The 66070-nt window shown below is 39.0% G+C and overlaps 5 protein-coding genes and 1 long non-coding RNA gene across 6 annotated transcripts; 5 read left to right on the forward strand and 1 right to left on the reverse strand.

The window, feature by feature from the left end:
• The first annotated feature begins 4032 nt into the window (after positions 1–4032).
• LOC138851770 (uncharacterized) lies at positions 4033–5699 on the forward strand. The gene is made up of 3 exons (XM_070081235.1): positions 4033–4057; positions 4588–4944; positions 5079–5699. The coding sequence occupies exons 1-3, from the start codon at positions 4046–4048 to the stop codon at positions 5319–5321; spliced, it is 612 nt and encodes a 203-aa protein (XP_069937336.1). The 5' UTR covers positions 4033–4045; the 3' UTR covers positions 5322–5699.
• Positions 5700–17737: 12038 nt separating this feature from the next.
• LOC128701461 (pro-resilin-like) lies at positions 17738–22231 on the reverse strand. Its single transcript, XM_053795163.2, has 3 exons — positions 22201–22231; positions 19104–19427; positions 17738–18949 (listed from the first exon to the last, which is right to left on the reverse strand). The coding sequence occupies exons 1-3, from the start codon at positions 22210–22212 to the stop codon at positions 18701–18703; spliced, it is 585 nt and encodes a 194-aa protein (XP_053651138.2). The 5' UTR covers positions 22213–22231; the 3' UTR covers positions 17738–18700.
• An 18633-nt stretch (positions 22232–40864) lies between these two features.
• LOC138851769 (proline-rich protein HaeIII subfamily 1-like) lies at positions 40865–42289 on the forward strand. Its single transcript, XM_070081234.1, has 3 exons — positions 40865–40903; positions 41143–41736; positions 41863–42289. The coding sequence occupies exons 1-3, from the start codon at positions 40892–40894 to the stop codon at positions 42157–42159; spliced, it is 903 nt and encodes a 300-aa protein (XP_069937335.1). The 5' UTR covers positions 40865–40891; the 3' UTR covers positions 42160–42289.
• Positions 42290–53072: 10783 nt separating this feature from the next.
• Positions 53073–54268, forward strand: LOC138851772 (cuticle protein 7-like). Its single transcript, XM_070081237.1, has 3 exons — positions 53073–53097; positions 53440–53763; positions 53920–54268. Exons 1-3 carry the CDS (start codon positions 53086–53088, stop codon positions 54208–54210), a joined length of 627 nt encoding a protein of 208 aa, XP_069937338.1. The 5' UTR covers positions 53073–53085; the 3' UTR covers positions 54211–54268.
• Positions 54269–59481: 5213 nt separating this feature from the next.
• On the forward strand, positions 59482–60521 carry LOC138851773 (uncharacterized). The gene is made up of 3 exons (XR_011391391.1): positions 59482–59513; positions 59835–60104; positions 60264–60521. It is a non-coding gene; the product is annotated as an uncharacterized lncRNA (long non-coding RNA).
• Positions 60522–64603: 4082 nt separating this feature from the next.
• Positions 64604–65637, forward strand: LOC138851771 (cuticle protein 7-like). Its single transcript, XM_070081236.1, has 3 exons — positions 64604–64630; positions 64835–65104; positions 65250–65637. Exons 1-3 carry the CDS (start codon positions 64619–64621, stop codon positions 65538–65540), a joined length of 573 nt encoding a protein of 190 aa, XP_069937337.1. The 5' UTR covers positions 64604–64618; the 3' UTR covers positions 65541–65637.
• The last annotated feature ends 433 nt before the right edge of the window (positions 65638–66070 follow it).

Consider the following 66070-nt stretch of genomic DNA (forward strand, 5'->3'; position numbering starts at 1 on the left):
AGGAGCAACCCTGGGTCAATGTCTCCAGGAGCAACCCTGGGTCAATGTCTCCAGGAGCATCCCTGGGTCAATGTCTCCACGAGCATCCCTGGGTCAATGTCTCCAGGAGCATCCCTGGGTCAATGTCTCCAGGAGCATCCCTGGGTCAATGTCTCCAGGAGCATCCCTGGGTCAATGTCTCCAGGAGCAACCCTGGGTCAATGTCTCCAGGAGCATCCTTGGGTCAATGTCTCCAGGAGCAACCCTGGGTCAATGTCTCCACGAGCATCCCTGGGTCAATGTCTCAAGGAGCAACCCTGGGTCAATGTCTCCAGGAGCATCCCTGGGTCAATGTCTCCAGGAGCAACCCTGGGTCAATGTCTCCAGGAGCATCCCTGGGTCAATGTCTCCAGGAGCAACCCTGGGTCAATGTCTCCACGAGCATCCCTGGGTCAATGTCTCCAGGAGCATCCCTGGGTCAATGTCTCCAGGAGCAACCCTGGGTCAATGTCTCAAGGAGCAACCCTGGGTCAATGTCTCCACGAGCATCCCTGGGTCAATGTCTCAAGGAGCAACCCTGGGTCAATGTCTCCAGGAGCATCCCTGGGTCAATGTCTCCATGCAAGAAATTTCTCGTTAATTATTTATGTTAGTCAAGATTTGCTAGCCTCAGTTGGAGGCCACAAACATTTTACCTCATATTACCTGGTGAATGACATAAGTTTTCGTACCTTGCAAATGCACGTAAATAAATATATTGTAAGATATGCTAAAAATTCGTGATAAACGAAAGTAAGAATTCAGTGGAGAAATGAACGAACTCGTTTTTAGGCAGTTTTACGAGAGCTAATGCAAGAGTTCATCACTGCTTTACATAAAGTCTTCAGGGATACTGGTTGGGAATCTTTTAAGACTCTTTGTGATGCAGTGGTAGAGAATCGGACTGGCAGTCTTAGGACCACCAGACCGAAACTTTCTCCGGATCTCTGGTCGATCTCTGGAGGGTATTCCGGGGATCAACGCCCCCGCGGCCCGCTCCATGACCAGGCCTCCCGGTGAATCAGTGCCTGATCAACTAGGCTCTTACTGCTGGCCGCACGCAGTCCCACGTATTAACAATAGCCAGGCTGATCCTGCAGTGACTTTAGGTATCTGTCCAGCTCCCTCTTGAAGACAGCCAGAAGTCTACTGGTAATCCCCCTTATGTATGTTGGGAGGCAGTTGACCAGTCTTGGGCCCCTGACACTTATTGTGCTGTCTTTTATCAGACGCTAATGACTGCATGTCATTAACCTCTGAAAATTTTCCTGAAAAAGCTAGTCTCTCGTTTTGTAAAAATAATCCAAAATATCGAAAGTTTACGAAATGTAATATATTTTAATTTTAAGAATATGTATAAAAAAAAGATGGACTCTTAGGGAAAGTGGAATATTCAAATGGCTTCAGGAAGAAATTCAATTATTTTTCCTTGAGGCCTTTTATCCACTTCTTCGAGGCTATAGGTCCCACAATTTTCCATATATGGGAAAAAAAGATAAAATACATTTATTTGTCTGATCTGAGGAGGAAAATGAGGAGGTGAAGCAGTTAACGTGGCAGACCTGTGGTTATATTGCCTTGTCTAAGTTGGTGTAAATTATCGAGAGGATTAACATTCATCTCGTTTACGTAAACAAACATGATAAACAGAATAATTTCAAGGCTCGAAGCTGTATTTTGTTACATTTACCCGGAGACATCACCACAATTATTCTGTGATGCCGCTAACAACTTTCTATTTAAAAATACATGACATTGGAATGTGAAGTTTGTTTTAGTTATTGGTACAATAAATTCTAAGTTTTTCAAGTTGATAATGAACTTCTGAACTTTTCCAACATGACTTCCTATAATGTTCACTTCAATTAAACACTAATGATGAGCCTTCGATAACTATTTACAATTTCCAGCTGATTAAAATATTAACTTAGCCAGTAAATAGGATGAAAAAATGTTTGCAAATTATTTATTGATAACATTGGAACCAACATCGTCAAATATTTACAACAATGATTCTGTCATTGTTAAAAGTTTTATTGGATTTCTGAAAAAGTTCATTGTAAATATGATATACTACAAAGTGGGTATCCAAACTTACCCTTATTACCCCCCTCTCTTCAACTCTCCCTTCCCCTCCTCCTCTCCTCGACCCCCCACCTTCCCCTCCCCCTCTCTTCAACCCCCCCCCTTCCCCTCCTCCTCTCCTCGACCCCCACCTTCCCATCTCCCTTCCCTCAACCCCCCACCTTCTCCTCTTCCTCTCCTCAACCCCCCAACTTCCCCTCCCCCTCACATCAATCCCCACCTACCCCTCCTCCTCTCCTCGACCTCCCACCTTCCCCTCCCCCTATCGTCGACCCCCCACCTTCCCCTCCTCCTCTCCTCCACCTCCCACCTTCCCCTCCTCTCCTCGACCCCCACCTTCCCTCCCCCTCTCTTCGGCCCCCTCCTTCCCTCCCCCTCCCCCTCTCCTCAACCCAAACCTTCCCCTCCTCCACATTCCATCTTTATCCATCCTTCTTCCTTCTCCATCTTACCAAACCTCTGGTTAAAGAATTGAACTGACATACTCAGGGAAGCACTCACCCTCGACCTTCCCCCCCCACACACGCCTCTATTACTTAAATGTGAACACCATAAGCAGCATAGAGAAGAGGTATGATAAAGCTCACGAGGCAGGAAGAGTGCCTTAGTAGCAGCCAGTGAAGAGGCAGAGCCAGGAGCTGTGGCTAGACCCCTGTAACCACAACTAGGTGAGCACAACTAGGTGACCACACGCACACACACACACACACACACACGTCTCTATTAAATATGAACACCAGGACAGTTAGGAAAAAGATTGTCAGTTTTTAAAAGAAAAGTGGAAATAAAGTTCCTTCAAACTGACAAAAATCATGGCAAAAATATCTGGAAAAATCCTTAAGAGCGACTGAAAATAACTACTTAGCAAAAACCAGGTATCAGTGTACACAGCGTCAGGTCAAGTTTGATTCTATTTCAACATTTTAAGCCGCTGAAGAAAACAACAACCAGAATGTATTTATTTGGTTTATAAAAATTCTTTACATAGAAATGTTTCTGAAGAATTTATCAGGATATTCAGAAAACCAGGAAATAAATAGCGAATTATTGCAATGGATGAACAAATAAGGAAGAAAATTATGATCAATGTTACTGAGAAAAAAACATGGTGATATTCTACTATTGATGTCCTACAAGAATCATTGGAACCATTAATAATGTTTCTGGTTTGTACAAATGATTTGCCAGAATTAATAAAATAATTAAATGTCTATGTTTTATTGATGCAAAAACCATTTTCAAAATTTTTTTATAAAATGTGATCACTATTCGAAAAGAAGGAAAACTTGAACATGTGGAGAGAAAATATATGAAGAAATTTAACGTAGATAACTGAATGTCAAGAAATGGGACAGAAGAAAAGTGATAATTACCAACACTGAGGATATTTACGGTGTAAATAAATGCTGAAATAATGGGATGTAATAGGGAATCTTGGAGTAATTTTAAGTAATGCATTATCACCAGAAGATGACTGAAACACTGCACTTAGTAAGTCATGTTTTTTTTCAGATTGCCATCCAAATAACTTTCAGTTATATATGGTTAGTGACTGAGAAACAATTCACTTTATATCAGAAGTGAAATATTCACAGTTAGTGTGAAGTCTTCTCATTGCACTTAAAGGATGTCCAACGATATGAGTCCTATAGATCTTAGATCAAAGAAACATAAGTTGTGACGAAAGACTGAATGTACTGGAAATGCTCTCGTTAGTTGACAGCAGATGATAACCACATAAACAGTCATGAACGAATTCTGGAAAAAGTATACAGACAACATAAATACTCATAAATAAACCTTGGCCCAGGTTTTTATTCCCTTGGGAAGGGAGGGAGGGGACGGGCAAGAAGTAGCGTCACCAGCAACGAGAACGTCCAGCAGTATATAAACAGTTTGAATGCTAACACAGCATCAGTTCGTCTCATCCTCCTCACCAAGAATGTCTTTCAAGGTAGAGTGGTAGTCTTTGTTGTAGCGTTGTAAAAGGTATTTTGTTCTTGAGCGTATTATTTATATAATAACAGGATACTCCTGATTCAGCTATTGTAGAAAAATCAGATTTTCCCACTATAGCTATTCCTTGTTATCCTATTATTAGAGCGAGTTCTAGATTTTTATGCATCCAGAGAAAGTTGAAGATGAAGGTTCTTCTTTTCGCCATAAAGTTCCTAGAACCTCACTTCTGATTTCCTCTTACCATCAGAATCTCCTTCACTCCACGCATTCCTTGAACCCCTAAACATTATGAACCTATGTACTCTTCTATGTAGTGTGTGTGTGTTTGTGTCTGTTAGTTAGTTACCATTTTGTCCTAGGCACATGTCGATTAGACACTAGGCCTGTGTCCTTGTATGTGTGTGCGTGTCTGCTGTGAGTGTTTGTCTGGTTTAAAACTTAGTATATTTTTTAATAAATGAATAAATTAATATAAGTAACAAAAAACGACTTTATAACTGTATTAACATGGTAAACGCTTGACAGGTTGTGCTCGTCGCCTGTCTCGTGATGGTCGCTTTATCCAGCCCTGAACCTCCTCCGCCCCATCGATATAACCCACCCCATACCTACAACTACCCTATCCCTGATCCTACATATGCCCCCCATATCCCAGGACCTACCTACGGCCCCCATACCACATATCCTACACGACCAACATACCGCCCTCCAACACATGGACCAACATACCGCCCTCCAACACATGGACCAACATACCGCCCTCCAACACCAGGACCAACATACCGCCCTCCAACACATGGACCAACATACCGCCCTCCAACACCAAGACCAACATACCGTCCCTCAACACCCACTCCCATCTACGGTGTCCCTACGCATGAGGCGAGTATTATAAAAACATCTCTAAGATATCCTTTGAACAAGTAACCAATATTACCATAAAATTAGTATACTTTTGATCCAGGCTGTGGTCTCTCCTGTGAGATAGTCAGATATTAAATTTGTTATTACTGCAGGCTCCTGCTCGTTACAACTTCACCTGGCAAGTGAAAGACGACGCCTCTGGCAACGACTACGGTCACCAGGAGACTCGTGATGGTGCCGACACGCAGGGCTCCTACTATGTGCTGCTTCCCGATGGTCGTCTGAAGAGGGTGACCTACACTGTCAACGGCGACTCGGGCTACGTGCCCCAGGTGACCTACGAGGGTCACACCACACCCCAGCCCTACTACACACCAACTCCAGTTTACGGGTAACTCAGTTCTGACTACAGGTGACCTACGAGGGACACGCCACACCAACTCCTGCCTTCGAGTTCTTTGCATGAGCAAATTCTCAGGAGGAACAAGAGGGCTACTCCTATAATAGACCATTAGCTAGTTATAAGTATTTTATTACCTTGGTTTTATAGACATAATTTATGAGCATAAATAAATACGGCTTTGAACTCTGCTTTACGATAACAAGTAAAATAATTCTTAACTTTTATTCAATTTTTACTTCAGACTTCTATTGTAGGTAACATCTGCAGCTCCTGTTCTCCCAAGCGGCAGTTTCTTACCCTCATCAACATTATTCATTGTAGTAATATATTAAAAATAAATGTAGAAACAATAAATCTATTTATATAAGAATTTCGTGTATATCTCCTCGTAAAATTCTTTCAACTTTGTCTAACAACACTGTTTCAACTTCGTCTAACAACTCTGTTTCAACTTTGTCTAACAACGCTGTTTCAACTTTGTCTAACAATACTGTTTCAACTTTGTCTAACAATACTGTTTCAACTTTGTCTAACAACTCTGTTTCAACTTTGTCTAACAACGCTGTTTCAACTTTGTCTAACAATACTGTTTCAACTTTGTCTAACAACACTGTTTCAACTTTGTCTAACAACACTGTTTCAACTTTGTCTAACAACACTGTTTCAACTTTGTCTAACAACACTGTTTCAACTTTGTCTAACAACACTGTTTCAACTTTGTCTAACAACTCTGTTTCAACTTTGTCTAACAACACTGCTTCAACTTTGTCTAACAATGTTTCAACTTTGACTAACAACACTGTTTCAACTTTGTCTAACAACACTGTTTCAACTTTGTCTAACAACACTGTTTCAACTTTGTCTAACAACACTGTTTCAACTTTGTCTAACAACTCTGTTTCAACTTTGTCTAACAACACTGCTTCAACTTTGTCTAACAATGTTTCAACTTTGACTAACAACGCTCCTTTAACTTTGTCTAACAACACTGCTTAAACTTTGTCTAACAACAGTGCTTCAACTTTGTCTAACAATGTTTCAACTTTGACTAACAACGCTCCTTCAACTTTGTCTAGCAACACTGTTTCAACTTTGTCTAACAACACTGTTTCAACTTTGTCTAACAGTGCTTCAGCTTTGTCTAACAACACTGCTTCAACTTTGTCTAACAACACTGTTTCAACTTTGTCTAACAACACTGTTTCAACTTTGTCTAACAACACTCCTTCAACTTTGTCTAACAACACTGTTTCAACTTTGTCTAACAGCACTTTTTCAACTTTGTCTAACAACACTGTTTCAACTTTGTCTAACAACACTGTTTCAACTTTGTCTAACAACACTGTTCCAACTTTGTCTAACAACACTGTTTCGACTTTGTCTAACAGCACTTTTTCGACTTTGTCTAACAACACTATTTCAACTTTGTCTAACAACACTGTTTCAACTTTGTCTAACAATACTGTTTCAACTTTGTCTAACAACACTGCTGCAACTTTGTCTAACAACACTCCTTCAACTTTGTCTAACAACACTGTTTCAGCTTTGTCTAACACTGCTTCCACTTTGTCTAACAACACTGTTTCAACTTTGTCTAACAACACTGTTTCAACTTTGTCTAACAACACTGCTTCAACTTTGTCTAACAACACTGTTTCAACTTTGTCTAACAACACTGTTTCAACTTTGTCTAACAACACTGTTTCAACTTTGTCTAACAACACTGTTTCAGCTTTGTCTAACAACACTGTTTCAACTTTGTCTAACAACACTGTTTCAACTTTGACTAACAACACTGTTTCAACTTTGTCTAACAACACTGCTTCAACTTTGTCTAACAACATTTTTTCAACTTTGTCTAACAACACTGTTTCAACTTTGTCCTACAACACTGTTTCAACTTTGTCTAACAACACTGTTTCAACTTTGTCTAACAACATTTTTTTCAACTTTGTCTAACAACACTGTTTCAACTTTGTCTAACAACACTGTTTCAACTTTGTCTAACAACACTGCTTCAACTTTGTCTAACAACACTGTTTCAACTTTGTCTAACAACACTGCTTCAACTTTGTCTAACACTGTTTCAACTTTGTCTAACAACACTGTTTCAACTTTGTCTAACAACACTGTTTCAACTTTGTCTAACAACACTGTTTCAACTTTGTCTATCAACACTGTTTCAACTTTGTCTAACAACACTGTTTCAGCTTTGTCTAACAACACTGTTTCAACTTTGTCTATCAACACTGTTTCAACTTTGTCTAACAACACTGCTGCAACTTTTTCTAACAACAGTTTCAACTTTGTCTATCAACACTGTTTCAACTTTGTCTAACAACACTGCTGCAACTTTTTCTAACAACACTGTTTCAACTTTGTGTAACAACACTGCTGCAACTTTTTCTAACAACAGTTTCAACTTTGTCTAACAACACTGTTTCAACTTTGCCTAACAACACTGTTTCAACTTTGTCTAACAACACTGTTTCAACTTTGTCTAACAACACTGTTTCAACTTTGCCTAACAACACTGTTTCAACTTTGTCTAACAACACTGCTGCAACTTTGTCTAACAACACTGTTTCAACTTTGTCTAACAACACTGTTTCAACTTTGTCTAACAACACTGTTTCAACTTTGTCTAACAACACTGTTTCAACTTTGTCTAACAACACTGTTTCAACTTTGTCTAACAACACTGTTTCAACTTTGTCTAACAACACTGTTTCAACTTTGTCTAACAACACTGTTTCAACTTTGTCTAACAACACTGTTTCAACTTTGTCTAACAACACTGCTGCAACTTTTTCTAACAACAGTTTCAACTTTGTCTATCAACACTGTTTCAACTTTGTCTAACAACACTGCTGCAACTTTTTCTAACAACACTGTTTCAACTTTGTGTAACAACACTGCTGCAACTTTTTCTAACAACAGTTTCAACTTTGTCTAACAACACTGTTTCAACTTTGCCTAACAACACTGTTTCAACTTTGTCTAACAACACTGTTTCAACTTTGTCTAACAACACTGTTTCAACTTTGCCTAACAACACTGTTTCAACTTTGTCTAACAACACTGCTGCAACTTTGTCTAACAACACTGTTTCAACTTTGTCTAACAACACTGTTTCAACTTTGTCTAACAACACTGTTTCAACTTTGTCTAACAACACTGTTTCAACTTTGTCTAACAACATGTTTAAACCTTTAAAACTAATAAGAGAGACTTAGGATATTAGTACTCTAAAGTTTCCCAGTCACAGTTACATTGAATTTAGTAACAAGTGTAGCACATCATAACTGATGTAGATTATACGTCAGTAGACGGAAGAATAACTAACATAGTTGCTACGAGAAGTTGTTAGAAACTGAAAATATAATTTACGCACTGTGTTGCTGTAACATATTTACGTTGTTGTGTTGCTTACATTCTCCTGAATTAAATTCTTGTTTTATTCTAGTTATTCTTGATGCATTTTTGATAGATTTGTTTTTTTTTTGTTTTTCTTTTTTATAATGTTTAAGTTTTATTTCTCTATTCTACATATTCTCTTATTCTTGTTCCTCATTTATTTCTTCTCCCTTCTTTTTCCTTCATTTTTTTTTATGATAACGCTGTTGAATTTCTCATACGGTGTTGTCTTTTTTCTATATTACTTTCTTCTTTCGTTTATCTTCAACTTCTTCTTCGCCTTCTTTTTCTTTTTTTCTTTTTGTCTTATTTTCTTCTTTTTTGTCTTATTTTCTTCTTTTTTGTCTTATTTTTCTTCTTTTCGTCTTTTTTTCTTCTTCTCCTTATTATTTTTCTCATTTTATCTTAGTTAACAGTTTTTAATCATATATTCAAGTTAAACCAAATACTTCATAAAATACAAAATTATGAATTTATCAACATTAATAGCATAATAATAGAAAACTCTAGCATAAACACATTAATTTTTTGCACAACACAAATAATAAACACCAGCAAATGCAAAGTTATGGAAATCGTAAAGGACAAAGACGTCTGTAAACGTGTACAGCCTCAGGGGACAATGTTTGTAAACCTCCCTGAAAGAGAAGGATCACGGGGTGAGCATAGTTCCAAGCATATCGCCTGAGACACAGCCTAGCAACCGCTGCAGCAAACGTGAGACTTACAAATGTAAGTGTTGATCTCAGGAACATCAACACTGGTCATCTTGGAGTATCAGTAAATCAATATAGAACCCACATTTGGTTAAGCATATGATAAAGCTGAGAAAAGTGAGAAGGTTTGCAACGAAACTAGTCCCAGATCTGAAGGTTATAACATATGAGGAGAAACTAAGGGGTTAAATCTGATTATAATAGATGACAGAAGGACCAGAGATATGATGAAGACGTACAAATGCTCAGAGGAATTGACAGATTGGACAGGGAAAGTCTGAGAAGCGGATCTCAGGTGCACGAGAGATCACAGCTGAAAGTTAAAAGAACAAATGAATCACAGAGATGTTAGAAAATATTCCTTTTGCCTTATTGTGGTCAGTAAGTGGAACGACCCAGAATACGAAGTTGTAAAGACAGTATCTATACATAGCTTCAAGAATATGCATGATAGGGCTCAAGCAGCCATGAAAGAGTAAAACCAGTAGCGGCCAGCAGAGATGCAGGGCCAGGAGCCGAGACTCGACCTCTACAACCACAATTAGAAAAGTACACAGACACATTACTCCTCATTAACACTACGTCTCCAAAACTTCCACAACAACCCTTTTCCTTTCATCATTTTTACATTCCTAACAAACCTCAACATTGTGACCTAAGCCCCGTAACAAACTAGACAACCTCACATTTAGACATAAACTACACAATCGCCTACACAACCCCAGTTGGCAACCTTATAAATCACACGACTACTTACCCTGAATTATCCTTCTCCTGCCTTAACCTCCGTTAAAAATTTTCCATTCAGAGTTGTAAATGATTATAACAGCCAGGAAGGTTATTTTACATGTAAAATTTTATTGTGTCCACCGAGGCTACGAAGCCTCACTCACATCTCGTCCTTATTGTAACTGAGAAAACTCAGAGCTGTACTTAGTTCTTACTACATGTTAGGTAAATGGACATTGATGCAACTGATGTGACATTTTATTGTGGCAACGTTTCGCTCTTCAGGATCAATACTAAAATGATGACTCGACATTCGTCGCTCAACCTTTGGGACGAGCGGACGTGAGCTGAGCCTGCCCTCTGCTGTCAGCCGGTGACAACTTGGTTTTCTCAAAATGGCGCAGCCGGCAAGAAGAAGGGTCAACACTGTCGGCATTGAAGTGGTGCGTGGGGCTGTGCATGCCCACTCAGCTCAAGTTTTATTACCTGCCATCATCAGGGACACATACGGCATTGCCAACGAAGAGCTGTATGGTGTAGCCTTGAACGGGGCATATAGAATTTTTGTGAAATTTCTCAATGCAAGTGTATATGAGGACATAGTTGCCAGGTTCCAAGATCTTTGTGTACCAGTGAATCCTGCAGTGACGGTAAGGCTACATGATGTGTCCCGCCATTATACGTGGGTGAAGATAAAATATGTACCCTTTGAGGCTAATGAGGCAGACCTACGTGCCGTCTTCGAGAAGTTTGGGACTGTTCATATGGCGACATTGGGGAAATGGAAGGAAGGATCATATTCTGGGATGCCTGAAGGAAGTTTTTCCTTAAAAATGACATTGAGGCATCCTATTCCTTCCTATATTTTCCTAGAAGACTTCAGGACTCAGGTAATGGTGACTTACGCAGGGCAACAACGTACCTGTCGATTATGTGGTGCATATGATCACATTGCTGCGCAGTGTGTTAAGCAACAGGGTACACAGGCGAAGGAGCAGCATAAGGAGGCATCAGAGGACCTTGGGACGTTGGATTTGGCACGACCTGAGTCGGTTTCCTTGAACAAGGCTTGGAGTGTGGAGGTCGAGGAGGCCTTGAGGGAGGAAGAGTGTGTAACTCTTCCGAGAGAGACATGCACTGCCGGGCAGGCACCGGCGACCAAAGATGTGGTGTCACTGGGTGAGGACAGGGCCGTGGAGGCTACCATTGATTCAGTCCTCCACGACCTGTTAGGGACCCCAGGAGAGGTCACAGTTGAGGGGCTTGTGGGTGCCCTGGATGCTGCTGGGGTTCCAGGTGGTGAGAGGGGGGGAGGCATGTCAGAGACCCAGGTTGAGGCTGGGTTGCAAATTGGCACAGTGGTGGCGGAAGTGCACGGGGATGGCTACCAGGTGGAGGCGGGAAGAAAGGCTCGAGTGTCACGGAAGAGAGCGGCAGTGCCCTCGGACGTGGACGATGTGGATGTGCTCACTCTGGCACAGCGTTCGGGCAAAAAGGTTTGGGCTGAAGTGGTTGAGCATGGACCTGGGGGGTCCAGGGGCAAGGGGCATGTGAAAGCAGATCACAGAATGGTGATTGAAGATCAAGGGCGTATAAAGGGGAAGGGGGATAAAGGTGGTGCAATACGTAAAGGAAAACCTCCATTGACAAATTCAAGAGTCTCTCTATAAATGTTAATGGTCTGAAAAATTCTAGGAAGTGTGAATGGTTTCTTGAGATGCTCATTAGGTATGGTGTAGATGTAGTGTTTGTGCAAGAGCACAACCACAAGCCGGGTTGTATGTTGATGATTGAGGGGTATACTGTATATGCGGCACACTCAACGAGATTGAAAGGAGGAGTGGCTATTTTGGTGAGGGAGGCTAGCCCGTTTACTGTACATCATTGTGAGGAGGGGGGTGAGGGGAGGGTTATAAGAGTGGATGGGACATGGGGAAGAGATAAGATGTCTTTTGTGTGTGTTTATGGTCCGGCGGAGGGGGACAGTCGAGTGAAGAATGAGTTTGTACGTGAAGTGTTGGTGTATCACTTAAGGTCGCTTCCAGCATTAGCTGTGGTGGGAGGGGACTGGAATTGCGTTATACGCCGCAAGGATGTGGAACCTAGGGGAGCAGGATATTGTTCTGGCGTTCTGAGGGACCTGTTAACAGGGGTGGGGTTGGTGGATGTAGAGGGGGGGGGCGGCGTGGGAGGTGCAGCACACCTTTGTGAGGCAGGGGTATGCTGCACGGCTGGACAGGATATACGTGACAAGGAAAGCTGTGGTGCGGAGTGTAAGGGTTTTGGATGTCTTTTTTTCTGATCATAGAGGTGTTTTGGTGGATTTGGGATGGGAGGGTCGGCCGAACAGGTATAAGAGTTATTGGAAATTGAATGTTCGGTTGCTTCAAGATGTTGAGGGGAGGGTCCTATTTGCACAATGGTGGAAAGGCTTATGGGAAGGGATGGAAGTCAATGGGGATGTGTTGAGATGGTGGGATGTGACGGCGAAGACGAGGATTCGAGAGTTCTATGTCCGACAGGAAAGGCACGAGAATCAGTTGGCTTATGGGCTTATTAGGTATCTTGAGGGGCAGTTAAGGGAGTATTATGAGAGAGGAAGGGGGGGGATGGGAGCCCCTGTGGCTGACATACAAGGAGTGAAGGAACGCCTAATGGAAGTGCAAAATGAGAGGTTTGATGCGGCAAGGGTTTTAGGGGGGTTGGAGGAGGTCATGTGGGGTGATAGACCATCGGCGTGTGTCCTGCGAGGGCAGGGGCGCCGGCGCGTTGCAATGGAAATGGTGGGTTTGAGAGTTCTTGAGGACATCGAGGGGTATAGGGAGGGACAAGACTTGGTGACAACGGAGGGGATGGGAGGGTATGTTGATTCTTGGCTTAGTGCACATATGAGGAGTGTGGGTGTGAGAGAGGGGGCTTTAAGAGAGACAGGGGGATGGGTACGGAGTGTGCTGGACAGGGACGACAGGGAACAGTTACAGGGGCCTATTGTGGAGGACGAGGTGTGGACGGCTTTAATGAGTATGAGCAGGGGTAAGGCACCGGGGATAGATGGGCTGCCTGCGGAGTTTTACATACAGCATTGGGGAGTATTAAAAGATTTTTTGGTGCAATTATTTAATATCATAAAAGAGAGGGGTGCGTTGGGACCTTTGCAGGCGACAGCACTAGTAGTTTTGGTGCCAAAGGGTGAAAGTCAGTGCACAGTGAGAGATTACCGGATGATATCACTCATGTGCGCAGACTACAAACTTTTTGCAAAAATTTTGGGAAATCGTATAAAAAAGGTCATTGGAAAGGTAATAGTGAGGGGTCAATATGGGATTCCGGGGAGATCAATGTATGAGGGGCATGGGGTTATTAGAAGGTTTATTGAGGGTCCACAAGAGGGGGAACGTGGGGTATTGGCGTTGGATTGGAGAACGGCATATGACAGTGTCGAGAGGGAGGCTCTGTGGAGAATCATGGAGTGGCAAGGGTTCGGGGAGGACATTGTGAATTGGGCACGTACTTTATATCGGGGAGCTGGGATGTGTGTACAGATAAATGGGAGGGTGGGGTTGCATGTGAAAATGGGCAGGGGATTGAGGCAAGGTTGCCCGTTGTCACAAATATTATTTGCATGTTTACAGAATCCGTTTTATAGGGCAGTGGAAATGTGCATACAGGAGGGGGTAAGGGAGGACATACGAGGTGGGAGTCCCAGTATCATAGGTTACGTTGATGACACAACTGTCCTAGTGAGTGGGAGGGAGGGATTGGAGGGTCTGGAGAGAGTTATAGATGTTTTTGGGATGGCAACAGGTATGGCAGTGAATGTGCATAAATCAAAGCTCATGATATTGGGTGAATGGGATGGGCAGGAGGGCGGGGGTGGGGGGGTGAGGTGGAGTGTCGTGGACCGGGTGAAAATTTGTGGAGTTGTGTATATGGGTAATGCTCAGATGGCGAGGGAGAATAATTCAAAGGGTGTGGTAGATAGGGTATTGGGAAGATTGTCAGGATTGAGGCCGACACATCTTACGCTACACCAGAGGGTCATTGTGGTCAATGTGCTTTTGTACAGTAAAATATGGCATGTGGCAGCTTTGTACCCTTTGGTGTATGGGGATGTCCGGAGATTGTTGAGCAGAGTTTTCCGTTTTATCTGGGGTTCAGGATGCGATTGGTTGAAAAGAGAGGTGGTAACACTTCCGGTGGCCTTGGGAGGGCTGGGGTTAATTCATTTGGAAAGAAGGTTGAAGTGTGTATATGTGAAACATGGGTTGCTAAGGGCTCGGGGGGAAGGGAGTGGAGGGTTGGGGATGCTGCAGGGAGATCTTCGGAGATGGTGGAAGGGACAAGATTTGAGAGATGGTGAGGAGTTGTTGCGTCTATTGATGATGGTCAGAGAGCCGAGAAACATGCGGGTAGGGTCCATGGAGAGGAAGATATGGCCTAGGGTGGTAGTGGCAACGGAAGGAGTGTACCCGATGTACGCATGGGAAGACATTTGGGGCCGATTAAAAGGGTTACGCATCCGGCCACGCGTGAGGGAGGTAATGTATAGGTTTCTTCACGGAATATTGCCGTCTGGGGTTGTTTTACGAAATAGGCGAATAAGGGAGGGTGGGATGTGTCAGGTTTGTGGGGTAGATGAATCAGCTTTTCATGTAGTTTATTTTTGTGAAAGCCTAGGGATTGTGCGGGAATGGTTAGGGAAAGTAATCCGGTATGTGGGGGGGAAAGGGTTGTCGGTTTTGAGAGCTCTTAGTTTAGATGTAGGTGGGGTTGGGGTAAAGGTTCAAAGGGCAGTGGCTTACTTAATGGTTGATTTTGTGTATATATCATGGGCAATGAGAGACAAAGGGGCGGAGGAACGTAGGATGGCCATAGCAGCATCCTTTTATAGGACAAAGTGTCGCAACAGGGAAATATATGGTAGAAGGTGGGAGAGGGATTTCTCGGAGGGCTACAGGGACTTTCTTTTGAGGGATTTATGGTCTTTATAAGCGGTCAGGGGAATGAACGGGCTGGCCTTCCCAGGGGGGGGGGGGTGTTGCAGAGGTCGATTGTGTGAGTGTGTGTGGAATTGTGTGAGGAAGGATGTTGAGGTGATATTCAATGTGGTATTCAATGTAATGTCTTGGTGCTATTGTGAACACCGATGATTATAATTTATCAAGGATTCCTTCATGTTTTGTAAGGATGTACATAAGCATGTTAGTATATAAGCATATTTTAACCTGTAATTATACATGTCTACCTATATATGAGCAATGTAACTTGTCATAATAATGAGGTTTCATACCTGTTTTTTAACTATTGGAACGTTTTGGTATTGTATATAATGTAAGATCTTGCCTGGGGTGTTTTGCTTATATATTGTTACAGATGTTTTTTCACATTTTCATTATATATGTTCAAGTGAATGAGTTTTTGATCTTGTGTATAGCCAGGTGAAACTGGTCAGTTTTTCACTTGGGGGGGGGGGGTAGGAGTGTAAGTAATCTCTGCAATAGCAGGTCATGTGATACACATGTCATATTATTTTAGATGTCTAATGTTGTCCATTCTCTGTAGGATGTGATGTATAGATTATCTCCGACAGTGTAAATAATCTGTCTGCTGGAGGGAATAATGTGTAAATTTATTTATTATTGTGGAAGGTTACTGTGTGTAGCGTGTTTTTAGGGTGATATATTATAAGACGCTAATTACTATCAAGGACTGTTGGTGGTTATGAGTGGTGATGGCAGACACAGTTACTAGGCATGGGGGGGGGGGGTTGAAGTGTGCACGATATTAATTATTACCATAGGGTATATGAGGGTAGGGTGGATTGTGTTCTATGGTGGATGTGAGCCATCAGGTTCAGACATTCCTTGTATTATAGTGTCAGCCGTTTAGCTGGCTGGATTGTGTTTATATATATATTGTCATTGAAGTTTTTAATGCTTTTACAAATGTGTATGTATAAGAGATTTGTCACTGTGTATCTAAGGTGAAAGTGGCACGTTTTCATGGGGCGGGGAGTGTAAGCTTTACTGGGTGGTTTGTATATGTATGTGTGTGTATATGTATGTATATGTGTATATGTATATATGTGTATATGTATGTATGTGTATATATATATATATATATATATATATATATATATATATATATATATATATATATATATATATATATGTATATGTATGTATGACCACCTTTTCATGTGAAGCACAGTACGTACAGCGGTGTTTGATTTGAGTGCAGCAGCCAGTTCTGTCATTATATATGTGCTTCTTCAGTACTGTGTAGTCACAGTTGATTATTGTTCACTGCCTGTATCTTGTTACATATTGATTATGTACCCATATATTTTGTACCTGAGTTTTAAATAAAATATAAAAAAAAAATTGTCTTCCATTGTCTTCGTAGATCATTTCTGTATTGAACTAAAAAACTCACTGGTTGAAGCAACGTCTACCCAGGAAGAAACCCAAGTGTTGCAGTTCCGATTATAAAGACCTTAGTATTGCATCTTTCACAAGCGTTATTAGTTCAAGAATTACTGCTCATAGTTGCATCGTTCGTATTTCACAGGTGAGGGACGAACACAGGTGTAACACATGACGCCCACACGCTGCAAGAACACCTCTCGACACGCTGTCACCAAAACCGGTTAGGATGATTTCTACAATATTATAATTCAAGCCTGTTCGCTAATTAACATAGATTGTATGAGTTCTTCATACGTGGCATTTATCTTATTTGACATTATCATCATCGACAGCGTTCACACTGACAATATTGTCTATGCTTACAGTCATTTATTTCCCCCTACTTATGTCGCTAAAATGTATATATCGTATGAATAGTGGAACACTTGGGTATCTTGATTGTGGGAAAGATTTGCCAACCAGTTTCTTCTTCAGACCAATACAGAGAAGAATGGTTATGGAAGCTACTGGCTGGCGAAATGTTTCCATAATGAAGATACCCAAATATTATACAATTGTCTCATTCATCAACTTGTCGCTTCTCTAAACACTTATCTACTATATACTATATATGGAATAACTGTCAAATAAAACTACCTAAAAAAAAATCTTTCCTAGCGCTTGATCCACACACTGACTTGTTTACTGATTTTCTTTTTCCTAGCCAAAATTGTGACTTGTTTTTAATTTTTCCCGTGACTTTTTTTCTGTTACATTTCTTTCCTAAGATTCTGAATTTGAGAAGGACATGCTGAGCGTAGGCCAGTAGGCCTCCTCATTGCCCCTCTTTTCGTATACTTTGCCTTCAAGGGAAGTTTCTTGACGCCAGAAGGAGCTCTTATTCCGAGGAGCTGGGATATGACTTCCCCTTCCATGACTCGAAACTGATTGCCTTCCATTCCATCATGGCGTCGTATGACCAATGAGTGCAATAATAATAATAATAATAATAATAATAATAATAATAAAATTCTTATGTTAATAACCTAAGTATTTTATTGCATAGAAAAACTATTAGATGGGTTCTAAAAGTTGGGAAATGTAATAAAATATATCAAATTATTTTATATAATGCTTTATTTACACAAATATATCTACAGTGTTGTTAAATTAAAGGAATACAATACCCACAAGTAGACGAATAAGAAACATGTGCAAACCTTTGCCATCTTTACTTCCGAAATAAAGATACCATTATAGCGTTCAACATGTATGTTATTCATGTACAGTATTACTCAGCGTTAACCATGAGCGCAGTAAAGTTACTTTTTGGTGAACCATAGACATGAAATGGTACAATTTATAATCCGGAGATCACATTTCAAACGACGTTTAGGGGTAAGAGGTTAGGAAAGAGCCCAGGGCAGAGACGACAAAGAATAAAAAGACACAATACCATAAATAGTAGGTCCAAGTCGGACCGAAACGCCGGTTGGTGAGACGAGACGAGGAACTCCTAGAGTTATGTGTGTTCTGAGGAGCAGATCATTTGTGAAAGGGAGAAAATCCAAAGCATCACAGGTACAAAATCGAGACTAAAATTCATATTAGGAATGATACGCACAAGGGCTAGTTCTACAAGACGATATTTGTAAGGGCTACAATATGGATAGATATTTCTGGCAGTGGGTAAACTTATTGAAGAGTTGTTGTCTCTAACATGACAGAGAAGAGAGATGTTAAAATAAGAAGAGGGAACATTTCTTTCGTATTCTTTAACTATGGCAGAATGGGTATGACCTATTTCATTAATATATTGCAAAAGGCTAGAGTAGTATGACATAGTGAACACAAGAATCATCGGGAGAAGGAGAAGTATGGACCAGGTTGCTTGGAAGGACGAAGTCTGACAAAAGCAAATATAATGTCGATAGGACTGAAGAATTTTTTTTTTTTAAGTTAGAGATACAAAGAAGGCAGATGTTTTCACTAATGAAATAGTTTGGGGTAGAATTTTTTTTTACCGTGATCGTAGTCAGAGTTTATAAAATTAAGCCTATATCCAAGACGAGTCGTTTAAGTCATCTAGGGTTACTGATGCGTTAGCCGTAGGCAGGAGTTGGTGTGTAGTAGGACTGAGGCTGGGATGTGGAGTGACCTTCGTAGGCCACCTGGGCCACGAAGCCAGAGTCACCGTTGACAGTGTACTTCACCCTCTCCAGACGACCGTCAGAAAGCAGAACATAGTAGGAGCCCTGGGTGTCGGCACCATCACGAGTCTCCTGGTGACCGTAATCGTTGCCAGAGGCGTCGTCCTTCACTTGCCAGGTGAAGTTGTAATGAGCAGGAGCCTGGAGTAATAATAACATACATTATGTTTGAGAGCGGCCACAAACTGGTGCCTGTGTAATGCCATGTAATGCTTTATTGGATTGGTCACTAGTTTGCTTATAGAATGATCACAAGTACGTGTTGGCAACATTGTCCACTATGAGCTATACTCACCTCAGAAGTTGGGACACCGTATGTTGGTCCTGGTGTTGGAGGACCGTATGTTGGTCCTGGTGTTGGAGGGCCATATGTTGGTCCTGGTGTTGGGGGACGGTATGTTGGTCCTGGTGTTGGGGGGCCGTATGTTGGTCCTGGTGTTGGGGGACCGTATGTAGGTCCTGGTGTTGGAGGGCCGTATGTTGGTCCTGGTGTTGGAGGGCCGTATGTTGGTCCTGGTGTTGGGGGTCCGTAGGTAGGGCCAGAAGACGAGGGACGGAATTGTGAGGGAGCATCAGGGAGGGACATGGAGCCCACCACAAGTGTGGCGACCAGTACAACCTGTTCACAGTTTATCTTTTCAATGTACAAAAATTATTGTTTTCAGAATAAAATATATTTACTGTACTATTCATCAAACATTAGGATTCCAACCAACAGATAAAAGTTCTCTCACTTTCTCACAACACACAGGAGCGGAGACTCGTTCCCTGCAACCACAAATAGGAGAGAACACGTAGATGAGCACTCGACCCCTGAGTCTCAACCATAGACAGTTGAATACACACACACACACACACACACACACACACACACACACACACACACACACACACACACACACACACACACACACACACACACACACACACACACACACACACATTTTTTACGAGGCTTGCAATGTCAATTTCAGAACTTCTTCCTTTACAAATGCTTTCTTCATCTTGACTTAAATTATGTTATGTAAGAATAGTTTAGGTTACCTTAGATTAGAAGAAGTTTGGTTTGGCTACATTGCTCAATAAAAAATATCTGCGACACGACTGCCAGCGTAGTGGCCAATCATAACTAAAAACATTCAAATTTGTACAAGAATTACAGGTGCAAGAGTGAGATGGCGTGAGACAAAAATCACAGGCGATGTGATGACCACGAACAAGATACTTTGTAATATAGGCAAGGTAAAGTCAAATGGTTTATATGGGCGTGACTACACAAATATTTTTTTTTGCAGTGTGAGGTCAGTGACAAACTAGAACACGTTAAAAGCCAAGAGGTAGAGTATCAGATGCCACATCTCTGCATCAAATACCACATCTCTGCATCAGATACTACGTCTCTGCATCAGATACTACGTCTCTGCATCAGATACAACATCTCTGCATCAGATACTACGTCTCTGCATCAGATACTACGTCTCAGCATCAGATACCACATCTCTGCATCAAATACCACATCTCTGCTATTTCTTTGGTGGAAAAGAAGATTGGTGCTTATGCATCTGGAAAATATAAACATAGTATTCTACACCGAGAGAAGACATGTAAATAGAAAAATAGTAATTTGTTATTTTAAGTTAACCCTATGTCTTTTACGCTTCAACTCATTGAAATATATTAAAAAATCAAAGGCAGTCTTAATGGCCACACACATTCCTTCGCTTATGTGATGCTCCTCAGTTATTGTAGATCATTGTCAGCCTTCAGAATCACTCAAAAATATTAGCAGAAATTCGAACCTTTCTCAAAGTTGCATAAGTAAATTTTGACAGGTTTCTAATAAACAGGCTTGTAGTATCCTTGTAATTCAAAAAGAAAGTTGACTTGCACATTAACACAGCCATTTCTACGGTTGAAGTCAAACACTGTAACTAATATACATAATTTACAGCTTGTGTATGAAAGCAATAATGTGGCTATTATAGTCATTACAAAAATAAGGATTAATAATAATGATAATATTATGATTATTGTAGAGGAATGGTTCAGAGAACCGACACGTTGATAAATTAGACACATGTGCAACTCTTGGGTATCTTTATTGAGGAAACGTTTCGCCACACAGTGGCTTCATCAGTCCATACAAAGGAGAATCTTGAAGAACAGGAGGATATGGCTCATATGCCATATTCTATTCAAGATTGATGGACTGACCACATCGACTCAAGGTTGAGGGACTGATTACCTCATTCTCCTCCTGTTCAAGATTCTCCTTTGTATGGACTGATGAAAACACTGTGTGGCGAAACGTTTCCTCAATAAAGATACCCAAGAGTTGCACATGTGTCTAATTTATCATTATAATTATTGTTATTTTTACTGGTATTGTTTTTTTATGGCACCAATAGGTATCCTGGGGGCATACCTTTTGTTGGAGGGCCTTTGCGTGGCAGTGCCAATGAGTATAGGCTTCAACAGATCCAGGTTCTGCAAGAATTTATAAAATATTGGCACTGTAGCGAATACTTTGAAAAAATGTGCATGTTCTCAATGGATTTAAGAGTTACTGCTAGGTAGCGAGTCCGTCTCACAATTAGCGGATGGAGTATCGAGCCTCCACCAGTGCACACGGATTAAATGTTTTAAATGGAAGTTGAGGGAGCGAATGGACTGACAATCAAGGGCGATTTCTTAAGGTACAAGGGACTGGTTGTGGTACTTCGCTCTCCAGGACACAACGTACGTACTGTCTGACACTGGTGTTGGTCGTATGATGACCCGTTAACCGGAGCCTTTGGTCATTTGACCTATGCCTTTCCTTGATCGACACGGGTCTGGGTCATTTGTTATGAACCATGCCGTGGGCGGGGTCAGAACCTGCCCGTGGTATGGTTTGTTTGCAATCGTGTCATTACGATTTCGTTAACCGGAAATTTTACTCATATGACCCAGACGTTTCGCTAGCTTACCGCTCCACCCCGTCAAAAATGAAACTCACACCATTAGACTTGTTGCTAGTTACTCATAGGACTGACAAGTAAACGCAGTCTTCCTCGCCACAAAACTGATTCGATTCCCTGAAAATACAATGTTCCCTAAAGTACCTGCAGAACCCCATTAATTAACAAGTTGTTTTCTGAGAATGTCTGCACTTGTTTACGAACGTGTTTACCACCGATAATACTGAAACATTAGCGGTGGATAAAATTTGTTGTCTGGGACCAGTGAGCGTGAGGAGGCTGCAGTAACTGAGATTTAATGGAGCTCAAGGTAGAATTGTTTAACTTCTCCGAATAAAGCAAAGATAACCAAAATGAAAAAAAAAAATAAAAAAAAAAAATAAAAAAAATGTAATGTGTTTCACAGTACTACAAGAGAGGTTAGCAGTGTACCTTGAGAGACATTCTTGTTGAGGAGGATGAGTCGGACTGATGCTCTGTGAAGGATGACAACTGTTTATATACTGGTGCATGTTCCTCACAGCCATGACGTCACGGCCTCCTAAGGGCATAGGAGCCTGGGAGAAGCTTGATCCAAATGACTGTTTTACTCTATAAAAATTCGTATATATATATATATATATATATATATATATATATATATATATATATATATATATATATATATATATATATATATATATATACATAGGTAGTAGGTTGGTAGACAGCAACCACCCAGGGAAGTACTACCGTCCTGCCAGATGACTGTGAAACAGAAACCTGTAACTGTTTTGCATGATGGTAGGATTGCTGGTGTCTTTTTCTGTCTCATAAACACGCTAGATAACAGGGATATCTTGGTACTCCTACTTACACTTTGGTCACACTTCACAGACACGCACATGCATATATATATATATATATACATACATCTAGGTTTTTCTCCTTTTTCTAAATAGCTCTTGTTCTTCTTTATTTCTTCTATTGTCCATGGGGAAGTGGAAAATAATCTTTCCTCCGTAAGCCATGCGTGTCGTATGAGGCGACTAAAATGCCGGGAGCAATGGGCTAGTAACCCCTTCTCCTGTAGACATTTACTAAAAAGGAGAAGAAGAAAAACTTTATAAAACTGGGATGCTTGAATGTGCGTGGATGTAGTGCGGATGACAAGAAACAGATGATTGCTGATGTTATAAATGAAAAGAAGTTGGATGTCCTGGCCCTAAGCGAAACAAAGCTGAAGGGGGTAGGGGAGTTTCGGTGGGGGGAAATAAATGGGATTAAATCTGGAGTATCTGAGAGAGTTAGAGCAAAGTAAGGGGTAGCAGTAATATTGAAGGATCAGTTATGGAAGGAGAAAAGAGAATATGAATGTGTAAATTCAAGAATTATGTGGATTAAAGTAAAGGTTGGATGCGAAAAGTGGGTCATAATAAGCGTGTATGCACCTGGAGAAGAGAGGAATGTAGAGGAGAGAGAGAGAGAGATTTTGGGAGATGTTAAGTGAATGTATAGGAGCCTTTGAACCAAGTGAGAGAGTAATTGTGCTAGGGGACTTGAATGATTAAGTAGGAGAAACTTTTAGAGAGGGTGTGGTAGGTAAGTTTGGGGTGCCAGGTGTAAATGATAATTGGAGCCCTTTGATTGAACTTTGTATAGAAAGGGGTTTAGTTATAGGTAATACATATTTTAAGAAAAAGAGGATAAATAAGTATACAAGATATGATGTAGGGCGAAATGACAGTAGTTTGTTGGATTATGTATTAGTAGATAAAAGACTGTTGAGTAGACTTCAGGATGTACATGTTTATAGAGGGGCCACAGATATATCAGATCACTTTCTAGTTGTAGCTACACTGAGAGTAAAAGGTAGATGGGATACAAGGAGAATAGAAGCATCAGGGAAGAGAGAGGTGAAGGTTTATAAACTAAAAGAGGAGGCAGTTAGGGTAAGATATAAACAGCTATTGGAGGATAGATGGGCTAATGAGAGCATAGGCAATGGGGTCGAAGAGGTATGGGGTAGGTTTAAAAATGTAGTGTTAAGAGTGTTCAGCAGAAGTTTGTGGTTACAGGAAAGTGGGTGCGGGAGGGAAGAGGAGCGATTGGTGGAATGATGATGTAAAGAGAGTAGTAAGGGAGAAAAAGTTAGCATATGAGAAGTTTTTACAAAGTAGAAGTGATGGAAGGAGGGAAGAGTATATGGAGAAAAAGAGAGAGGTTAAGAGAGTGGTGAAGCAATGTAAAAAGAGAGCAAATGAGAGAGTGGGTGAGATGTTATCAACAAATTTTGTTGAAAATAAGAAAAGTTTTGGAGTGAGATTAACAAGTTAAGGAAGCCTAGAGAACAAATGGATTTGTCAGTTAAAAATAGGAGAGGAGAGTTATTAAACGGAGAGTTAGAGGTATTGGGAAGATGGAGGGAATATTTTGAGGAATTGTTAAATGTTGATGAAGATAGGGAAGCTGTGATTTCGTGTATAGGGCAAGGAGGAATAACATCTTGTAGGAGTGAGGAAGAGCCAGTTTTGAGTGTGGGGGAAGTTCGTGAGGCAGTAGGTAAATTGAAAGGGGGTAAGGCAGCCGGGATTGATGGGATAAAGATAGAAATGTTAAAAGCAGGTGGGGATATAGTTTTGGAGTGGTTGGTGCAATTATTTAATAAATGTATGGAAGAGGGTAAGGTACCTAGGGATTGGCAGAGAGCATGTATAGTTCCTTTGTATAAAGGCAAAGAGGACAAAAGAGAGTGTAAAAATTATAGGGGGATAAGTCTGTTGAGTATACCTGGTAAAGTGTAAGGTAGAGTTATTATTGAAAGAATTAAGAGTAAGACGGAGAATAGGATAGCAGATGAACAAGGAGGCTTTAGGAAAGGTAGGGTGTGTGTGGACCAGGTGTTTACAGTGAAACATATAAGTGAACAGTATTTACATAAGGCTAAAGAGGTCTTTGTGGCATTTATGGAATTGGAAAAGGCGTATGACAGGGGGGATAGGGGGGCAATGTGGCGGATGTTGCAGGTGTATGGTGTAGTAGGTAGGTTACTGAAAGCAGTGAAGAGTTTTTACGAGGATAGTGAGGCTCAAGTTAGAGTATGTAGGAAAGAGGGAAATTATTTCCCAATAAAAGTAGGCCTTAGACAAGGATGTGATGTCACCGTGGTTGTTTAATATATTTATAGATGGGGTTGTAAGAGAAGTAAATGCGAGGGTCTTGGCAAGAGGTGTGAAGTTAAAAGATAAAGAATCACACATAAAGTGGGAGTTGTCACAGTTGCTCTTTGCTGATGACACTATGCTCTTGGGAGATTCTGAAGAGAAGTTGCAGAGATTGGTGGATGAATTTGGTAGGGTGTGCAAAAGAAGAAAATTAAAAGTGAATACAGGAAAGAGTAAGGTAATGAGGATAACAAAAAGATTAGGTGATGAAAGATTGGATATCAGATTGGAGGGAGAGAGTATGGAGGAGGTGAATGTATTCAGATATTTGGGAGTGGACGTGTCAGCGGATGGGTCTATGAAAGATGAGGTGAATCATAGAATTGATGAGGGGAAAAGGGTGAGTGGTGCACTTAGGAGTCTGTGGAGGCAAAGAACTTTGTCCTTGGAGGCAAAGAGGGGAATGTATGAGAGTATAGTTTTACCAACGCTCTTATATGGGTGTGAAGCATGGGTGATGAATGTTGCAGCAAGGAGAAGGCTGGAGGCAGTGGAGATGTCATGTCTGAGGGCAATGTGTGGTGTGAATATAATGCAGAGAATTTGTAGTTTGGAAGTTAGGAGGAGGTGCGGGATTGCCAAGACTGTTGTCCAGAGGGCTGAGGAAGGGTTGTTGAGGTGGTTCGGACATGTAGAGAGAATGGAGCGAAACAGAGTGACTTCAAGAGTGTATCAGTCTGTAGCGGAAGGAAGGCGGGGTAGGGGTCGGCCTAGGAAAGGTTGGAGGGAGGGGGTAAAGGAGGTTTTGTGTGCGAGGGGCTTGGACTTCCAGCAGGCATGCGTGAGCGTGTTTGATAGGAGTGAATGGAGACAAATGGTTTTTAATACTTGACGTGCTGTTGGAGTGTGAGCAAAGTAACATTTATGAAGGGGTTCAGGGAAACCGGCAGGCCGGACTTGAGTCCTGGAGATAGGAAGTACAGTGCCTGCACTCTGAAGGAGGGGTGTTAATGTTGCAATTTAAAAACTGTAGTGTAAAGCACCCTTCTGGCAAGACAGTGATGGAGTGAATGATGGTGAAAGTTTTTCTTTTTCGGGCCACCCTGCCTTGGTGGGAATCGGCCAGTGTGATAATAAAATAATAATATAAAATATGTACACACACACACACACACAGTTCACAAGTGCAAATATCCCCAGACCTCCTTCAGAGTGCAGGCACTGCACTTCCCAGCTCCAGATCTCAACTCCGGCTAACCGGTTTTCCTGAACCTCTTCATAAACTTTACCTTGCTCACATTCAGACAGCACGTCAAGTCATAAAAACCACTTGCCGTCACTCCTAACACTCTTGCTCACACACGCCTGTTGGATGTCCAAGCCCCTCGCATACAAAACTTCTTTAAACCCCTCCCTCCAACCTTTCCTAGAACAACCTCTACCCCGCCTTTCAGAATTCTTTCTGTTCAATATATATATATATATATATATATATATATATATATATATATATATATATATATATATATATATATGGATATAGGATGCAGAATAAAGAGAGTTACCTATCACAGTATGAATATAGGATGCAGAATAAAGAGAGTTACATATCACAGTATGGATATAGGGTGCAGAATAAAGAGAGTTACCTATCACAGTATGGATATAGGATGCAGAATAAAGAGAGTTACCTATCACAGTATGAATATAGGATGCAGAATAAAGAGAGTTACATATCACAGTATGGATATAGGGTGCAGAATAAAGAGAGTTACCTATCACAGTATGAATATAGGATGCAGAATAAAGAGAGTTACATATCACAGTATGGATATAGGGTGCAGAATAAAGAGAGTTACCTATCACAGTATGGATATAGGGTGCAGAATAAAGAGAGTTATCTATCACAGTATGGATATAGGGTGCAGAATAAAGGAACAGTTATCGTCCATGACACGAAAATACGATATACACAATACAGAAGCTGCTACTGTATACAGGATGGTCATGAGATTCACAGTAATCCAGCTGCTACGGAGGCAAAACTTTTAAATACAACCTTATTCTACGGGAATCTGTAGAATACATTATTTTATCTAAATATAACAAACATAGGTAGTTAATAATTCTCATTGGGTAATGTGGTTTATCATTCCCCGACGTAACACTAACGATAACACAAGACAAAAGATCAAATTCGCAATTCAACTATTCACAATGATCCCTCGTACATGTCGTGTTGCTACTTGCAATTAATATATGGATTTTTTTTTATATTCTGGTAACAACGTATTTCTTACATTTGTTTACACATATTTTGCTGTCGTCGTGCGGTTTCCGGTACATAAACTGACGAGAGTTATTTTTCAGGTAATTTGTGGTAAGATGTTTGTGGCCTCTAGCAGGGACGAGCAAATCTGCACTAATAATGATAAACTGTGAGAAAGTTCTTGCATAACGACTGTGACCCAGAGTTTATCCAGTGGTCATCTCTGATGGTGATAACTACGACACAGAGCTTATCCAGTGGTCATCTCTGATGGTGATAACTACGACACAGCTTATCCAGAGGTCATCTCTGATGGTTATAGCTACGACACAGAGCTTATCCAGTGGTCATCTCTAATGGTGATAATTACGACAATACGGTGTGAGAGAGAGCTACAGACCGGTTCCTTCAGTGTGCAACTCAAAAAGTCATGGTATAACTCCTATAAAATATAATTTGCTGCGATAATGGCACCTGATGTAGCCCAAAGAGATATATGGCTTGAAATGCAAGAGTGTTGCTTGGTGTGGTGGTGCCTCTCCCTACACCCATCAAACTGAAGGTACCGTAGGAACTATGATCAGGGACCTGGTGAGGAAGGGAAAGAAAAAAACGCTGGAAAGGAAGGAAAGGGGTTGAAGAGGTATGGGGAGAGAAGGGAGGATAAAATAATAAGTGGCTCAATTATTTTCGATTTTTACTTGGTAATGGGTGTGCGTAGTTTTCATTTTACCTCAACATAAAATTTATATTTACATAGATTGCATAACACTGCGGTAGACGTATTTTTCAAATAAATGAAAAGTACTCTCAAGTCTCAGCAGCAGGTAATTATTACCAAGGTAAGAATAAAGACAAGGGAAAAGTTAGGGGTATGTCTGAGGCTTTTCAAAACTAGTTGTTACTTCATCAGAGGTACAAAAAAAAGTGTGTGAGAGTGAGCCAAGATCTGACCTTCCAGGTGATTTCCCATATGGTCATTGTGGAGGAAGGAAAAAGGTGATTATCATACGCAGTGACAGACCATTACAGAATGACAGTTAGGGGTCCCTTCTGTCGTATAATACTAATATATATATATATATATATATATATATATATATATATATATATATATATATATATATATATATATATGTCGTGCCGAATAGGCAGAACTTGCGATCTTGGCTTAAATAGCAACGCTCATCTTGCCATACAGGACAAGTGAAAGTTTGTGTATGCAATAATTTCGTCAAAATCATTCTGTACCTAACGAAAACAATATATTTCACTGTGTTTGTTTAGTATTAAATTATTGTAAACAAATCTAAAGTATATTTAGTTGGGTTAGGCTAAAATAAATTGTTCTTGTTATAATAAGGTTAGGTAAGTTTTCTAAGATTCTTTTGGAGCAAAATTAAAAATTTTTACATCAACATTAATGAAATAAATATATCTTTAAACGTATAAGAGAAAATTTTAGAAAGGACTTAATTTTAAATGAGTTCTTGCTAATTGACCAGTTTTACATATTCGGCACGACATTATATATATATATATATATATATATATATATAATATATATATATACATATAATATATATATATATATATATATATATATATATATATTTTTTTTTTCAACAAGTCGGCCGTCTCCCACCGAGGCATATACTATATATATATATACATATATATATATATATATATATATATATATATATATATATACATATATATATATATATATATATATATATATATATATATATATATATATATATATATATATATATATATATATATATATATATATATATATATATATATATATATATATATATATATATACACTAGTAGTTCCAGTTTCTATGTAACATAAGAGAAGGTTGCCGCATTACTTTCCTGGTTACTAATAGAGATCACAACGCTGAAATGAGTTCCTTCATGTCTTGGAGCCTTCGTGATAAGCAATACCATATGTATAATTAAAAAATGTAATAATAATAATAATACTAATAATAATTATTATTTTTTCATTATTTCTGTTCAGGGAGAACCCGCTAAAACCGTAGGGGTCTTTCAGATCCTTTGGAACGAAATATGATTAGATTCGATCCTAGGAAGGAGAGAATAGCTTCTATACCTTGGATCGAGTTCTCTTCACCAGCCTCCAGCCTTCAAGTGGGCAAAGAATAAAAGAAATAGATAAATGCTTTTGTTCCTGTTAGGATCTCTACGTAAAGATACTTTACAAAGAAAATAACATTTTATTTACATTAACTAGTGAAAATTTACTACAACGAACTGCTTAATTCGTTGAAAACTATACGTTGAGAGACGGGGTAAGCAAATAGAAAAGAAAAAATAATATGAATTTAAAGGACAAAAAGACAGAATACACAACTAACAGGAGGCCTGGTCATGGGCCGAACCGCGGGGCATTGATCCACGGAATGATCCATACAGCTTCACTCTCCTATAAGGGACCTGTGATCCTGGAAGTAGACCCGACCTTCACTTCCCCAGATAGAACCTGTCTCCCTTCCCTAATTACTGAATAGCCTCTGCACACTGAGTGGTTACCTGATGAATACAATAATAATCTTGTGGTGGGGAGCTCGTTCCTCCCTGACTCTGGCCCCCACTACCGTTCCCCTCCAATGAACCTACTTGCATGAAGGAAAAGAGGGCAGTTAGAAATACATGTGTGATAGCTGCAGTTGACAGAAAGATGGATCTGTGGTCTTTACAGGGTCTATCTGCCACAGGACACCATTTCCTTACAAAAAGAACTAACGAAGATATGGAAAGATAAGCAAGAGCTTATTTAGCTTAGGAACATTAGAAAAACCAAAGTCTTTCTAAAGTAAAGGTCTGTAATACAATTACAAGAATCTTTAAATTAATTTCGAGGAATATCAGAAGTATTTTAATACTACTATACGACCTGCTAGGCTGCTGCTGTATTTTTAGAACAACCAAATAGACGCACTTCATCAACGAGAACCACACACCATTAGTGACGTACCACAAATAAGCTTTTTTTTTTTCAAAACAGCTCCGGAAGGCCAGGGAATGCTTACCCACTGAAGGGGTCGTCTTATTAACCCAAATCAAGGGACGCTGTATTATTTTCTGACGAATGTACTACCATCATCCACAAAGAATCAGGCTAATGGAGGTAATGGTAGGGAATTGCGGACTACTATGTAAACACGGTAGACATCACGAAAGAATTTAAAAGGCCAAACTATTTAACGCAATAAGCCTATATAATGCGCAAGTCAGTGAAGGACAAGAATTATAGTCATATTAACGCCACCTCTGAAGACCAAGAAATCGATTTTCATGAAACAGCTGAGCGGAGACCTTAGCGAACATTCAACAGACGACCTAAAAACGAACAGTGAAGACCACAATTCATGGGACAAGACTGATAATTTTAAGGAGTTCTAAAATTCTTTCAGTGGTATATTTGAGGAAAAACGATGGCACATTGAACTCTGCAAGATGGAAATGAAATCTTTTTGTGCATCAACACAAGAGACTCTGAACAATAACAAATGTCACTGCTTAACGCTATAACTACAGTCACTTTGCTAGAAACTGCCTTCTGAAAGACAAGAAATTCTGCTGTACCTTCAAGAACTATATAAAAAAAAAATATGCCTTAACTATAAAGGTGATCATCATATATTAACATCTAAATTCCCCGCAACAAAGTCTATAACAGATGCCAAGGTATAGCAATATCCGATGAATTAGTAGTTCATAGCAAATTGTCAATATAGATTTTCTAGGCTCTGAAGGACAGAAGAGCAAAAGGATTGTTTTATGGAAATATTCAAGGGTACACAGAACGAAACTGGACCCACCCAGGAAGGTGTATTCAGTCCATTGTTATTCAGTGTTCTAGTGAGCACAGGACTATATCAGTTAACATATTGATGTGGCTAGTGTAGGGTGTGTTGATGATATATTGTTTCAATCCTCATGTTATGGCAAATTGAAACACTGAAATAACTGGATGCATAGCGCAGGAAAGTGGGATTTGTGATAGTAGTGAAAAACAAAAGCATTCTTACATCTTAAGAGAAATGAGGAGTTTAAAATAGCAGATAAAGTTGTTGACACGAAGTGGTACGAAGTTGTAATAATAGGTTAAGATCACCTAAAATAATGTTATGGTACTGGAGTGGAGCATCAATATCAGTACTACGTATAATGTATATTGCATACCTCAGGACTGTTACAGACAAGTGAATCTGCAGAGCGTTATAATAAAGTTACCCATCATGAAACACTTTTTATGGTAAGAGAATTATAAATATAAGAGCAGAGACGATGGTAGTCAGGATTCGTTTAGTTACCAGTACAAGTGGCAGGTGGATGTAGCAACTCCAAGAGAGGAAAGACAATGTAAAGTGAGCGGAAAGGAGGATAAACAAACTCTCTAGCACTATATCTTAGAATGCAGCAGATTACAAGAATATATAATGCTACAAACATGTTTGAACAGTGTACGCATGTTGTAACTAAGGCTGGTACTATTTTATACAAATATGCAGAATTTGCTGTAATTCGATAATGATAATTTGTAAAGGCAGAGATTGTTATAGATAAGCAGACTCTTAATTTAAAGGTAATGATAGTTGTATATTAAAAAAACTAATGACGTGTTAACTATTTAGGTTGTAATGTATTGCATTTTGAGATTTTACCCTCGGGGTGAAATTTGAAAAAAAATAAAAACTCAGAATTCGAAACAAAGGATTCAAATTAGATTTCGATTTAGAAAGGATGTACGGAAGTCATTATTCGGAAATAGTCGTCGACAAGTGGAACAATGTGAAGCTCAAACCTCAGATAATGTTCTTCTATGTTCTTATGTTTTCATATATTCATGTTCATTGACCTCGCTGGAGTGGAGCTACAATAACAACAAGAGTCGTATGATAAATTACACATGTGCAACACTTGGGTATGTTTAATGAGGAAACGTTTCGCCACACAGTAGCTTCATCAGTCCGTACAAAGAAGAATGGTGAAGAACAGGAGTCTGAGGTAATCAAATACAGCACATATGCTGTATTCTTTTCAAGATTGATAGACTGATCACATTCACTCAGGGCTGAGGGAATGATTACCTCAAACTCCTCCTGTTCTTCACCATTCTCCTTTGTATGGACTGATGAAGCCACAGTGTGGCGAAACGTTTCCTCATTATTGCACATGTGTCTAATTTATCAACCTGAGGTTCTCTGAACACTTCATCTACAACAGCTCGTATGATTTAGGTTTCACGAGGAAGAGTCCTTGAGAGTGTTGGTGTGCAATATGAAGTGAAGCCACACAAGGCAGTTTGCATATTTTATGAGCACTTCAATGAGGGAAAGTGTATATTTGTACTCAGTTGAGGTTGCCGAGGCCGTGTTACAGCTCCTGGTTCTGCCTTTTAACTCTCTCTCAAGTGCCTTATTTACTTCCTAGATCCTAGTACAGAGTACTGCTAAATCAACTTTTGACTCAATTGTTTAAATTTATCTCACTTGTCCTAGTTTTTTTCCTGCTTTATGTCACAATTCTTAAATTTGAAAGCTTCCTTAATTTTGTACCAAAAGAACCTTAGAAAACTTGCCTAACCTTATTATAACAAGAGCAATTTAATTTAGCCTAATCCAACTAAATATATTTTAGACAAGTTTACAATAATTTAATAATGAACAGACGCAATGAAATATATTTTTTTGTTAGGTTCAGAATGATTTTTGCGAAATTATTGCATATACAAATTTTCGCTTGCCCTATATGGCAAGATGAGCGTTGCTATTTAAGCCAAGATCGCAAGTTCTGCCTATTCGGCACGACATATATATATATATATATATATATATATATATATATATATATATATATATATATATATATATATATATATATATATGTATATATATATATATATATATATATATATATATATATATATATATATATATATATGTGTATATATATATATATATATATATATATATATATATATATATATATATATATATATATATATATATATATGTGTATATATATATATATATATATATATATATATATATATATATATGTGTATATATATATATATATATATATATATATATATTTATATATATGTATATATATATATATATCTATATATATCTATATATATATATATATATATATATATATATGTATATATATATATATATGTATATATATATTTATATATTTGCACTAATCATAAAGCTCATGGTAAAAAATAGTTAAAGAAGACCTTGAGTACAGTGGAACCCCGAATATCGGCCATAATTCGTTCCAGAAGGCTGTTCGAGTGCCGTTACCGAACGAATTTGTTCCCATAAGGAATAATGTAAATTAGATTAGTCCGTTTCAGACCCCCAAAAATACACTTACATAATTGTTCGAGTTGGGAGCTGTTCGAAATTCGGGGTACCACTTAATATCATCCCTTGTAACAAGACTTAATGATCTCCATGACACACAACACAACCTTGTCCCTTGTAACAAGACTTAATGATCTCCATGACACACAACACAACCTTGTCCCTTGTAACAAGACTTAATGATCTCCATGACACACAACACAACCTTGTCCCATGCTCATCTTCACAAGTAACACCGTGACGTCATAACTCACGGGAGCATCCACCGTATATAAACAGTTCGCCTCCGTGACAGAGCATCAGTCGACCTCATCTCAATCACCAACAATGTCCTTCAAGGTAAACTGTTAACGTATATTGTAGCATTGTGTGAAGTTAATTTGCTAAGTTTAAAATCCATAGTTTGTGTGTGAATCATTAAGAACATAAGAAAAGAGGCACACTGCAGTAGGCCTGTTGGCCCATACTAGGCAGGTCCAAAAAACTGCAGTTAGCTATACACTAAGAATCCTTTTATCTCTAGAAAAGAGATTTAAGCGCTTTCTCTCGGTGTATATTCCCAGAGATATATACACATCTTGGATGTATAAACCCGTTTGTGACTGCGAAATACCGCTTCTATTTATAATTTGTTCTCCATATTCAGTGGTCTCGGGAACACAACACGTTCAATTGATTATAATTTATGTATTTATTAATTACCAGCAAAAAACACTGATGCAAAATTTGATAATATACAATATGCAAATTAGAAATTGTATACTGAGAACTGAAGTTACTTAAGCAAGTGTAAGTTTTTTGCAGTATATTTTCCGTATAAGAAATATCAAAATACTTTTTCCCTGCACTAACCTAACTTCTAGCAGGTCTGGATTTTTTAACACTTTTGTATTTTTGCTTAGAATGTGAGTTCCACACATTTGCATATCATGTTTGGCTGCAAGTCGAGCACTTTCATCACTAGCTTAGGTTAGGTAAGGTTCGTCAGGAAACAAGACAAGTGCTTCCTGACGCGGGTCTTAGTCAGATGATGACCCGCCGTTGAAGCTTTTGGTCATCTGACCGAGGCCTTCCGCTGGCTTACCGGTTCACCCTTTCAAAATTATAGTCATTTATAACCGTTTAGTTATATTCTCTCGTCATTAAGTTACAGATAAATTTTACGTCGTAATAGCCGAGGTGCAGTGGGATTGAAACGTACACTGGACACAGGAGCATCGCCTCCAAACGCTAACATTCATAGTCACAGAGTAAGTAGGTGACGGAGAGCATGTGGGTTACCGCAGCATGAACCACCACACTCAGTGAATGGTAAGGCTCTAATTAAGAAGATAATGCCAGGAAGGTTGTGCGTGTAATTACTTATTTGCAATCAGCTATGTGTGTGTGTGTGTGTGTGTGTGTGTGTGTGTGTGTGTGTGTGTGTGTGTGTGTGTGTGTGTGTGTGTGTGTGTGTGTGTGTGTCTTCACTTCACTAGTTACAGCATCATGGGCCCCAGCATACCTACTTCAAGTTCTCTATGTGGTTAATCTCCACTGCTTCACTGTACGGGTCATTCTGCCTTCTGACCGCCCCGAAGTTGAAGAAATACGTCTTTACATCTCTGTGACTCACCCAGACTGTGACTAAGAAGAGCCTTCTAAAATGCAGGTGTTTATATACTGATAAATAAACACCTTTGTAAAGTGTTTATTTACCAGTACATCATGTGTAAGGTGCAGTATGTGTAAGGTACAGCAAGTATAATGAAACCAACATCCAGATATTTGACTGATACACATGTGTGGCAGGCATAAGAAGACTAACACCCAGGTACCTATTCACTGGTAGATGAAAAAGAGCAGGAAATGTAAGGAGTCTAACACCCAGATACCTATTTACAGATAAGTGAACAAGTTCAGCAGGTGTAAGGAGACATGGCAATCTATCTGGGCCAAACGAGTACTCGTGTCCGGCACTTGTCAGTGTCGAAGCCGCTCAACACTGCCTACCAGGCCCAGCCTCACTTTCCCAAGCAGTCCATGGAGAGCTAATTACCTCATTTGTGTTGACAAATAAAGCCACAATACCATAACTAACACAATTCATAAATGACCCACGTTTCAGAAAGAAAACCTTAGACGAAGTTTCGGTCAGTAGTGACTTCATAATAGCCCAGTACAGAACGACATTTCATCTTAAGTTCCTTCCGGAAATTGTGGATTAATAATGAATTAGTTTTGTTGTTTTAAAATAAATCTTTGCCTACGTAACACGTCCTATGATTAATAAAACTTGGATAAAAATTTACGTGTGGGATTGTTGTCTAAGGGATAATCCCTGACTGTATTTTTTTATGGATGTCCGTAATTCACCCTTAAAATATTAATATTTTTAAAATTTCTAACAGGTTCTACTTGCCTTAGTGCTTTTGGTGGGAGCGCTGGGGCGTCCCGACTCAGGCCCTACCTATAGTCCATCAACACCAGGCCCTACCTATGGCCCTCCTACCCCAGGCCCAACATATGGCACAGTTACTCCAGGCCCATCCTATGGCCTTCCTTCCCCAGGCTCAACATATGGCCCTCCTACCCCAGGTCCAACATATGGCCCTCCAACACCAGGCTCTACCTATCGCCCGCCCACGAAAGGCTCTACCTACCGCCCGCCCACTCAACGCTCTACGTATCGTCCGCCCACCCAAGGCTCTACATACCGCCCTCCAACTACCACCCCAGTGTATGGTTCACCATCATCAGAGGTAAATGAAGTTTTTATTAGCTGGTGGTATATTATGGAGATCATCTTCCGGTCTATGACCAGTCATGCTGGTTGACGGTCACTGACCACCTCTACTGATTAACGTGGAGGTAAATAATGGCTTAAATTGACACTGGTAGCAGAGAAGTCTCTTATAACACAGTCTCACTCAAAATTGGGCTTTATCAAGGTGACGGCTCTGCTCAGTTGGTCTAAACATTGATTAGTTTGTAGTTTCATGTGTTTGGCACCATTATTATATCAGAGTTGTTATTTGCCGCTTAGAGGTCATTTTATCTAAGTCTTAGATGCTTATTTATATGTGACTTCAGTTTAAAGTCTTAATACCAATTTTCTGATTTCAAAGTATTTGCTGCGATCTTCATTGTTAGAAAACTATCCTTAAACAAGTGACCCATATCAACACAACATTAGAGTGACACATAAATCTGACTGTAACTTCTCTGGTGAAACACACAATATATGTTAATATTATTATTGCTGCAGGCTCCAGCTCGGTATAACTTCACCTGGCAAGTGAAGGACGACGCCTCTGGCAACGACTACGGTCAACAGGAGACTCGTGATGGTGCCGACACCCAGGGCTCCTACTATGTGCAGCTCCCCGACGGTCGTCTGGAGAGGGTGACCTACACTGTCAACGGTGGCTCTGGCTACGTGCCCCAGGTGACCTACGAGGGTAATTCCACACCTCAGCCTTACTACACATCTACATCCTCTGCTTACAACTAATTCAACTGTGACCCTAGGTGTTCTGACAAGGTCACACTACACCACAGTCCTGACCAGTGTCTTCGGGAACGTGTCCCACCTGTACAGGCCACACCCTTACATAATTCCTGCCAATAGCTATCTCATGAGTAATAGAAATATCATAAGAAATAAAAAGTCTAAATAAAAACGTGGTTTGCATTATCCTGTTAATCATTTAGACGTAGAAAGTGCTTGTAACGAAGCCATGAAACTTTAAAAAAATGGATGGGTTATGGACACTAAATTGTGAATTGTACACAAAACCAATGACCAAGCTAAATTAAAATAGAAATTTGCCGTTTTGGACTACAGAAATCACTAAAAATGTTAATGAAATGGGAGCAATTAAAAAGAAGAGCAATCATAATTAAAGCGAAGAAGAAAGGAGAGGAGGAGGATCGATAAATTAAATCAAATATCTGAACCGAGGAACAGAGTGAATGAGGAATGACATATGATGCTAAGAAATCTTGAAGAACCCCTGGAATCCACAGTAAAACCAAGAAAGAGAAAATAGGAGAAGAGACATATGAGACTGAAAAAAAAGATAAGCATAGATACCGAGGGAGGAACTGAGAATGGCGAGGAAACAGCAAGAGTGATCAATATGATACAAAATTATATACTGGGTAATCCAGGTTAGCGTAACACAAAATGTATTAACCTTTATCTGTTATGTTACTCTCATGAAAGACGAAGTTTTTTTAATGTCAAAATTCTCACAATAATTGTAAACTATTGTAAAAGGTTTCCTTTCAGTACTTTCACACCTTGGCAGTTTTTTTTTATGAAGCAGCATCAGTGTATTGTAAGGATTGTTTAGCAATGATCTAGATCAGTTAATACAGGAGTTAAAGTATCGTAACTTTTCTCAATGTGTTAGCTTTCTTACTAAATTTCTTGAGAATAATATATCAGTAAATTTATCTACATGCAAATTCAACTTGATAGTATCCTGACCCTAAGATGCATCAGCCATTAAATACTGAAGTTATTCACAAGAACTAAACTGGAAATTATGTGGTTTAACGAGAATAATTTTTTCACTATTTAATACATAAAATTGTCATGTCTATTCCCACACATATGAATTTTAATCTCCACCGTTGCATTTTTTTTGCGCCTTTTCTGAGCTTCTGAGGCTACACCACTGAGGCTTCTGGATGTTATCTGAGTCATTCCAGGATGCTGGTAATGGGTTCAATAACTTTAGTCATAGGACACGTGAAGAAGCCAATTGTTCCGAGAATTTGATCCTTGTTACTGTACATAAGTGCGGAAAATTTGAAGCCGATTGGACGAGGCGTTCTCGAGTTATGACTGAAATAAAATCTTAAAGTTTGAAGAATAAAGAATCTCTTAACAGTCGCCCTTCGGGTATATGTTAGGATATCCTTCAGATATCCTAACATATCCCTTAACGTATGTATGCATTCAGTTTTGTACTTTATTAGTACTGAGGAATATATATTATATTCTGCTTTTGTTCTGTATAAATATCTTAATATGGATATCAGAATGTTATATATCCCTGTCCACTGAATATACTATAAACTGCAGTTTTGTGTTTAGTTTCTATCATTCTCCAAACATCTGCTTTATTTTTATCGAAAGAGAACGGCGAAGCACAGTACCATGACTGGAACAATACACAGATAACCAGCACACAGGAGAGAGAAAAGCATATTTATCAATACAGAACATAAGTGATAGCTGTGCCGCCCACTGGTCATCCTGTAATGAGCTGTGGAGCATAATAAACATGTGACACGAAGGGTCCTTTTCAGACACCAGAGGACATAATTACATCTTGGCAAATTTTAGTTATTTTACGTATTACAATTACTTTACATATCTAACCTACAAAATACAACACGGGAATACTATCTCAAAAAACTTTTAGTACCTTATTCCCACTTAAAAAAATCGTAAGTGGATTATAACCTCTTCACACATCAGTTCATTAACCTAGCGGTGCAAGAAAGTAGATACCGTCTGAAGATATCAGATATATTACCGCGTATATTGTATTTCTTATAGAGTCTGCTTGGACGTATATCTGAAAGGCTGATGTTTGAGCATTCTAAGATATTGTGCATGGCCCTGTTTCTGTCCACACTTTAAATTTGGTTCATCGACATTTCTGTAAAAAATGAACTGCCAGAAGTAACAATTTAATGACTGTAAATTTCCATATACACATGCTTCACATGACATTTCATTATAATGGGCAACTGATCTGCAACTGATCTGCTGGTTGTGCATTCTTCAAACTCGTTTCCTAGTTTTCTCTAACAATGTTTTATGAACTTCAATTTAAGAAACCCAAATAATACTCGACATTCTCTTTGATACCAGTTTAGCTAAGTCATCGACTTCATCATCCTCCCAGAGGCCATGTGAGAGGGAATCCATAAAAACTCAACAATAATCCCCTTTTAATAATCCGTGCCTGGTTTATATACAATCATGTTGCTTGTACAAAAGCCAGGTAATTTAGAGCCAGGTAGTTTCTATAAGCTTGAGGGCTACAAGGATGGCTTGTATTTCAGTGTGTAAGGTGAACCATATATGGGATTGTACCCTACAAAAGTTCTGAGTAAGCTTTGAATCTTTCCTAATATTGTTGATTTATTTTATGTACAGATACTAGCATACCTGATTCCTAGATATTTACATAATGACATTTACTCTATAGTCCTGCCACTGACCATTGATTTTGTTAGTCCAATTATAGTTAGCAATGTGTCTGACGAACACTTTGGTTTTTCTCTATCAAGAAATTATAAGGCCAAAATTAAAACAGACTCTTGTAAATGATTTAGAATGCTTGATATTCTTTGGTTTTTCTAGTAATATTAGTAGGGCATTGATTAATATATATTATAGAGTGATGGACCTAAGACACCGCCTTGAGGGGTGCAAAGCAACATTTCTTTAAAGTCACTGTTATAGTCCTGAAACAATGCAACATTTTTCTCTGAGATAACCCAAAGAACTATACATGTATTGATATGGTGTATATTTTATAGTTTCCCCTCAAGGGATGTTCCTTAACTCCGACAAGGACTCTTGATTCAAGGAATATGACCCGACATCCCCTTCCTTAGATCGAACCTGATTGCCTCCCATTCCCCCAGACGCTGAGTGACTCCCAGCGGTTTTAGAGCTTCCCAAAGAATGTAATAAGAATAAGAATAATAATCAGAGTAAACTTAGACAGAACCTGATGATGGTGAGCGATCGCCAGCACGTAGTTTTTTTTTTTTAAGAAATTATCCACGGAAGTAAAATTAAAATCCATTATATTGCCTCATATAGTATAACTACAAGTGTGTGTGTGTGTGTGTATATATATATATATATATATATATATATATATATATATATATATATATATATATATATATATACGAGCAATAAAATCACAGTAAATAGGTGATATGAAAATATGAAAAACAACCACTGTGAAAAAATAGGGAAGTTCCAAGAGTTTTCGTGATTTCTCACATTATCATAGACCTGTAAAAGTGTGTGTGTGTGTGTGTGCACATGTGAATGAATAAGTCGTAATGACATCTATATAATACGTAATAGCTGTATTTTAAGGCAATTTTACGTAATACGAACAACATTCTCAACCTTGGCCCAGGGACTTCTTCCTCAGGGAGATCGTGACGTCATCGCACAGGTGAGTGGCGGAGTGTATCCTCCAGTATAAAAACAGATCACTTCATCCACTGAGCATCAGTCCAACTCGTCTTCCATTTTAAGAATGGCTTTCAAGGTACAGTGCGCCTCTCTAGTGGGATTTATTTAACCTACACATATCACTCGATCACTTAAGTCAGTGACTTGCTATGTATCTGTGAAGAACTTGCTTGGCTTCAAGAAGTGAGCAAAAGTAATCTAACCAACTAAAACACTTGCTTGAACGTTCCTTACCGACTGTTTGTATTAATTACTGAGCACGATAAAACACAGTAAGCGTTCATATTTTGTTTTACAGTAACTAACTATTTACAGGTTGTGCTCTTCGCCATTCTTGTGGTGAGAGCATTGGGCCGCCCTGATGCTCCCCTAAATTACCAACCCCCGTCTTCCGGCTCTACATACGGCCCCCCAGCACCAGGACCTGCATACGGTCCCCCAACACCAGGACCAACATACGGCCCCCCAACACCAGGACCAACATACGGCCCCCCAACACCAGGACCTACATATGGTCCCCCAACACCAGGACCAACATACGGCCCCCCAACACCAGGACCAACATACGGTCCACCAACACCGGGACCAAAATACGGCCCCCCAACACAAGGACCGACCTACCGTCCGCCAACACCAGGACCAAAATATGGCCCCCCAACACCTAGACCATCATACGGCCCCCCAACACCAGGACCAACATACGGTCCACCAACACCGGGACCAAAATACGGCCCCCCAACACAAGGACCAACATACCGTCCACCAACACCAGGACCAAAATATGGCCCCCCAACACCTGGACCATCATACGGCCCCCCAACACCTGGACCAACATACGGCCCCCCAACACCAGGACAAACATACGGTCCACCAACGCCGGCACCAATATACGGTGTCCCCACCTCTGAGGTGATGTAACCATATATCTTATTATTTATCCTAAAAAAAGCCAGTGACCAATATCAACTTAAGATTACACTTAACCCAGGCTGTATCTCTTCTGTGAGATACTCAGTGTTATTATTGTTATTGCAGGCTCCTGCTCGGTACAACTTCACCTGGCAAGTGAAAGATGACGCCTCCGGTAACGACTACGGTCACCAGGAGACCCGTGATGGTGCCGACACCCAGGGCTCCTACTATGTGCTGCTTCCTGACGGTCGTCTGGAGAGGGTGACCTACACTGTCAACGGTGACTCCGGCTACGTGGCCCAGGTGACCTATGAAGGTCAAGCCACATCCCAGCCTCAGTCCTACTACACACCAGCTCCTGCCTACAACGGCCAAACCACTCCTCAGTCCTCCTACTCACCAGCTCCTGTGTACGGCTGATTTGATAGTGACCTCAGAAGGCCACATCACATGCTTGTGCCTGCAGCTCAGTCAGCTAGCAGCATGTAAGCTCTCATTTGTATGAAATTATTGTAAAAAACCCAAATGGATATTTTGCAATAAACTTTCTCAGAATTTCATGTTAATTTATTTGTACACAAGTATTTTTCAATTTTGTCCTACATAATACATTGGAGAAACAGGCTGATTAAGGTGTAATAAATTAATTAACCAAAGGTAGACACCAGGGAACCATCTCTAATAAAGTCGACTTACAGTCATCGGCTTAAATAAAAGCAAATAGAAAGAGATAAGAGAAGTGTATTTTAAACATGGGAAAAAATGCAAAGAGAAATACAAATGAGGGATACACACACACACACACATAATATAATATAATATAATATATATATATATATATATATATATATATATATATATATATATATATATATATATATATATATATATTTCTTCTTCTCTTTTTTAGTAAATGTCTACAGTTGAAGGGGTTACTAGCCCATTGCTCCCGGCATTTTAGTCGCCTCATACGACACGCATGGCTTACGGAGGAAAGATTCTTTTCCACTTCCCCATGGACAATAGAAGAAATAAAGAAGAACAAGAGCTATTTAGAAAAAGGGGAAAAACCTAGATGTATGTATATATATATGCATGTGCGTGTCTGTGAAGTGTGACCAAAGTGTAAGTAGGAGTAGCAAGATATCCCTGTTATCTAGCGTGTTTATGAGACAGAAAAAGAAACCAGCAATCCTACCATCATGCAAAACAGTTACAGGTTTCTGTTTCACAGTCATCTGGCAGGACGGTAGTACTTCCCTGGGTGGTTGCTGTCTACCAACCTACTACCTGAAGGAGGGGTGTTAATGTTGCAGTTTAAAAACTGTAGTGTAAAGCACCCTTCTGGCAAGACAGTGATGGAGTGAATGATGGTGAAAGTTTTTCTTTTTCGGGCCACCCTGCCTTGGTGGGAATCGGCCAGTGTGATAATATATATATATATATATATATATATATATATATATATATATATATATATATATATATATATATATATATATATATATATATATATACGATAAGATCACAGTAAACAAGTGATTTCGGAATATGCAAAACAACCACTCTGAAAAAATAGAGAAATTCCAAGCGCTTTCGTGACTACTCACATTATCAAAGAACTATAGTTCCTTGATAATGTGAGTAGTCACGAAAGCGCTTGGAATTTCTCTATTTCTTCAGAGTGGTTGTTTTGCATATATATATATATATATATATATATATATATATATATATATATATATATATATATATATATATATATATGTATATATATATATATGTAATGAAATTAAATGTGAGTACAGATTTATTATTTTAGGAATAAAACATACACTTAATGTTAGAAATAAAACATACACATAACGTAATTAAGTACATAATGTTTGTACGTATAAAAACACTGGTCCAAAGATAACTGTGATAAACGTCACGTATAAAAACACTGGACAAACGATAACTGTGATAAACCTCACGTATAAAAACACTGGACAAACGATAACTGTGATAAACGTCACGTATAAAAACACTGGTCCAAAGATAACTGTGATGAACGTCACGTATAAAAACACTGGACAAACGATAACTGTGATGAACGTCACGTATAAAAACACTGGACAAACGATAACTGTGATGAACGTCACGTATAAAAACACTGGACAAACGATAACTGTGATGAACGTCACGTATAAAAACACTGGACAAACGATAACTGTGATGAACGTCACGTATAAAAACACTGGACAAACGATAACTGTGATGAACGTCACGTATAAAAACACTGGACAAACGATAACTGTGATGAACGTCACGTATAAAAACACTGGACAAACGATAACTGTGATGAACGTCACGTATAAAAACACTGGACAAACGATAACTGTGATGAACGTCACGTATAAAAACACTGGACAAACGATAACTGTGATGAACGTCACGTATAAAAACACTGGACAAACGATAACTGTGATGAACGTCACGTATAAAAACACTGGACAAACGATAACTGTGATAAACCTCACGTATAAAAACACTGGACAAACGATAACTGTGATGAACGTCACGTATAAAAACACTGGTCCAAAGATAACTGTGATAAACCTCACGTATAAAAACACTGGTCCAACGATAACTGTGATAAACGTCACGTATAAAAACACTGGACAAACGATAACTGTGATAAACGTCACGTATAAAAACACTGGTCCAACGATAACTGTGACAAAGGTCTTGAAAGTGACATGACTAATTACTCAGGCTTGTTACTTCTTCATCCACTGGTAATACTGCATCTGCACAATAAGAATATTCGCATTCTTGCGGTAAGCTAGTTGTGTACTTACTTATTTGTGGTTGCAGGGGCCGAGTCTTAGCTTCTGACTTCGCCTCTTCGCTGGTCGCTTCTAGGCCCACTCTCTCCCTGCTCCATGAGCTTTATCGTACCTCCTCTTAAAGCTATATATGTATCTTGCCTCCACTACATCACTCTCCAGATTGTTCCACTTCCTGACAATTCTAAGAATAAGGAAGTACTTCCTAACATCCCTGTGACATATCTAAATTTTCAACTTTCAATTGTGGTCCCTTGTTGCTGTGTCCCATCTCTCAAACATTCTCTCTCTATCCACCTTGTCAGTTCCTCTCAGAATTGTATATGTCGTTATCATATTTTTCCTATTCCTCTTGCCCTCCATTGGAGGACAAGAGGGATGGAGGGGACATGATAACAACATATAATACTGAGAAGAACTGACAGGATGGATAGGGACAGAATGTGTGTGTTTGAGTGTGTACTCACCTATTTGATGCTACAGGAATTGAGTCAGCTTCTGACCCTGCCTCTTTAACTTGCTGCTTGAATCCTTCCTCCACTACTTCCAGATCACGATGACGTAATATTTTATATTCCAGATGACGAAATATTTTACATTGTTGTGAATCATCTGCGTCGTCAACTTTCAACTGACTCCTTGTGTTTCAGCTATGAGGCCTGGTCAAAGACCGGGCCGCAGGATAGCTAACCTCCGAAACCCTCTCCAGGTATACTAGCCTCTCCACACAAGTTACGTCTTGGCTGTGCTCCTCACGTGTAGAGCATCTAACTATGTATTTATTACCTATGAGTAGGAAGTTGTAACTTCCCTTAGATTTTATCGTAGAATTTCTCAGGCTTACTATGTAAAGTGAACCTAAGTTATAATCAAGAGTACGTCACTCCTACAAAACATGTCTCAAACACGATCAATTATTGTTAAATAACACTAAATACTATATGGATATACAGAACTGGGGGATACGACACATTCTCCGATCGAGGGTCGACCTGATGATATCTGAATAATAAAAATAATTAGAGACAGTGCTTTTGTTTCTTTAACGCTGGTCGTACAATTACCCTAATTCAGGCAGGCAAATTTCACCAAAGCTGGCTTTTTTAAAGCGGCAGCCGCGAAAAAACATATTTGGACGAGGGGTCATCTCCCCCATGACAGTCTGCTGCAGGTAATGGCAACAGGTCAGACGAAGCTTCTCTTAATCTAGATTTTGCTCCAGAAAAAATCAGCCACTATTGATTGTTCCTGTGTTCACGACGGAGGTACTGATACACTTGCTGACGACCCACACCTTGTGAGAGCGTGTGCCCAAATCTGGAGTATACCTGGAGAGGGCTTCGGGGGTCAACGCCCCCGCGGCTCGGTCTGTGACCAGGCCTCATGGTGGATCAGGGCCTGATCAACCACATTGCTACTGTTGCCGCAAGCAACCCGATGCACGAATCACAGCCCGGCTGGTCAGGTAATGACTTTAGGTGCCTGTCCAGCGCCTTCTTGAAAGCAGCTGGTAAAAATTATATTTCATTGTGTTTGTTTATTATTAAATTATTGTAAACTTATCTAAAATCTATTTAGCTGGATTGGGCTAAATTAAGTTGCGTTTATTACAATAAAGTTAGGTAAGTTTTCTGAGGTGCTTTTGGTACAAGAGAAAATTTTAAAAATAACTTAATTTTAAATGAGCTCTTGACCAATTTTATCTATTCGGCACAACATATATATATATATATATATATATATATATATATATGTATATATATATATATATATATATGTATATAATGTATATATATATATATATATATATATATATATATATATATATATATATATATATATATATATATATATATATATATATATATATATATATATATATATATATACATATATATATATATATTATATATATATATATATATATATATATATATATATATATATATATATATATATATATATATATATATATATATATATATATATATGAATATGTCGTGCCGAATATGTAAAACTGGTCAATTAGCAATAACTCATTTAAAATTAAGTTCTTTCTGAAATTTTCTCTTATACTTTTAAAGATATATTTTTTTCATTAATGTTAATGTAAAAATTTTTAATTTTGCACCAAAAGAATTTTAGAAAACTTACCTAACCTTATTATAACAAGAGCAATTTATTTTAGCCTAACCAAACTAAATATATTTTAAATACTTTTACAATAATTTAGTACTAAACAAACACAATCAAATACATTTTTTTCGTTAGGTTCGGAATGATTTTGGCGAAATTATTGCATACACAAATTTACACTTATCCTATATGGCATGATGAGCGTTGCTATTTAAGCCAAGATCGCAAGTTCTGCGTATTCGGCACGACATATATATATATATATATATATATATATATATATATATATATATATATATATATATATATATATATATATATAAGGATTCATAAATGTCTTACAGTAACATAAATTAACAGGTTGTGTGGTTCACTATACTTGTGGTGGGCGCCTTCGCTCGCCCCGATGCTCCTCTGAATTACCAATCGACATTTAATGGTCCTTCCCATGGAGCTCCAACACCAGGACCAGCATACGGTCCCCCATCACCAAGACCAGCATACGGTCCCCCATCACCAAGACCAGCATACGGTCCCCCAACACCAGGACAAGCACATGGTCCCCCATCACCAAGACCAGCATACGGACCACCAACACCCGTTCCCGTATACGGCGTTCCTACTTCTGAGGTGAGTATAAACCACATGTCTGTGCAACTACTTTCAAAGCAATCAAATGACAATTACCAATATAACACTTCATGTTACACATGAGCTAAGCTGTGGCCTCTCTAGTGAGATACTCAATGTATGTTTTAATTATCATTATTACTGTTATTATTATGACGGCAGGCTCCTGCTCATTACAACTTCACCTGGCAAGTGAAAGACGACGCCTCCGGCAACGACTACGGTCACCAGGAGACCCGTGATGGTGCCGACACCCAGGGCTCCTACTATGTGCTGCTTCCTGACGGTCGTCTGGAGAGGGTGACGTACACTGTCAACGGTGACTCTGGCTACGTCGCGCATGTGACTTATGAAGGTCACACCACATCCCAGTCCTACTATACACCAACTCCTGGCTACGAAGGTCACACTACACCCCAAAACTACTATTCTCCAACTCCTGCCTATGGCTAATTGAACAGTGATCTCAAGGAACGTACGGCTGTCACATAACACTCTAGTCCTCATCAACGCCTGCATGTGAACTTATACTTGTTTGTGCTATGAAGATTTAATAAAAATGTATTTGAAAATAAATTATTTCACAATTTTACTTTTTGTTTATTTGATATTTACAGTTGTGAAAATAGTATTATTCAACTTGATCATTGTCAACTGACTGCAGTCGACAAATATATAATTGAGAAATACTAGAAAGGAATGACTAGCATTTTAGGGAGTTGTACATATACTGATGAATCACCAAATATCATTGAACCATCTTCGAATCTGCTACCTACGGTCGACCTGCGATCGTGAGCAAAAATGAATGAAAATAACACTGTCTATAGTTTCATCTATGTCGATCAGCTTCAGCATATTAAAATTAACATGCGAAAAATAAGAACGCATTAGGGTAGGAGTGAGCATTTCCTTCAAGATTTTTGGTTAGTGTATCAATTAGTGTGTGTTCCACATCTTTGAAAGGAAGCAAGACTTCTTGGGTGCTCAGAGTGCTTTAATAAGATCTCAGAGAAGGATTACGGACGTGTTGTTGTGAAGGGTGTCAAAACTAATGATGCTTAATTAAGTTATGTGTGTTTTAAGTACAAATGTTGAACATGTCACGTTTACAATTTCCTTCCGCAAAATTTCTTTAAAAGTAAACGAGTCCTTAACTCTACATTCATTCATACTTACATATACTAAAAAGAGGAATAGGAAGTTTAGAAAGTTAACGATTGAAAGAGCCAATAACTGATAACAGAACTGCCATGATAAAAAATTGTCCTTCCCGCTCTTAAAGTATATATTATATAATTGATTTATATGATATTAAAGATAAGCGATCAAATATTAGCTAGAATGACAGATATTATGATAAAAAATCAATGAGCAACAAGAATGTAAAGTGTCAACTAATAAGGTTCATAAAAAGAAGTTGGCGAAGACTGGAATTGAAGATTAAAGTAAAGGAAGTAAAAATGAGAATCATGTTACTGAAAATTGAAGTTACAGTAATAAACTTGTAATTAAGAAAAAATATATTTAAAGCAGTTAAAGACTTAGTCAAAGAATGGCTGTGTGTGTGTGTGTGTGTGTGTGTGTGTGTTGAAATGATAATTTTTTCTCCTTTACCCACCCTAATTACCTCATTCCCCAAATCACTGGTCTTTCTAACTTCACCCGCCCTCATATAACCAACAACTTTCGCTACACACTCCATTATTTCCTGTACTGTACACTAACTTTCTACAATCCTTATTTATAAATTTCAGTAACTGTCTCCTTGTTAGTTATTTTATATTTCATTTCTCTCTTTCCCAACGACACCATTCTTGTGCTCTTTCAACCTTATTGTTCTCACTTTACGTCTAAATAATAATCTGATATAGCATTCGCTACAAAAACATTCAGAAATTTATTTTATTTACTCACACACAGTCAAGAAAATCGCTGTTATTCCAAACTACATGTCTCAAAAACTTATTCTTTTCTCTTAAAATAAGCATTAGCTATTATCATACGTCTTTCTATTTTTAATTCAATTAGAGATCATATTGTTGGTCCTCCTAACTTACTTCCTGTGCCCTTTACAGTAATCACTCCTACTTGAACCTTCAGATCACCCACAGCATTAATTCTTTTACTTGATTCAAACATCTATAAAAATTCAATTAATGCCTTTCAAAATCTTTCTCCTTTTGCCTTTGCACTACTCTTAGCCCCAGTTGCATCAACACTCGCTGTAACCCATTTCTCACATCCCACTTTTACGCTAATCTTCTTGACTTTAAATTCTTATAACTACTACTCCTATTCCATAACTGAATGAGATATTTTTTAACAGGAAAACAAATATTTTCTATCATGTAATGATATTAGTTGGGAGAAAAGTCACTCCACATGTAATGTGGAAAGGTCTCCTCCCCCCCTATTCTAATAAAAATGAAAGCCGGACATAATTAAGAGCTGAAAAATATATTTGCCCTTTGCTCTAATTATATATAATTTAAATATTTCCAGTTACCAAATATTGCATAAGTTCAAGTTTCTTCGAGTATTACTTATAAAATTATGTGGAATCTAAGTGTCTTGTTCAGGAACAAAATGCACTCCCATCGTCTGTGGGAAAACACAGAAACTATGAATTTTTCCACATCTGAATAATCTCATGTCCGTTCAAGTGGTCTAAAGCGCCACAATGGGGTGCTATGCCTCTTCCCCACACGTGGGATCGAATCCTGTTGACTCTGATCTCTCTCACTCTATATATATATATATATATATATATATATATATATATATATATATTTATATATATATATATATATATATATATATATATATATACACACACACACACACACACACACACATATATATATATATATATATATATATATATATATATATATATATATATATATATATATATATATATATATATATATAATGTCGTGCCGAATAGATAAAATTGGTTAAGAGCTCATTTAAAATTAAGTTCTTTTTAAAATTTATAAATACTGAAGGCGGGGTAGGGGTCGGCCTAGGAAAGGGTGGAGGGAGGGGGTAAAGAAGGTTTTGTGCGCGAGGGGCTTGGACTTCCAGCAGGCATGCGTGAGCGTGTTTGATAGGAGTGAATGGAGACAAATGGTTTTTAATACTTGACGTGCTGTTGGAGTGTGAACAAAGTAACATTTATGAAGGGGTTCAGGGAAACCGGCAGGCCGGACTTGAGTCCTGGAGATGGGAAGTACAGTGCCTGCACTCTGAAGGAGGGGTGTTAATGTTGCAGTTTAAAAACTGTAGTGTAAAGCACCCTTCTGGCAAGACAGTGATGGAGTGAATGATGGTGAAAGTTTTTCTTTTTCGGGAAACCCTGCCTTGGTGGGAATCGGCCAGTGTGATATATATATATATATATATATATATATATATATATATATATACCAGGAGTTTACCTGGAGAGAGTTCCGGGGGTCAACACCCCCGCGACCCGGTTTGTGACCAGGCCTCCTGGTGGATCAGAGCCTGATCAACCAGGCTGTTACTGCTGGCTGCACGCAAACCAACGTACGAGCCACAGCCCGGCTGGTCAGGAACCGACTTTAGGTGCTTGTCCAGTGCCAGCTTGAAGACTGCCAGGGGTCTGTTGGTAATGCCCCCTTATGTATGTTGGGAGGCAGTTGAACAGTCTCGGGCCCCTGACACTTATTGTATGGCCTCTTAACGTGCTAGTGACACCCCTGCTTTTCATTGGGGGGATGTTGCATCGTCTGCCAAGTCTTTTGCTTTCGTAGTGAGTGATTTTCGTTTGCAAGTTCGGTACTAGTCCCTCTAGGATTTTCCAGGTGTATATAATCATGTATCTCTCCCGCCTGCGTTCCAGGGAATACAGGTTTAGGAACCTCAAGCGCTCCCAGTAATTGAGGTGTTTTATCTCCGTTATGCGCACCGTGAAGGTTCTCTGTACATTTTCTAGGTCAGCAATTTCACCTGCCTTGAAAGGTGCTGTTAGTGTGCAGCAATATTCCAGCCTAGATAGAACAAGTGACCTGAAGAGTGTCATCATGGGCTTGGCCTCCCTAGTTTTGAAGGTTCTCATTATCCATCCTGTCATTTTTCTAGCAGAAACGATTGATACAATGTTATGGTCCTTGAAGGTGAGATCCTCCGACATGATCACTCCCAGGTCTTTGACGTTGGTGTTTCGCTCTATTTTGTGGCCAGAATTTGTTTTGTACTCTGATGAAGATTTAATTTCCTCGTGTTTACCATATCTGAGTAATTGAAATTTCTCATCGTTGAACTTCATATTGTTTTCTGCAGCCCACTTAAAGATTTGGTTGATGTCCGCCTGGAGCCTTGCAGTGTCTGCAATGGAAGACACTATCATGCAGATTCGGGTGTCATCTGCAAAGGAAGACACGGTGCTGTGGCTGACATCTTTGTCTATGTCGGATATGAGGATGAGGAACAAGATGGGAGCGAGTACTGTGCCTTGTGGAACAGAGCTTTTCACCGTAGCTGCCTCGGACTTTACTCTGTTGACGACTACTCTCTGTGTTGTGTTAGTGAGGAAATTATAGATCCATCGACCGACTTTTCCTGTTATTCCTTCAGCACGCATTTTGTGCGCTATTACGCCATGGTCACACTCGTCGAAGGCTTTTGCAAAGTCTGTATATATTACATCTGCATTCTTTTTGTCTTCTAGTGCATCTAGGACCTTGTCGTAGTGATCTAATAGTTGAGACAGACAGGAGCGACCTGTTCTAAACCCATGTTGCCCTGGGTTGTGTAACTGATGGGTTTCTAGATGGGTGGTGTTCTTGCTTCTTAGAACCCTTTCAAAGATTTTTATGATATGGGATGTTAGTGCAATCGATCTGTAGTTCTTTGCTGTTGCTTTACTGCCCCCTTTGTGGAGTGGGGCTATGTCTGTTGCTTTTAGTAACTGTGGGACGACCCCCTTGTCCATGCTCCCTCTCCATAGGATGGAAAAGGCTCGTGATAGGGGCTTCTTGCAGTTCTTGATGAACACGGAGTTCCATGAGTCTAGCCCTGGGGCAGAGTGCATGGGCATGGCATTTATCGCCTGTTCGAAGTCATTTGGCGTCAGGATAACATCGGATAGGCTTGTGTTAACCAAATTCTGTGGCTCTCTCATAAAAAATTCATTTTGATCTTCGACTCTCAGTCTGGTTAGCGGCTTGCTAAAAACTGAGTCATATTGGGACTTGAGTAGCTCACTCATTTCCTTGCTGTCATCTGTGTAGGACCCATCTTGTTTAAGTAGGGGCCCAATACTGGACGTTGTTCTCGACTTTGATTTGGCATAGGAGAAGAAATACTTTGGGTTTCTTTCGATTTCATTTATGGCTTTTAGTTCTTCCCCCGATTCCTGACTCTTATATATATATATATATATATATATATATATATATATATATATATATATATATATATATATATATATATATATATATATATATATATACAGCCTTATGATCCTTATGTAGTCGACAGTTGATAAGCCTGATATGCTAATTACCCAACCAACAAACTTGAACATAATGCAACAATTGTTATTTCTTAAGGCAATTTAACGTAAGACAAACAAGAGTCAACCTTTGCCAGGTCTTCTTCACGAGGGAGGCCGTGACGTCATCACGTTTGTGGGGTGGGGAGGGGGGTGTATCCTCCAGTATATAAACAGATGACTTCATCCACAGATCATCAGTCCAACTCATTTTCCTCCTCAAAAATGTCTCTCAGTGTACGTTATCCTTCCATAGAAGTTTCTTAAGCTAAATACATCAGCTTACCCAGTAGTCACAACCAGTTTAATCAGTGGAGAATATTTTTTAATCCATTTTCGTGATTACTTCCTATAGAGCTTTCAGGAATGTAGTTACCTTTCAGATTTTGACCCCCAAAAACTGTATTATCAGTTTAAACAATATTGACAGTTTTCTACCGTCTTGTAGCACTTTATATATATATATATATATATATATATATATATATATATATATATATATATATATATATATATATATATATATATATATATATATATATGGATTCATAAATGTCTTACAGTAACATAAATTAACAGGTTGTGTGGTTCACTATTCTTGTGGTGGGAGCCTTCGCTAGCCCCGATGCTCCTCTGAATTACCAACCGACATTTAATGGCCCTTCCCATGGAGCTCCAACGCCAGGACCAGCATACGGTCCCCCATCACCAAGACCAGCATACGGTCCCCCATCACTAAGACCAGCATACGGTCCCCCAACACCAGGACCAGCATACGGTCCCCCAACACCAGGACCAGCATACGGTCCCCCAACACCAGGACCAGCATACGGTCCCCCATCACCAAGACCAGCATACGGACCACCAACACCCGCTCCCGTATACGGCGTTCCTACTTCTGAGGTGAGTATAACCCACATGTCTCTGCAACTACTTTCAAAGCAATCAAATGACAATTACCAATATAACACTTCATGTTACACATGAGCTGATATGTGGCCTCTCTAGTGAGATACTCGGTGTATGTTTTAATTATTACTATTATTATTATGACGACAGGTTCCTGCTCATTACAACTTCACCTGGCAAGTGAAAGACGACGCCTCCGGCAACGACTACGGTCACCAGGAGACCCGTGATGGTGCCGACACCCAGGGCTCCTACTATGTGCTGCTTCCTGACGGTCGTCTGGAGAGGGTGACGTACACTGTCAACGGTGACTCTGGATACGTCGCGCAGGTGACTTATGAAGGTCACACCACATCCCAGTCCTACTATACACCAACTCCTGGCTACGAAGGTCACACCACACCCCAAAACTACTATTCTCCAACTCCTGCCTATGGCTAATTGAACAGTGATCTCAAGGAACGTACGGCTGTCACATAACACTCTAGTCCTCACCAACACCAGCATACGAACTTATATTTGTTTGTACTATGAAGATTTAATAAAAATGTATTTGAAAATAAATTCAAAATTTTACTTTTTGCTTATTTGATATTTACAGTTGTGAAAATATCATTATTTAACTGGATCATTGTCAACTGACTGCAGTCGACAAATATATAATTGAGAAATACTAGAAAGAAATGATTGACATTTAAAGGAGGAGTACATATACTGATGAATCACCAAATATCATTGAACCATCTTCGAATCTGCTACCTACGGTCGACCTGCGATCGTGAGCAAAAATGAATGAAAATAACACTGTCTATAGTTTCATCTATGTCGATCAGCTTCAGCATATTAAAATTAACATGCGAAAAATAAGCAAGCATTAAGATAGGAGTGAGCATTTCCTTCAAGATTTTTGGTTAGTGTATCAATTAGTGTGTGTTCCACATCTTTGAAAGGAAGCAAGACTTCTTGGGTGCTCAGAGTGCTTTAATAAGATCTCAGAGAAGGATTACGGACGTGTTGTTGTGAAGGGTGTCAAAACTAATGATGCTTAATTAAGTTATGTGTGTTTTAAGTACAAATGTTGAACATGTCACGTTTACAATTTCCTTCCGCAAAATTTCTTTAAAAGTAAACGAGTCCTTAACTCTACATTCATTCATACTTACATATACTAAAAAGAGGTATACGAAGTTTAGAAAGTTAACGATTGAAAGAGCCAATAACTGATAACAGAACTGGCATGATAAAAAATTATCCTTCCTGCTTTTAAAGTATATATTATGTAATTGATTTATATGAGATTAAAGATAAGCGATCAAATATTAGCTAGAATGACAGATATTATGATAAAAAATCAATGAGCAACAAGAATGTAAAGTGTCAACTAATAAGGTTCATAAAAAGAAGTTGGCGAAGACTGGAATTGAGGATTAAAGTAAAGAAAGTAAAAATGAGAATCATGTTACTGAAAATTGAAGTTACAGTAATTAACTTGTATTAAGAAAAAATATATTTAAAGCAGTCAAAGACTTAGTAAAAGAATGGCTGTGTGTGTGTGTGTGTGTGTGTGTATGTGTGTGTGTGTGTGTGTGTGTGTGTGTGTGTGTGTGTGTATGTGTGTGTGTGTGTGTGTGAGTATGTGTGTTTCATTTGTGTTGAAATGATAATTTTTTCTCCTTTACCCACCCTAATTACGTCATTCCCCAAATCACTAGTCTTTCTAACTTCACCCGCCCTCATATAACCAACAACTTTCGCTACACACACCATTATTTCCTGTACTGTACACTACCTTTCTACAATCTTTATTTATAAATCTCAGTAACTGTCTCCTTGTTAGTTATTTTATATTTCATTTCTCTCTTTCCCAACGACACCATTCTTGTGCTCTTTCAACCTTATTGTTCTCACTTTACGTCTAAATAATAATCTGATATAGCAGTCGCTCCAAAAATATCCAGAAATTTATATTGTTTACTCACACACAGTCAAGAAAATCGCTATTATTCCAAACTACATGTCTCAAAAACTTATTCTTTTCTTTTAAAATAAGCATTAGCTATTACCATTCGTCTTTCTATTCTTAATTCAATTAGAGATCATATTGTTGGTCCTCCTAACTTACTTCCTGTGCCCTTTACAGTAATCACTCCTACTTGAACCTTCAGATCACCCACAGCAATAATTCTTTTACTTGATTCAAGAATCTTTAAAAATTCAATTAATGTCTTTCAAAATCTTTCTCCTTTTTCCTTTGCACTACTCTTAGCCCCAGTTGCATCAACACTCGCTATAACCCATTTCTCACATCCCACTTTTACGCTAATCTTCTTGACTTTAAATTCTTATAACTACTACTCCTATTCCATAACTGAATGAGATTTTTTAACAGGAAAACAAATATTTTCTATCATGTAATGATATTAGTTGGGAGAAAAGTCACTCCATATCAAATGTGGAAAGGTCTCCTTCCCCCCATTCTAATAAAAATGAAAGCCGGACATAATTAAGAGCTGAAAAATATATTTGCCCTTTGCTCTAATTATACATAATTTAAATATTTCCAGTTACCAAATATTGCATAAGTTCAAGTTTCTTCGAGTATTACTTATAAAAATATGTGGAATCTAAGTTTCTTGTTCAGGAACAAAATGCACTCCCATCGTCTGTGGGAAAACACAGAAACTATGAATTTTTCCACATCTGAATAATCTAATGTCCGTTCGAGTGGTCTAAAGCGCCACAATGGGGAGCTATGCCCCTTCCCCGCACGTGGGATCGAATCCTGTTGACTCTGATCACTCTCTCTCATATACACACACACATACACACATATACACATATATATATATATATATATATATATATATATATATATATATATATATATATATATATATATATATATATATATATATTCCAATGTCGTGCCGAATAGTAGTCACGAAATTGGTTATTTTTTCAGAGCTCATTTAAAATTAAGTTCTTTTTATAAATATATATATATACTGAAGGCGGGGTAGGGGCCGGCCTAGGAAAGGGTGGAGGGAGGGGGTAAAGGAGGTTTTGTGCGAGAGGGGCTTGGACTTCCAGCAGGCATGCGTGAGCGTGTTTGATAGGAGTGAATGGAGACAAATGGTTTTAAATACTTGACGTGCTGTTGGAGTGTGAGCAAAGTAACATTTATGAAGGGATTCAGGGAAACCGGCAGGCCGGACTTGAGTCCTGGAGATGGGAAGTACAGTGCCTGCACTCTGAAGGAGGGGTGTTAATGTTGCAGTTTAAAAACTGTAGTGTAAAGCACCCTTCTGGCAAGACAGTGATGGAGTGAATGATGGTGAAAGTTTTTGTTTTTCGGGAAACCCTGACTTGGTGGGAATCGGCCAGTGTGATAATAATAATAAAAAAAAATATATATATATACCTGGAGTTTACCTGGAGAGAGTTCCGGGGGTCAACGCCCCCGCGGCCCGGTCTGTGACCAGGCCTCCTGGTGGATCAGAGCCTGATCAACCAGGCTGTTACTGCTGGTTGCACGCAAACCAACGTACGAGCCACAGCCCGGCTGGTCAGGAACCGACGTTAGGTGCTTGTCCAGTGCCAGCTTGAAGACTGCCAGGGGTCTGTTGGTAATCCCCCTTATGTATGCTGGGAGGCAGTTGAACAGTCTCGGGCCCCTGACACTTATTGTATGGTCTGTTAACGTGCTAGTGACACCCCTGCTTTTCATTGGGGGGATGTTGCATCGTCTGCCAAGTCTTTTGCTTTCGTAGTGAGTGATTTTCGTGTGCAAGTTCGGTACTAGTCCCTCTAGGATTTTCCAGGTGTATATAATCATGTATCTCTCCCGCCTGCGTTCCAGGGAATACAGGTTTAGGAACCTCAAGCGCTCCCAGTAATTGAGGTGTTTTATCTCCGTTATGCGCACCGGGAAGGTTCTCTGTACATTTTCTAGGTCAGCAATTTCACCTGCCTTGAAAGGTGCTGTTAGTGTGCAGCAATATTCCAGCCTAGATAGAACAAGTGACCTGAAGAGCGTCATCATGGGCTTGGCCTCCCTAGTTTTGAAGGTTCTCATTATCCATCCTGTCATTTTTCTAGCAGATGCGATTGATACAATGTTATGGTCCTTGAAGGTGAGATCCTCCGACATGATCACTCCCAGGTCTTTGACGTTGGTGTTTCGCTCTATTTTGTGGCCAGAATTTGTTTTGTACTCTGATGAAGATTTAATTTCCTCGTGTTTACCATATCTGAGTAATTGAAATTTCTCATCGTTGAACTTCATATTGTTTTCTGCAGCCCACTGAAAGATTTGGTTGATGTCCGCCTGGAGCCTTGCAGTGTCTGCAATGGAAGACACTGTCATGCAGATTCGGGTGTCATCTGCAAAGGAAGACACGGTGCTGTGGCTGACATCTTTGTCTATGTCGGATATGAGGATGAGGAACAAGATGGGAGCGAGTACTGTGCCTTGTGGAACAGAGCTTTTTACCGTAGCTGCCTCGGACTTTACTCTGTTGACGACTACTCTCTGTGTTCTGTTAGTGAGGAAATTATAGATCCATCGACCGACTTTTCCTGTTATTCCTTCAGCACGCATTTTGTGCGCTATTACGCCATGGTCACACTTGTCGAAGGCTTTTGCAAAGTCTGTATATATTACATCTGCATTCTTTTTGTCTTCTAGTGCATCTAGGACCTTGTCGTAGTGATCCAATAGTTGAGACAGACAGGAGCGACCTGTTCTAAACCCATGTTGCCCTGGGTTGTGTAACTGATGGGTTTCTAGATGGGTGGTGATCTTGCTTCTTAGGACCCTTTCAAAGATTTTTATATTATGGGATGTTAGTGCTATCGGTCTGTAGTTCTTTGCTGTTGCTTTACTGCCCCCTTTGTGGAGTGGGGCTATGTCTGTTGCTTTTAGTAATTGTGGGACGACCCCCGTGTCCATGCTCCCTCTCCATAGGATGGAAAAGGCTCGTGATAGGGGCTTCTTGCAGTTCTTGATGAACACGGAGTTCCATGAGTCTGGCCCTGGGGCAGAGTGCATGGGCATGTCATTTATCGCCTGTTCGAAGTCATTTCGCGTCAGGATAACATCGGATAGGCTTGTGTTAACCAAATTGTGTGGCTCTCTCATAAAAAATCATTTTGATCTTCGACTCTCAGTCTGGTTAGCGGCTTGCTAAAAACTGAGTCATATTGGGACTTTAGTAGCTCACTCATTTCCTTGCTGTCATCTGTGTAGGACCCATCTTGTTTAAGTAGGGGCCCAATACTGGACGTTGTTCTCGACTTTGATTTGGCATAGGAGAAGAAATACTTTGGGTTTCTTTCGATTTAATTTATGGCTTTTAGTTCTTCCCCCGATTCCTGACTCCTATTTATATATATTATATATATATATATATATATATATATATATATATATATATATATATATATATATATATATATATATATATACAGCTTTATGATCCTCATGTAGTCGACAGTTGATAAGCCTGATATGCTAATTAGCCAACCAACAAACTTGAACATAATGCAACAATTGTTATTTCTTAAGGCAATTTAACGTAAGACAAACAAGAGTCAACCTTGGCCAGGTCTTCTTCACGAGGGAGGCCGTGACGTCATCACGTTTGTGGGGTGGGGAGGGGGTGTATCCTCCAGTATATAAACAGATGACTTCATCCACAGATCATCAGTCCAACTCATTTTCCTCCTCAAAAATGTCTCTCAGTGTACGTTATCCTTCCATAGAAGTTTCTTGAGCTAAATACATCAGCTTAACCAGTAGTCACAACCAGTTTAATCAGTGGAGAATATTTTTTAATCCATTTTCGTGATTACTTCCTATAGAGCTTTCAGTGATTGTAGTTACCTTTCAGATTTTGACCTCCCCAAAAATGTATTATCAGTTTAAACAATACTGACAGTTTTCTACCGTCTTGTTGCACTTATGTATATATATATATATATATATATATATATATATATATATATATATATATATATATATATATATGGATTCATAAATGTCTTACAGTAACATAAATTAACAGGTTGTGTGGTTCACTATTCTTGTGGTGGGAGCCTTCGCTAGCCCCGATGCTCCTCTGAATTACCAACCGACATTTAATGGCCCTTCCCATGGAGCTCCAACACCAGGGCCAGCATACGGTCCCCCATCACCAAGACCAGCATATGGTCCCCCATCACTAAGACCAGCATACGGTCCTCCAACACCATGACCAGCATACGGTCCCCCATCACCAAGACCAGCATACGGACCACCAACACCCGCTCCCGTATACGGCGTTCCTACTTCTGAGGTGAGTATAACCCACATGTCTCTGCAACTACTTTCAAAGCAATCAAATGACAATTACCAATGTAACACTTCATGTTACACATGAGCTGATATGTGGCCTCTCTAGTAAGATACTCAGCGTATGTTTTAATTATTATTACTATTATTATTATGACGACAGGTTCCTGCTCATTACAACTTCACCTGGCAAGTCAAAGACGACGCCTCCGGCAACGACTACGGTCACCAGGAGACCCGTGATGGTGCCGACACCCAGGGCTCCTACTATGTGCTGCTTCCTGACGGTCGTCTGGAGAGGGTGACGTACACTGTCAACGGTGACTCTGGATACGTCGCGCAGGTGACTTATGAAGGTCACACCACATCCCAGTCCTTCTATACACCAACTCCTGGCTACGAAGGTCACACCACACCCCAAAACTACTTTTCTCCAACTCCTGCCTATGGCTAATTGAACAGTGATCTCAAGGAACGTACGGCTGTCACATAACACTCTAGTCCTCACCAACACCAGCATATGAACTTACACTTGTTTGTGCTATGAAGATTTAATAAAAATGTATTTGAAAATAAATTCACAATTTTACTTTTTGCTTATTTTATATTTAAAGTTGTGAAAATAGTATTATTCAACTGGATCATTGTCAACTGACTGCAGTCGACAAATATATAATTGAGAAATACTAGAAAGGAATGACTAGCATTTTAGGGAGTTGTACATATACTGATGAATCACCAGATATCATTGAACCATCTTCGAATCTGCTACCTACGGTCGACCTGCGATCGTGAGCAAAAATGAATGAAAATAACACTGTCTATAGTTTTATCTATGTCGATCAGCTTCAGCATATTCAAATTAACATGCGAAAAATAAGCACGAATTAAGATAGGAGTGAGCATTTCCTTCAAGATCTTTGGTTAGTGTATCAATTAGTGTGTGTTCCACATCTTTGAAAGGAAGCAGGACTTCTTGGGTGTTCAGAGTGCTTTAATAAGATCTCAGTGAAGGATTACGGACGTGTTGTTGTGAAAGGTGTCAAAACTAATGATGCTTAATTAAGCTATGTGTGTTTTGAGTACAAATGTTGAACATGTCACGTTTACAATTTCCTTCCGCAAAATTTCTTTAAAAATAAACGAGTCCTTAACTCTACGTTCATTCGTACTTACATATACTAAAAAGAGGAATAGGAAGTTTAGAAAGTTTACGATTGAAAGAGCCAATAACTGATAACAGAACTGGCATGATAAAAAATTATCCTTCCTGCTTTTAAAGTATATATTATATAATTGATTTATATGAGATTAAAGATAAGCGATCAAATATTAGCTAGAATGACAGATATTATGATAAAAAATCAATGAGCAACAAGAATGTAAAGTGTCAACTAATAAGGTTCATAAAAAGAAGTTGGCGAAGACTGGAATTGAAGATTAAAGTAAAGGAAGTAAAAATGAGAATCATGTTACTGAAAATTGAAGTTACAGTAATAAACTTGTAATTAAGAAAAAATATATTTAAAGCAGTTAAAGACTTAGTCAAAGAATGGCTGTGTGTGAGTGTGTGTGTGTGTGTGTGTGTGTGTGTGTGTGTGTGTGTGTGTGTGTGTGTGTGTGTGTGTGTGTGTGTGTGTGTGTGTGTGTGTGTGTTTCATTTGTGTTGAAATTATAATTTTTTCTCCTTTACCCACCCTAATTACCTCATTCCCCAAATCACTGGTCTTTCTAACTTCACCCGCCCTCATATAACCAACAACTTTCGCTACACACTCCATTATTTCCTGTACTGTACACTACCTTTCTACAATCCTTATTTATAAATCTCAGTAACTGTCTCCTTGTTAGTTATTTTATATTTCATTTCTCTCTTTCCCAACGACACCATTCTTGTGCTCTTTCAACCTTATTGTTCTCACTTTACGTCTAAATAATAATCTGATATAGCAGTCGCTCCAAAAACATCCAGAAATTTATATTGTTTACTCACACACAGTCAAGAAAATCGCTGTTATTCCAAACTACATATCTCAAAAACTTTTTCTTTTCTCTTAAAATAAGCATTAGCTATTATCATACGTCTTTCTATTTTTAATTCAATTAGAGATCATATTGTTGGTCCTCCTAACTTACTTCCTGTGCCCTTTATAGTAATCACTCCTACTTGAACCTTCAGATCACCCAGAGCAATAATTCTTTTACTTGATTCAAACATCTATAAAAATTCAATTAATGCCTTTCAAAATCTTTCTCCTTTCACCTTTGCACTACTCTTAGCCCCAGTTGCATCAACACTCGCTATAACCCATTTCTCACATACCACTTTTACGCTAATCTTCTTGACTTTAAATTCTTATAACTACTACTCCTATTCCATAACTGAATGAGATTTTTTAACAGGAAAACAAATATTTTCTATCATGTAATGATATTAGTTGGGAGAAAAGTCACTCCATATCAAATGTGGAAAGGTCTCCTTCCCTCCCTATTCTAATAAAAATGAAAGCCTGACATAATTAAGAGCTGAAAAATATATTTACCCGTCGCTCTAATTATATATAATTTAAATATTTCCAGTTACCACATATTGCATAAGTTCAAGTTTCTTCGAGTATTATAAAATTATGTGGAATCTAAGTGTCTTGTTCAGGAACAAAATGCACTCCCATCGTCTGTGGGAAAACACAGAAACTATGAATTTTTCCACATCTGAATGATCTCATGTCCGTTCGAGTGGTCTAAAGCGCCAGAATGGGGAGCTATGCCCCTTTCCCACACGTGGGATCGAATCCTGTTGACTCTGATCACTCTCTCTCATATATATATTATATATATATATATATATATATATATATATATATATATATATATATATATATATATATATATATATATATATATGTCATGCCGAATAGGCAGAACTTGCCATCTTGGCTTAAATAGCAGCGCTCATCTTGCCATATAGGACAAGTGAAAATTTGTGTATGCAATAATTTCGCCAAAATCATTCTGAACCTAACGGAAAAAATGTATTTCACTGTGTTTGTTTAATATTAAATTACTGTAAACAAATCTAAAATATATTTAGTTGGGTTAGGCTAAAATAAATTGTTCTTGTTATAATAAGGTTAGGTAAGTTTTCTAAGATTCTTTTGGTGCAAAATTATAAATTTTTACATCAACATTATTGAAAAAAACACATCTTTAAACGTATAAGAGAAAATTTTAGAAATGACTTAATTTTAAATGAGTTCTTGCTAATTGATAAGTTTTACATATTCGGCACCACACACACACACACACACACACACACACACACACACACATATATATATATATATATATATATATATATATATATATATATATATATATATATATATATATATATATATATATATATATATATATATATATATATATATATATATATATATATATATATACATATATTAACGACCAAGCAGTATCCTACCGTGGCTGGGTGACCTAAAAAGTAAAACTAAAGCTTCTCTTTTTAAATTTAGTAATGTATGGAGGCCTGGTCGTGGACCGGGCCGCGGGGGCGTTGATCCCCGGAATAACCTCCAGGTAACCTCCAGGTATGAGAAAAAGTTACTAACCCCTTGCTCCTAGCATTTTAGTCGCCTCTTACGATACGCATGGCTTACGGAGGAAGAATTCTTTTCCACTTCCCTATGGAGATAACAGGAAATAAAGAAGAACAAGAATTATTAAGAAAATAGATGAAAACCCAGATGGGTTTGTAAATATATGAGTGTACGTGCATGAGTAATATGACCTAAGTGTAAGTAGAAGTACCAAGTCAGACCTCTTCTCCCACGTGTTTATGAGACAGAAAAAAGACACAAGCACTCTTACCATCATGTAAAACAATTACAGGTTTCCGTAATTGTTTTACATGATGGTAGCTCCATGGGTGATTGCTGTCTACCAACCCACCTACATATATATATATATATATATATATATATATATATATATATATATATATATATATATAAAGGCACACATACACACACATATATATGTGTGTGTGTGTGTGTGTGTGTGTGTGTGTGTGTGTGTGTGTGTGTGTGTGTGTGTGTGTGTGTGTGTGTGTGTGTGTGTGTGTTTGTGTTTGTGTAAACTCACCTAATTGTGGTTGCAATGGTCGAGTCACAGCTCCTGGCCCCACCTCTTCACTTGTTGAAACTAGCTCTTCTTGGTCCATGAGCTTTGTGTGTATGTGTAATATAGACAGTTATTGAAGTATTGTTAGTTGTGTAGAACGCCTCATGTACTGCCGTAATGACCTTCATGTAGTCGAGAATCGATAGGCTCTAAACCAAATTTATCAACCACCAAAATGTAACAATTATATTATGCTTTAAGGCAATTTTACATAACACAGACGTCATCGCGTTTGTGGGGTAGAGATGGGTGTATCCTCCAGTATAAAAGCAGATGGCGTCATCCACAGATCATCAGTCCAACTCGTCTTCTTGCTTAAGAATGTTTCTCAGTGTACGATACCCTTCCATAGTAGGAGTTTCCACAGTAGTATTGATCACTCACTATAGGGCTTTTAAGAATGTAGTTATCTTATAGATGTCTTATTAGCTTGAATACTATTGACAGTTTCCTGCCATCTGCTTGCGATCATAATATATTTGTTAGAAGACAAAAATATATGAAGAATTCATGTGTTACATTAACAAAAATTAACAGGTTGTGTTTTTCACCATTCTTGTGGTGGGCGCCTTCGCCCGCCCTGATGCTCCTCTGAATTACCAACCGACATCTAATGGCCCGTCCTACGGAGCTCCAACACCAGGACCAGCATACCGCCCACCAACACCAGGACCAGCATACGGTACCCCAACACCAGGACCAGCATACCGCCCACCAACACCAGGACCAGCATACGGTGCCCCAACACCAGGACCAGCATACGGCCCACCAACACCCGCTCCCATATACGGTGTTCCCATTTCCGAGGTGAATATAACTTACATGACTCTGCAGCTACCTTCAAAGCAATCAGGTGACAATTACAAGCATAATATTTTATATTACACATGAGCAAGGCTGTGGCCTCTCTGGTGAGATACTCAGTATATGTTATTATTTTTTATTACTGCAGACTCCAGCTCGGTACAACTTCACCTGGCAAGTGAAAGACGACTCGTCCGGCAACGACTACGGTCACCAGGAGACTCGTGATGGTGCCAACACCCAGGGTGCATACTATGTGCTGCTTCCTGACGGTCGTCTGGAGAGGGTGACGTACACTGTCAACGGTGACTCCGGCTACGTTGCCCAGGTGACCTATGAAGGTCACACCACATCCCAGCCCTACTATACACCAACTCCTGCCTACGAAGGTCACACTACACCCCAGAACTACTATTCTCCAACTCCTGCCTATGGCTAACTCAACAGTGATCTCAGGGAACGTACGGCTGTCACACAACACTCTAGTCCTTCTCATCAACAAACAGCAAATGAACTCGCATTTGTTTGTATTATGAAGATTTAATACATGGACATTTGAAAAATAAATTATTTCAAAATTTTGCTTTTTGTTTTTTTTCCATATTTACACTTGTGAAAATAGTATTATTTAACTGGATCATTGTGAGCAGACTACAGTAAATAAATAAATAAATAACTGAGAAATACTAGAAAGGAAAGCCTAGCTTATTAGGGAGGAGTACATATAGTGATGAACCACCAGACATCACTGAATCACTTTCGAATCTGCTAACTAATGTCCACCTGCGATCGCGATCGTGAGAAAAAATGAATGAAAATGGAATTATCTGTATATTCATCTATGTTGGTTCTCTTCAGCATATAAAATTTACATGGGAAAAATAAGTATGAATTAGGGTAGGAGTGGGCATTTCCTTTAAGATTTTTGATTAGTGTATCAGTTAGTGTGTGTTGCACATATCTGGAAGG

The sequence above is a fragment of the Cherax quadricarinatus genome, unplaced genomic scaffold, assembly GCF_038502225.1.
Source record: "Cherax quadricarinatus isolate ZL_2023a unplaced genomic scaffold, ASM3850222v1 Contig2039, whole genome shotgun sequence".
NCBI classification, from domain to species: Eukaryota; Metazoa; Arthropoda; class Malacostraca; order Decapoda; family Parastacidae; genus Cherax; species Cherax quadricarinatus.

Excerpts from the sequence above, each read along its gene's own strand:
- LOC138851770 (XM_070081235.1), top strand. Across the intron at positions 4,945-5,078 it reads ACGGTGTCCCTACGCATGAG|GCTCCTGCTCGTTACAACTT; the intron begins GCGAGTATTATA and ends TTATTACTGCAG.
- LOC128701461 (XM_053795163.2), bottom strand. Across the intron at positions 18,950-19,103 it reads ACGGTGTCCCAACTTCTGAG|GCTCCTGCTCATTACAACTT; the intron begins GTGAGTATAGCT and ends TTATTACTCCAG.
- LOC138851769 (XM_070081234.1), top strand. Across the intron at positions 41,737-41,862 it reads ACGGTGTCCCCACCTCTGAG|GCTCCTGCTCGGTACAACTT; the intron begins GTGATGTAACCA and ends TTGTTATTGCAG.
- LOC138851772 (XM_070081237.1), top strand. Across the intron at positions 53,764-53,919 it reads ACGGCGTTCCTACTTCTGAG|GTTCCTGCTCATTACAACTT; the intron begins GTGAGTATAACC and ends TTATGACGACAG.
- LOC138851771 (XM_070081236.1), top strand. Across the intron at positions 65,105-65,249 it reads ACGGTGTTCCCATTTCCGAG|ACTCCAGCTCGGTACAACTT; the intron begins GTGAATATAACT and ends TTATTACTGCAG.